The sequence below is a fragment of the Lolium rigidum genome, chromosome 2 (genome assembly GCF_022539505.1).
Source record: "Lolium rigidum isolate FL_2022 chromosome 2, APGP_CSIRO_Lrig_0.1, whole genome shotgun sequence".
NCBI classification, from domain to species: Eukaryota; Viridiplantae; Streptophyta; class Magnoliopsida; order Poales; family Poaceae; genus Lolium; species Lolium rigidum.
In genome coordinates, this window is record NC_061509.1 from 268,468,638 (window position 1) to 268,540,137 (window position 71,500).

Genomic DNA, 71,500 nt, shown 5'->3' on the forward strand with positions numbered 1-71,500 from the left:
TCAAGGTTCTATAGGTTTCTTTGCACTTTTATTAACCGCACTATTTATAACAGAATACTCCTTCATTTTAGCAGGGAAAGGAGTTTTTTCAATATAAGCTTCATGAAGAATATGATCAACAGTTTCAATTACAACACATTTATTTATAGATGAATCAATTTTATCTTTATACGGTTCATGATACTTATCAAAATTCTTCCTAGGCAATTCAAAATGAGAAGCAAAAGCTTTATAAAGATTTGCAACGACTTGAGAATCAAGACCATAAGTAGCACTCATATTACGAAATTTATCAGTATCCATAAAAGTTTCAATGCATTTATAATCATAGTTTATACCTGACTCTCTATCTTTGTCGTTCTCCCATCCTTCAGTATTCTCCTGAATCCGATCAAGGTCCCTTTTAAACTCTTCTTTGTTGCGTGTAAATGATCCAGAACAAGAATTATCCAGCAAGGTCTTATCTTGAAAAGAAAGTCTTGCATAGAAATTATCAATGATAATATTACCAGGAAGCTCATGAATGGGGCATTTCAGCATTAAAGACTTCAATCTCCCCCATGCTTGGGCAATACTCTCTCCATCATGAGGTCAGAAATTATATATGCGGTTCCGGTCTTTGTGAATTTCACTTGGAGGATAGAATTTAGAATAAAATAGAGGCACAATATCATTCCAATCAAGAGAATCCCCATTCTTCAGTAATTTATACCAATGTGCCGCTTTACCAGACAGCGATATAGACAATAGTTTCTTCCTAACTTCATCCATAGCAATACCTGCACACTTGAATAAACCGCATAATTCATGTAAGAACAGTAAATGATCTCCAGGATGGACAGTTCCATCCCCTTCATAGCGGTTATCCACAACACGTTCAATAATTTTCATAGGTATTTTGTATGGAACCTCTTTCTCACTTGGCGCCTCATCCACTACCTTTGAAGTAGTAGTAGATTTTCCAAATAAAAATTCAAGAGAATATCTCTCCATAATGAATTATAGCAGCAGGCAGAAATAAAATCAGTACGAACAGTAAAAAATTTCCTTACCAATAGCGCTTCACTCCCCGGCAACGGCGCCAGAAAATAGTCTTGATGACCCACAAGTATAGGGGGTGTATCGTAGTACTTTCGATAAATAAGAGTGTCGAACCCAACGAGGAGCAGAAGGTGTTGACAAGCAGTTTTGATGAAGGATTCACTGTAAATGCTCACAAACAAGTATTCAGGGGGTTTTGATATAGCAGATAAATAAAGTACGAGTAAGTAAAATGCGAGAGAAATAATTGCAACGAGTGGCCCAATCCTTTTTAGCACAAAGGACAAGACGGTTTGTTTACTTATAATGACCAAGCGTTCTTGAGGACACACGGGAATTTAGTCTAGTGCTTTCGCTTTATATAGCTGATTAATCTTCATTGTTTTGATAAGTGTTGTGTGGGTGAACCTATGCTAATGCACCGCCCTTCCTAGGACTAATACATACTTGTGATTATACCCCTTGCAAGCATCCGCAACTACAAGAAAGCAATTAAGATAAATCTAACCACAGCCTTAAACTCTGAGATCCTGTTATCCCTCCTGCATCGATATACCAACGGGGGTTTAGGTTTTTGTCACTCCGGCAACCCCACAATTAGCAAACGAATACAAGATGTATTCCCCTAGGCCCATAAAGGTGAAGTATCATGTAGTCGACGTTCACATGACACCACTAGAAGAATAACACCACAACTTAAATATCATAACATTGAATATTACTCAACATAATTCACTACTAACATTTAGACTTCACCCATGTCCTCAAGAACAAAACGAACTACTCACGAGACATCATATGGAACATGATCAGAGGTGATATGATGATGAATAACAATCTGAACATAAACCTTGGTTCAATGGTTTCACTCAATAGCATCAATAACAAGTAGAAATCAATACCGGGAGAGTTTCCCCTATCAAACAATTAAGATTCAACCCTAGATGTTACAGCGGTGACGAGATGCAGCGGTGGAGATGGCGGTGATGATGAGGGAGATAATGGTGATGATGATCCCAATGATGTCCAGCTCGATGACGGTGACGATGGCGTCGATTTCCCCCTCCGGAAGGGAATTTCCCTGGCAAATTTCAGCCTGCCGGAGAGCTCTTTTCTCTCTGGTGTTTTCCGCCCCGCAGAGGCGGCTGTGACTCTTCGCGACTATCCCCTGGAGCTTAGGTTTTCGGGACGAAGAAGTACGCGAAGGAGAGGAGGCCAGAGGGGGCTGTGGGCCCCCTCCCCACAAGGCGGCGCCGGCCTATGGGGGGGCATGGCGGCCCTCCTCGGCTCCTCCTTTTGGCTATCTTCGTCTTTTGGAAAAATAGGATTTTCTGTGTAATTTCCGTCAATTGTTGATCTTCCAAAATATTGCATTCTGACGGTGCTTTTTCCAGCAGAATCCTGACCGGTGCGCGATTCTCCAATAATCATGAAACATGTAAATTAGATGAAATAACATAAGTATCACCTCTAAATATGAAATATATCAATGAATAACAGTAAATTATGATATAAAATAGTGATGCAAAATGGACGTATCAACCGTCGTTCTCATCGTGGTGACCATGGTCGACGTAGACGCCGCTCCGCGACGCGACGGCTTCCGTCACCCTTGCCTCCTCTTGGTTGAAGAAACTCGGGCTTGACGCGGCGGCCACGGAGCCCGCCGTGATCATCTCATGCATCACAGGCTCATTGGGCGGCGGCATCCCGGAGTTGGAGAAGGGGAGCGGCCCACTTCGCAGGGCGGGCGAGATGCCCTCGTACATCGCGCCGTCGTACGCCGGCGGTGACGGCGTAAACCCGACCATGCCGGCGGCGTAGGTGTCGTGGAACATGGCCGTGGCCGGCGACGCCGGCGAGAAGGAAGGAGATCCGATCATACCTTGGGTCGGCCATGGCCCGGGGAATTGGGCGACGCGCGGCTGGCCGAACTTGATGGAGATCAGCCTCGCCCGTTCCTCCGTCGCCACCACCCTCTTCGCGTTGCACTTTTTCTCCCTCTCCGCCCTGGCGCGAGTTTCGCCCCGGCGCCGCTCCTGATCCGCCGCCCACTCCGCGTTTGACATGCCCGGTGGCCTCTGTTTTGGCGTCCGTGGTTTCCTCTTCTTCGGTGCGCAATCGGCGGCGAGCTTCTTCGGCGGCATGGTGGTGGAAGAGAAGAGGAGGAGCTGCAACTGTGGGGGAGAATGGCGGTAGCTCCGAATTTCGGCGGGGAAAATGGTTCTATGCGTCGCAATTTGGAGGGAAAACGAAATTAATGGAGGGAACTACCAATTTTGTCGCCGACAACGCGGGCCCGCTCGACGTTTCGCGCGTTTTTGTTTCGTCCGGAGTCCTCGGTCGGGCCTCAGGAACCTGGGATGGCCTGGACTCTCCGGACGGATGAAAGGCCTAATCCGAACGAAATCGAGGAGCCAGGGGCGTGACTAGACCGTTTTCATCTATCCGGATAAAAAAAGGCGTCCTAGGGGTCTCGTCGGGGAACAGCTGGACATGCTCTTAGGTCTATGTAGATCATAGTCGCCGCAAGGACACGAAGAAGTTTCAAGAGATAGAAACCCTAGCCGTCGCGAGCGTCCTGTACCGATCGATCTCGGCGAGCGATTCCATGGCGCTGCGCAATCTGGCAACGAGGATGATGAACCCCGCTGCGGCTGCTCTCCGTGTGCTGCCGCCGGCAGCCCGCGTCGCGCCTCCTGCCGTCACCCGCCCAAGGTTCTACACAAGTCAGGTTCGCAATTCCCTCCATTGCATTCAACGAATCACAATCCGGAGCAAAACATCATCTACCAGTTGTGATGCATGCTCGCCGATACCTGCTACCCTGAAATCTATCAATCGTCATCTCGTTATTTAGTTTCTGAACCTTCGGATCTAACATTTGTTCAACTTTTTCGCGCGCGTAGTTCCCCACCGATATCGATTCGCAATCATCTTGCTTGATCCGTTAATTAATAAAAAAAACTTGCCTGGTCAGGCTATTTCCTTGTTTCAGCTATTCGGCGGTCCTTTTTTTTTTCCTCGTGTTTGTAAGTTTACTGCTTTAAAGACAAGCCGATGAGGCAGACCTTTGTGTTTATTCTCATATCACCAGCGCAGGAAGGTGGGGCATTTTCTTTAGTCTGGATTGGTAATCGCCGAAACATGCATCAGATGTTGATTTCATACGAACAAAGGAATTACAAATGTTGATTTCAGACTAGCTCTTCATTGACCTATTTATAAGCTTCATTGTTTCACCTCTGCCCGTTGATCAACATTGTCTAGTCAAACAAACTGGACCTTTCATGTTCAATCTGCAATTTTTGTTCTTGTAGAAACGTTCTCATTTTCTGGGTACGGCTTACAGATAATTTTCAAAATCCCACCTGCCCCCTGCATGGTGTAATTTTAGGATACTATAGGAATAGGATCATGTGCAACTAAGTTCAGTTCTTGCAATTCGTTATAATCCGCCCATGATATGATTTTGGATATGTTTTTGTGCCTCCGTCACATCCTAATGAGACGGGATACAATTGAAAATAGCATTAGTTGCTTTTTGCCTCTATCTGTTCCTTATCATCTTTGCTTGTTTCTTCTCATCATTCATTTGGGTGATCAGGTAAGCTATTCGCCAGAATATAGGGCTAGAAAGTTGCTTAAAGAAAATCTAGCCTTGCTTGAGGAAGTGCAGCAACACCATGAATATATGAGGTAAGGGATTACAATTTGCTGTTACATGAAATCAACTGATATGATCCTAATGCTGTTGCTTTTATCTCCTTTTTCTTTTCTTGAAGATCACGCATTTGGTGGATTCAGAAAGGAGGCAAGTGTTTGTGTTGGTCCTTAAAGTTGCTTATCCCTGTTCCTTTGGTGGGTGCTGTTCTGAAAGCGACCACTTGAAGGATAAATGATCAGCCACCAAGTCTTATATAAGTTATCCAATATTCACCTGTTCCTTTGGTTATGATGCGAGAGCGACCTGTTGGAGGATTAATGTATCATCATCCCCCAGCCTTTTAAGTTATATAATGTATTGTGAATCGGAAACTCAATTCGGTTCCCGAGTGCGTATGCTCCCTCTACCAAAAAATCATATTTTGAAATGTCAAAAAATTTGGACAAAAAATTCTACATGTACATCTCCATAATATACCTGAGTTCGTCAAGTTTCACGAAAAACCAATATTTTATGTGGTATATATAAAAAAGAGAAAGTTTATCTTGTGAAAAACATTATTTTTAGCACTAAATTTTGTCTTTTTTACACACGTCACACGATAAGTCGAGTCGATTTTTTATGAAACGACTTTGTGAGCACGTAGCACGTGAATATGTACGTGCGAATTTTTAGTTTCAATTTTTAAAAAAATTAAAATGTATGTAAATGCATTTCGAAATATAGGGAGCATATGCACCCATGTACCTCGGTGGGAGCACCTTAAGCTCTGTATGATGTTGCATGTTTCTTATGATGTATGACTATGAGCACCAGTTCATGACTTGTGCGAGACATGACATTACCTTGATGGGAGCATCATATAGCTCTGTATGATGTTACCTGTGTCTTATGTTGTATGAGCGCCAGTTTGTAACTTGTGTGAGACAATGGCATTATCTTGATGGGGGCTATATATGACTGCGCAAACTCTTTTTTGCATTATTTCTGTTTGAGAACTAATGATTTAGAGGTTTCATTGATGATTGTTCGGGGTATATATACCCACCGAACAGACGCCAATGAGACGTTACAAAGGCACCTCTTGGGTATTACAATGTTTGGACAACTTTGTATATAATTCCATTGTTCATGAATCTCCATGTGTAACCTCCTTCTAAAGGAAAACACAAAAAATTTGGCCACACATTTTTGAAAGGTCACCTCCAGCTCTTCACAAACATCAAAAAAGAGAGGAAATTGGTCCTCTAAAGGTGTATCCTGATCAACTGTATATACAGGGTAATTATTCGCCCACAAACAGTGGATGTCGTTCTTTCCACAGGGACTAGGCGACGACTAAGGTACTCGGCTAAAGCTAGGTCACATGAACAGGTTGATTTTCGTTTACACTAACTGAACGTACTGAAAGAACAAGAGACAAGACTGAGACTAAGTTATCTTTTTATGATTTTCGTTTTAGGAATTAACACTGAAATGAACCACTCATATTTAAATGGACAAGATAACTAGCATATACCAAGGAAAGGGATAGAAGCAAGATTGAGTTAGGGAGATAGTTCTCACGACACATACACAACAAACATACACAACAGTGGTAAATGAAGTTGTTTTCACTAGCAAACAATTAAGACTGAGATAGAAGCAATTTTAAGGGACAAGCATAGAATATTTCACAAGGTACACACCAAACGCAGTTCACATATATTAATCACGTTTACAAACAGTAGTACTGAAAGTGACTAACAATTGCACAATCTCATGAGATGAACAATCAGTAGTATACGTAACAGTACATCACAGGGGCATATCACCAAACAGGTTGCATGTGTATCAATTTCACACACGGTTTGAAAGGTACGAGACCACACAATCTGAAATACAACTAGACAACTCACTTGGCGGAGAGAAGATAAGCGAGAGATGAAGACAGGGATAGAGTGAAATTCGTCACCAAGAAATAGCAGCAGCAGCAGCAGAGGACGTAGAGGATGGAGATCAGCTTCAGGTCATTCTGGTTCTTGCGGAGGAGCAATAGCAAAGGGGAGACAGGTCAGAGCAGCAACTTGGGGGTCTTGAGGGAGGATAAGAGCTTCACGTCGCCCAAGTCTTCGTCGCTGATGCCGGCGTCGGTGATGAGCAGCAGATAGCAGACCGGAGCTCGTGCGGCGTGTGGTGGCGGATCGATGGCGCACCGCCACACCGGCCTGGCCGCGGCGGCGGCCGGAGGTGGAGCAGGAGCTTTGGGGATTAGGGATAGAAACCAGGCCTGCCGGAGATGGAGCCCGTGGCTCCCCTTTTCTCTCGATCTGATCTGGCAATTTGCAGCTCGCCCCTTCATCTTCTTTTCTTTCTTCACAAGATGTTCCTTTTCTTTTTCATAGTATCCCTGGTTTTCTCCACTTCTTCATGTTCAAGTCCTTCGGTGCATTTGATCGGTACATGTGCAATTCGTCCAAAATGAGAAGAATAAGTGCCTTTTCGCACCGATCCGCACAATATTTCGAGAGCATGTAAAATTGCACAATTGGGCATATTAATCATCATAGCATCAAGAATTGACAAGATTTTGTTATCAAAATACAAGTAAATGCCGCAGAAGTAATAGGAAAAGGCTATATAAATGATGCTTATCATACCCCCACACTTAAATCTTTGCTTGTCCTCAAGTAAAGGTTAAAAGGTAAATGAAAACTGAGTATGCAAACTTGAGAGAGCAACCTAGATTCAGAATGACACTAACGAAACTGATATGACTACCAACCAAGCTTTGCTGTTTACTGAAAATGGGATTCAAAACATTACTGAATGTAAGATATGAATAAGGCAGAATTTATTGTCGGGCAGGAACTGAAATTACCACTTTACTCGAAAACCCAGCAATCAACATGCAAAAACTTTTAGTTAGAGGTTGAAGAATGAAAATGAGTCAAATCTGGCAAAATGAAATGATCACTCAAAAACAATTTCCATTCCTCCTTTTATGAGTGAACACACTCAAATTTGGCACTGATTTTTTTCTCTTTGCTTTTATCAGGTAACAACCATTTTCCTTTATTTAACCAGCACCAAACGAAACAAATAGGTATCAACAGGTATTTACAGGGTCACAAGCATGGATTAGCCCTCATTCCTATAGTCCAGGCATCCAATCCAGGGATCACATGGACCCAGCTAAGTTCAGAGGTGTTAGAAAGTTAATCTCCACCTCTCAGTCCAAGTGCTCGTCCGGGGACACAACACCCGAGCTGAACACAGGAATTGAGTTAGCGCAAACAATATTAGTTAGAAGAAAACATGTTAGAATCCTTAGCCAAAGTCGGACATCCAATCCGAGAGATCACATGGGCCCAATTTGGTTTAGGATTAGTTAGTGAGTTTCTAGCAGAATGACAGCTACCAACCCATTCCCACAGTCCGGATATAATATCCAGGGATAACATATTCAGCTGGGTTCGATGTTGGTTGGCTCTCAAGCAAAGAAGAAAATGTCAAAATCCTCTCAACAAGTTTCATTCCGGAACATTCAAATTTACCGAAAGTAATGGTAGGAATCCAATTAGCAAGTAAACAACAAAACTTGCTTGACAGGCATATAAGTGTTGTAATGTCATGGAGAATATAGGTTACAATTCAGATTTCAGACTCAGTTCACAAGATATGAATTTTTTGCCAAATAAGAATGTTTTATAAGTAACTACGGTGGACATAAGAGATGTAGAAAATGTGCAAGGAATATCAATGAAAGGAATTAGCACAGCTCACCGGGCTCATATGTGCAGGCAGCTCACATCCTTCTACAAGCCACTTCTTCTCCTCATGCTCGCTCCACTCTACTCCTCATGCCTCTTCAACTTTGCTCCTCATCACCATGCCATACATCCACCAGGATCCCATGGGATATCGACTCGAACCATGCTTGGCCTTGATGAGTGGTGCACAAGTAAAATCTCGAAAGTACACTCACACAAAGAACAACTGGCACAAGTGATAGGGCTCACACCCACTAAATCATCAATTGAGTAACCAATTACATAAGCATAGCAATAAAAGATAGCATGAAGGAATGTCAACAAGGAATTGCATGTTACATAGGCATTATCAATGGTTCTACATGCTTTGTTAAGGAAGTTGAAATCATACCTGAGATGGCTGAGGAGTTTTAGTACTGCCTTAATGGGAGATGTCATGGGATGTATGGTAGTAGAAATTTCCTGAGGCACAATGTCACTAATGGAAGTAGCAGAGCTCGCCTCCTTGACATCTGAGGCAGCCTGTTCATCATCAATCATGAAGATCTCCATCTCAGGATCAAAGAATGAGAATCAATGCTTCTAGCATCTTGGAAGGTGAACTTCTCCATTTCCGTTCTCAGAAGAACATCATCAGTATCTACTAAAGGTGGCTCCTCAACATCAAAACCAACCGATCGAAGCTCGGGCTCATTAATGAAAGAATCATCCACTAGAATAATCTGAATCTTGCACAATGGCGTCCATGTGTGTATCACTTGTGATGGCATGATCATCATCAAATAAGACCCATGCAAGATTGATTTTGTCACATGAAGAATCCGATTCAAGCTTTTGATTGGGAGTAGGTTGTTGAGGTGTAGAAGTCTGATGGTAGCAAGCCAACAAGTCCGAACAAGGATTCTCACCATACCACTGAAATTGGTGGAAGGCTAAGTTCTCAATGAGCATAAATGCACCTTCTACGGTCTTGTTCAAGATTGTTCCACCAGCTGACATATCAATAAGATCTCTTGAAGCACAGGTCAGCCCTCTATAGAATATTTGTAGCACTAGCCAATCCTTTTGCCCATGGTTAGGACATTTTCTAAGCAGATCCTTATATCTCTCCCAAGCTGCGTACAAGCTCTCATCGCCATCTTGTGCAAACTCGAGGATCCGGTCACGAATTGCGGATTGCTTGTGCAACGGAAAATATCTTTCTAGGAAAGCTTGTGAAATCTCACCCCAAGTGTATGACCTAGATGGCAGGGAATAGTACCAATCCTTAGCACCATCTACGAGAGAGAATGTGAACAACATACGCTTGATTGCATCCTGAGAAACTTCATGGTACTCGGACTGTGTTGGCATACTCGAGGACATTGCGGATGTGCTCATGAGGGTCTTCGACGGGTAATCCTCTAAACTGATTCTCGCTGGACAAGAGCAATAAGTCCAGGTCTCAACTCAAAGTTTTCTCGCTTCAATAGATGGCCAAATTGGCCCTGTCATAGTGCCTAAACTACATGGCATCCAAAGATCACGAACTAAAGCCATATGTCAACTGTGTGAACCTGCAAACGGTTAAAATATCCTACAAAAGCTCACAAACAACAAACACTGGTGAGATGGTTAGTATCCTAATAAGCAGAAGCAAGAAAAGCAGAAAAAGATAGAGAAACACAAAAACAAATTTGACAACAAATTAAACAAGAAACTACACTAAACCTAGTCTCTAACCTCACATGATAGCTCGACGCTAGTCCCCGGCAACGGCGCCAATTTGATCAACTCGTATATACGAGGGTAATTATTCGCCCACGGAGCCGGTGGATGTCGTTCTTTCCACATGGACTAGGCGACGACTAAGGTACTCGGCTAAAGCTAGGTCACATGAACAGGTTGATTTTCGTTTACACTAAGCGAACGTACTCGAAAGAACAAGAGACAAGACCGAGACTAAGTTATCTTTTTATGATTTTCGTTTTAGGAATTAACACTGAAATGAACCACTCATATTTAAATGGACAAGATAACTAGCATACACCAAGGAAAGGGATAGAAGCAAGATTGAGTTAGGGAGATAGTTCTCACGACACATACACAACACACATACACAACGAGTGGTAAATGAAGTTGTTTTCACTAGCAAACAATTAAGACCGAGATAGAAGCAATTTTAAGGGACAAGCATAGAATATTTCACAAGGTACACACCAAACGCAGTTCACATATATTAATCACGTTTACAAACAGTAGTACTGAAAGTGACTAACAATTGCACAATCTCATGAGATGAACAATCAGTAGTATACGTAACAGTACATCACAGGGGCATATCTGTAGGATAACGTAGCATAGAAAACAAAAATTTTCCTACCGCGAACACGCAATCCAAGCCAAGATGCAATCTAGAAGACGGTAGCAACGAGGGGGTATCGAGTCTCACCCTTGAAGAGATTCCAAAGCCTACAAGATGAGGCTCTTGTTGCTGCGGTAGACGTTCACTTGCCGCTTGCAAAAGCGCGTAGAAGATCTTGATCACGATCGGTTCCGGCGCCACGAACGGGCAGCACCTCCGTACTCGGTCACACGTTCGGTTGTTGATGAAGACGACGTCCACCTCCCCGTTCCAGCGGGCAGCGGAAGTAGTAGCTCCTCTTGAATCCGACAGCACGACGGCGTGGTGTCGGTGGTGGTGGAGAAGTCCGGCGGAGCTTCGCTAAGCGTGCGGGAAGTGGAGGAGCGAGGCGGCTAGGGTTTGGGGAGAGGGGGGCGCCGGCCACTATAGGGGTGCGGCCACCTTGGTGGTGTTTTAGGTGGCCGGCCCCCTCCCCTTGTCCCTCATTATATAGGTGGAACCCCAAGAGGTGGTGTCCAAGTCTTCGAATAAGACCCGAACCAAATCCTTCCATAGGAGGGGGCAATCCTAGCCCAACTAGGACTCCCACCCAAAGGTGGGATTCCCACCTCCCATGTGGGGGTGGCCGGCCCCTAGGGGAGTCCACTTGGGACTCCTCCCCCACTAGGGTTGGCCGGCCATGGGGGTGGAGTCCCTTGTGGACTCCACCTTCCTTGGTGGTTTCTTCCGGACTTTTCTAGAACCTTCTAGAACCTTCCATAGAACCTTCCGCGACATTTTATTCACATAAAATGACATCCTATATATGAATCTTATTCTCCGGACCATTCCGGGACTCCTCGTGATGTCCGGGATCACATCCGGGACTCCGAACAAATATTCCAACTTCATTCCATATTCAAGAACTACCATTTCAACATCCAACTTTAAGTGTGTCACCCTACGGTTCGAGAACTATGCGGACATGGTTGAGTACTCACTCCGACCAATAACCAATAGCGGGATCCGGAGATCCATAATGGCTCCCACATATTCAACGATGACTTTAGTGATCGAATGAACCATTCACATACATTACCAATTCCCTTTGTCTCGCGATATTTTACTTGTCCGAGGTTTGATCTTCGGTATCACTCTATACCTTGTTCAACCTCGTCTCCCGACAAGTACTCTTTTACTCGTACCGTGGTATGTGGTCTCTTATGAACTCATTCATATGCTTGCAAGACATTAGACGACATTCCACCGAGAGGGCCCGGAGTATATCTATCCGTCATCGGGATGGACAAATCCCACTATTGATCCATATGCCTCAACTCATACTTTCCGGATACTTAATCCCACCTTTATAGCCACCCATTTACGCAAGTGGTGTTTGGTGTAATCAAAGTACCTTTCCGGTATAAGTGATTTACATGATCTCATGGTCATAAGGACTAGGTAACTATGTATCGAAAGCTTATAGCAAATAACTTAATGACGAGATCTTATGCTACGCTTAATTGGGTGTGTCCATTACATCATTCATATAATGATATAACCTTGTTATTAATAACATCCAATGTTCATGATTATGAAACTAATCATCCATTAATCAACAAGCTAGTTTAAGAGGCATACTAGGGACTTCTTGTTGTCTACATATCACACATGTACTAATGTTTCGGTTAATACAATTCTAGCATGATATATAAACATTTATCATAAACATAAAGATATAAATAATAACCACTTTATTATTGCCTCTAGGGCATATCTCCTTCGAGTCTCCCACTTGCACTAGAGTCAATAATCTAGATTACATAGTAATATACCTAACACCCATGGCATTCCGGTGTTGGTCATGCTTTGCCCTAGGGAGAGCTTTAGTCAACGGATCTGCTACATTCGGATCGGTGTGTACTTTGCAAATCTTTACTTCTCCATCTTCGATGTACTCGCGAATCGAGTGGTAACGCAGCTTGATATGCTTCAGCCTCTTGTGTGACCTTGGTTCTTGTGCATTGGCGATGGCACCCATGTTATCACGGTAAATGATTAATGGGTCCAATGCACTAGGAACCACACCGAGCTCTACAATGAACCTCTTCATCCATACCGCTTCGATGAAGCCTCCGAAGCCGCTATGTACTCGATTCCGTTGAAGACTTCGCCACCGTGTACTGCTTCGAGCTTGCCCAGCTTATCGCAAGCACCATTCAATATAAACACGTACCCGGATTGTGACTTAGAGTCATCGGGATCGGTGTTCCAACTTGCATCGGTGTAACCGTTTACAACGAGCTCTTGGTCACCTCCATAACAAAGAAACATATCCTTAGTTCTTTTCAAGTACTTCAGGATATTCTTGACCGCTGTCCAGTGTTCCATTCCTGGATCACTTTGATATCTGCTAGTCAAACTAACAGCATGTGCTATATCTGGTCTAGTACATAGCATGGCATACATGATAGATCCTACTGCCGAGGCATAGGGGATATTATTCATCCTTTCTCTTTCTTCTGCCGTAGCCGGTCCTTGAGTCTTACTCAATACCTTGCCTGGTAACATAGGTAAGAACCCTTTCTTACTTTCGTCCATTCTAAATTTCTTTAGAATCTTGTCCGGATATGTACTCTGTGATAGCCCTATTAGGCGTCTTGATCTATCTCTATAAATCTTGATGCCTAATATATATGATGCTTCACCAAGGTCTTTCATTGAAAAACTATTATTCAAATAACCCTTAACACTGCTTAATAGTTCTATATCATTCCCGATCAATAATATGTCATCTACATATAATATCAGGAATGCTACAGAGCTCCCACTCACTTTCTTGTAAATACAAGCCTCTCCATGACATTGTATAAACCCGAAGTCTTTGATCACCTTATCAAAGCGTCGGTTCCAACTTCTTGATGCTTGCTTCAGTCCATAGATTGAACGCTGAAGTTTGCATACTTTGTCAAGCATTTTTAGGATCGACAAAACCTTTGGGTTGTACCATATACAACTCTTCCTCAATGTCTCCATTAAGGAACGCCGTTTTGACATCCATCCGCCAAATCTCATAATCGAAAAATGCAGCTATTGCTAACAAAATCCTCACAGATTTTAGCTTCGCTACCGGTGAGAAAGTCTCATCGTAGTCAACTCCTTGAATTTGTCGGAAACCCTTTGCGACAAGTCGAGCTTTATAGACAGTAATATTACCATCAAGCATCTGTTTTTCTCTTGAAGATCCATTTATTCTCGACAGCCTTTCGGCTCTCGTGTAAGTCTACCAAAGTCCATACTTTGTTATCATACATGGATCCCATTTCGGATTTCATGGCTTCTTGCCATTTGTTGGAATCTGGGCTCATCATCGCTTCTTCATACGTCGCGTGGTCCTCATCATTGTTATCCACAATCATGACATTTAGACAAGGATCAAACCAATCAGGAGTGGTACGTTCCCTTGTCGATCCGCGAGGTTCGGTAGTTTCCTCGTTCGAAGTTTCATGATCATTATCATTTGCTTCCTCTCGTTGCCGGTGTAGGCGGTACAGGTACAACTTCCGATGCTGCGCTACTCGATCAACGAGTATAGATTCATCAATCTCATCGAGTTCTACTTTTCTTCCAGTCACTTCTTTAGTGAGAAATTCTTTCTCAAGAAAGGTTCCGTTCTTAGCAACAAAGATTTTGCCTTCGGATCTGTGATAGAAAGTGTACCCTATAGTTTCCTTAGGGTATCCTATGAAGACGCATTTCTCCGCTTTGGGTTCTAGCTTGTCCGGTTGTAACCTTTTTACATAGGCTTCGCAACCCCAAACTTTCAGGAACGACGAGCTTAGGTTTCTTATTAAACCATAATTCATACGGTGTCGTTTCTACGGATTTTGATGGTGCTCTATTTAAAGTGAATGCGGCTGTCTCTAATGCATAACTCCAAAAAGATAACGGCAAATCAGTAAGAGACATCATAGAACGAACCATATCTAAGAGAGTTCGATTACGACGTTCGGACACACCGTTTCGTTGTGGTGTTCCCGGCGGTGTCAATTGTGAAAGTATTCCGCATTTCTTTAAATGCATGCCAAACTCATAACTCAGATATTCACCTCCACGATCAGATCGTAGAAATTTAATCTTCTTGTTACGTTGATTTTCTACTTCACTTTGGAATTCCTTAAACTTCTCGAAAGTTTCGGATTTATGTTTCATGAAATAGATATACCCATATCTACTCAGATCATCCGTGAAGGTTAGAACATAACGATAACCACCGCGCGATGCTACGCTCATTGGTCCGCACACATCGGTATGTATGATTTCCAATAAGTCGGTAGCTCGCTCCATCATACCAGAAAATGGAGTCTTAGTCATTTTTCCCATCGACATGCTTCGCATCTATCAAGTGACTCAAAGTCAAGTGATTCTAGTAATCCATCAGTATGGAGTTTCTTCATGCGTTTCACTCCAATATGACCAAGACGACGAGTACCACATATAAGTAGAATTATCATTCAATTTAATTCGCTTAGCATCAATGTTATGTATATGCGTATCACTACTATCGAGATCTAACGAAATAAGCCATTCTTTTGTGGTGCTCGACCATAAAAGATATTATTCATAAAAATAGAACAACCATTATTCTCGGACTTGAATGAATAACCGTCTTGCATTAAACAAGATCCGGATATAATGTTCATGCTCAACGCAGGTACATAATAACAATTATTTAGGCTTAAAACTAATCCCGAAGGTAGATGTAGAGGAAGTGTGCCGACTGCGATCACATTGACCTTGGATCCGTTTCCAACGCGCATCGTCACTTCATCCTTCAACAGTTGTCGTTTATTCTTTAGTTCCTGTTTCGAGTTACAAATATGAGCAACCGAACCGATCATCAAATACCCAGGTACTAGAACGAGAACCAATGAAATGAACATCTATAACATGTATATCATATATACCTTCTTTCTTCTTCTTGACAAGGCCGCTCTTCGGATCAGCCGGATACTTGGAGCAATTACGCTTCCGGTGTCCCTTCTCCTTGCAGTAATAGCACTCAAGCATCGAGCTTAGGGCCGTTCTTAGGTTTCACAGGAGGCGTGGCAGCTTTCTTGCCACCCTTCTTGAATTTTCCCTTAGACTTGCCCTGTTTCTTGAAACTCGGTGGTCTTGTTGACCATCAACACTTGGTGCTCTTTCTTGATCTCAATCTCAAGCAGCTTTTAGCATGCCAAAGAGTTCAGGTAACTCCTTGTTCATGTTCTCGCATATTGTAGTTCATCACAAAGTTCTTGTAACTTGGTGGCAGTGATTGAAGGACACGATTAATCCCCGATCTGTTAGGAATCACTATTCCCAAGTCACCGAGTTTCTTCGCATGCCCGGTCATGGCGAGCATGTGCTCACTAACGGAGCTGCCTTCTTCCATCATACAGACTGAAAAATTGTTTCGATGCTTCATAGCATTCCACGGCCGCATGAGTCTCAAAAATAGTCTTCAACTCTTTCATCAACTCATGAGGATCGTGGTGCTCAAAACGTTTTTGAAGATCGGATTCCAGCATCGCATAAGATGGCACACCGAACTTGAGAGTACCGAGTTTTCCGAGTCGCGTAAACAGCTTTTACTTCATCGGTTTCAGTTTCAGCAGGAGGGTCACCTAGCGGTGCATCAAGCACATATTGCAGATTTCCGCCGGAGAGGAAGATCCTCACATGACGGAACCGACTCGGTGAAGTTGCTACCGTTGCTCTTAAGCTTTTCTTTCTCTAGGAACTCGGTTAAAATTGATTGGGGACGCCATCTCTACAACATATATTTGCAATAGTTTAGACTAAGTTTATGACAAATTGAGTTCAAATTTTAATTCTACATAATTAAAAATCTAGATGAACTCCCACTCAAAACAATATCCCTCGCATTGTCTTAGTGATCACACGAACCAAATCCACCGCACCAAAACCCGATCATCACGAGAAAAGGTGTGATTTCTTTGGCGAACACTCAAAGTGTTCATCATATCAACCATATGATTCATGCTCTACCTTTCGGTATCATGTGTTCCGAGACCATGTCCGTACATGCTAGGCTCGTCAAGGCCACCTTAGTATCTCGCATGTGCAAAACTGTCTTGCACCCGTTTGTATGTACTTATTGAATCTATCACACCCGATCATCACGAGATGCTTCGAAACGACAAGACTTGATAACGGTGCTACTAAGGATGAACACTTTATTATCTTGAGATTTTAGTGAGGGATCATCTTATAATGCTACCGTCGCGATCTAAGCAAAATAAGATGCATAAAAGGATTAACATCACATGCAGCTCATATGTGATATGATATGGCCCTTTTGTCTTTGCGCCTTTGATCTTCATCTCCAAAGCACGGACATGATCTCCATCATCTTCGGGCATGATCTCCATCATCGTCGGCGAAGCACCAAGGTCAATGGCGCCGTCTTCATGATTGTCCTCCATGTAGCAACTATTACAACTACTTTGAAATACTACTCAACATGAAATTTAAAGACAACCATAAGGCTCCCGCCGGTTGCCACAATACAATAATGATCATCTCATACATATTCATCATCACATTATGGCCATATCACATCACCAAACCCTGCAAAAACAAGTTAGACGCTCTCTAATTTGGTTTGCATATTTTACGTGGTTTAGGGTTTTTCGATATAGATCTAATCTACCTACGAACATGAACCACAACGTTGATACTAATGTTGTCAATAGAAGAGTAAATTGAATCTTTACTATAGTAGGAGAGACAGACACCCGCAAAGCCTCTTATGCAATACAAGTTGCATGTCGAACGAGGAACAAGTCTCATGAACGCGGTCATGTAAAGTTAGTCCGAGCCGCTTCATCCCACTATGCCATAAAGATGCAAAGTACTCAACTAAAGATAACAAGAGCATCAACGCCCACAAACCATTGTGTTCTACTCGTGCAACCATCTATGCATAGACACGGCTCGATACCACCGTAGGATAACGTAGCATAGAAAACAAAAATTTTCCTACCGCGAACACGCAATCCAAGCCAAGATGCAATCTAGAAGACGGTAGCAACGAGGGGGTATCGAGTCTCACCCTTGAAGAGATTCCAAAGCCTACAAGATGAGGCTCTTGTTGCTGCGGTAGACGTTCACTCTGCCGCTTGCAAAAGCGCGTAGAAGATCTTGATCACGATCGGTTCCGGCGCCACGAACGGGCAGCACCTCCGTACTCGGTCACATGTTCGGTTGTTGATGAAGACGACGTCCACCTCCCCGTTCCGGCGGGCAGCGGAAGTAGTAGCTCCTCTTGAATCCGACAGCACGACGGCGTGGTGTCGGTGGTGGTGGAGAAGTCCGGCGGAGCTTCGCTAAGCGTGCGGGAAGTGGAGGAGCGAGGCGGCTAGGGTTTGGGGAGAGGGGGCGCCGGCCACTATAGGGGTGCGGCCACCTTGGTGGTGTTTTAGGTGGCCGGCCCCCTCCCCCTTGTCCCTCATTATATAGGTGGAACCCCAAGAGGTGGTGTCCAAGTCTTCGAATAAGACCCGAACCAAATCCTTCCATAGGAGGGGGCAATCCTAGCCCAACTAGGACTCCCACCCAAAGGTGGGATTCCCACCTCCCATGTGGGGGTGGCCGGCCCCTAAGGGGAGTCCACTTGGGACTCCTCCCCCACTAGGGTTGGCCGGCCATGGGGGGTGGAGTCCCTTGTGGACTCCACCTTCCTTGGTGGTTTCTTCCGGACTTTTCTAGAACCTTCTAGAACCTTCCATAGAACCTTCCGCGACATTTTATTCACATAAAATGACATCCTATATATGAATCTTATTCTCCGACCATTCCGGGACTCCTCGTGATGTCCGGGATCACATCCGGGACTCCGAACAAATATTCCAACTTCATTCCATATTCAAGAACTACCATTTCAACATCCAACTTTAAGTGTGTCACCCTACGGCTCGAGAACTATGCGGACATGGTTGAGTACTCACTCCGACCAATAACCAATAGCGGGATCCGGAGATCCATAATGGCTCCCACATATTCAACGATGACTTTAGTGATCGAATGAACCATTCACATACATTACCAATTCCCTTTGTCTCGCGATATTTTACTTGTCCGAGGTTTGATCTTCGGTATCACTCTATACCTTGTTCAACCTCGTCTCCCGACAAGTACTCTTTTACTCGTACCGTGGTATGTGGTCTCTTATGAACTCATTCATATGCTTGCAAGACATTAGACGACATTCCACCGAGAGGGCCCGAGTATATCTATCCGTCATCGGGATGGACAAATCCCACTATTGATCCATATGCCTCAACTCATACTTTCCGGATACTTAATCCCACCTTTATAGCCACCCATTTACGCAGTGGTGTTTGGTGTAATCAAAGTACCTTTCCGGTATAAGTGATTTACATGATCTCATGGTCATAAGGACTAGGTAACTATGTATCGAAAGCTTATAGCAAATAACTTAATGACGAGATCTTATGCTACGCTTAATTGGGTGTGTCCATTACATCATTCATATAATGATATAACCTTGTTATTAATAACATCCAATGTTCATGATTATGAAACTAATCATCCATTAATCAACAAGCTAGTTTAAGAGGCATACTAGGGACTTCTTGTTGTCTACATATCACACATGTACTAATGTTTCGGTTAATACAATTCTAGCATGATATATAAACATTTATCATAAACATAAAGATATAAATAATAACCACTTTATTATTGCCTCTAGGGCATATCTCCTTCAATATCACCAAACAGGTTGCATGTGTATCAATTTCACACACGGTTTGAAAGGTACAGACCACACAATCTGAAATACAACTAGACAACTCACTTGGCAGAGAGAAGATAAGCAGAGATGAAGACAGGGATAGAGTGAAATTCGTCACCAAGAAATAGCAGCAGCAGCAGAGGACGTAGAGGATGGAGATCAGCTTCAGGTCATTCTGGTTCTTGCGGAGGAGCAATAGCAAAGGGGAGACAGGTCGAGCAGCAACTTGGGGGTCTTGAGGGAGGATAAGAGCTTCACGTCGCCCAAGTCTTCGTCGCCGATGCCGGCGTCGGTGATGAGCAGCGGATAGCGGACCGGAGCTCGTGCGGCGTGTGGTGGCGGATCGATGGCGCACCGCCACACCGGCCCGGCGCGGCGGCGGCCGGAGGTGGAGCAGGAGCTTTGGGGATTAGGGATAGAAACCAGGCCTGCCGGAGATGGAGCCCGTGGCTCCCCTTTTCTCTCGATCCGATCCGGCAATTTGCAGCTCGCCCTTCATCTTCTTTTCTTTCTTCACAAGATGTTCCTTTTCTTTTTCATAGTATCCCCGGTTTTCTCCACTTCTTCATGTTCAAGTCCTTCGGTGCATTTGATCGGTACATGTGCAATTCGTCCAAAATGAGAAGAATAAGTGCCTTTTCGCACCGATCCGCACAATATTTCGAGAGCATGTAAAATTGCACAATTGGGCATATTAATCATCATAGCATCAAGAATTGACAAGATTTTGTTATCAAAATACAAGTAAATGCCGCAGAAGTAATAGGAAAAGGCTATATAAATGATGCTTATCATACCCCCACACTTAAATCTTTGCTTGTCCTCAAGTAAAGGTTAAAAGGTAAATGAAAACTGAGTATGCAAACTTGAGAGAGCAACCTAGATTCAGAATGACACTAACGAAACCGATATGACTACCAACCAAGCTTTGTCATTCATCGAAAATGGGATTCAAAACATTACCGAATGTAAGATATGAATAAGGCGGAATTTATTGTCGGGCAGGAACCGAAATTACCACTTTACTCGAAAACCCAGCAATCAACATGCAAAAACTTTTAGTTAGAGGTTGAAGAATGAAAATGAGTCAAATCGGCAAAATGAAATGATCACTCAAAAACAATTTCCATTCCTCCTTTTATGAGTGAACACACTCAAATTTGGCACCGATTTTTTTCTCTTTGCTTTTATCGGGTAACAACCATTTTCCTTTATTTAACCAAGCACCAAACGAAACAAATAGGTATCAACGGTATTTACAGGGTCACAAGCATGGATTAGCCCTCATTCCTATAGTCCAGGCATCCAATCCAGGGATCACATGGACCCAGCTAAGTTCAGAGGTGTTAGAAAGTTAATCTCCACCTCTCAGTCCAAGTGCTCTGTCCAGGGACACAACACCCAGCTGAACACAGGAATTGAGTTAGCGCAAACAATATTAGTTAGAAGAAAACATGTTAGAATCCTTAGCCAAAGTCAGACATCCAATCCAGAGATCACATGGGCCCAATTTGGTTTAGGATTAGTTAGTGAGTTTCTAGCAGAATGACAGCTACCAACCCATTCCCACAGTCCAGATATAATATCCAGGGATAACATATTCAGCTGGGTTCAGTGTTGGTTGGCTCTCAAGCAAAGAAGAAAATGTCAAAATCCTCTCAACAAGTTTCATTCTGGAACATTCAAATTTACCAGAAAGTAATGGTAGGAATCCAATTAGCAGTAAACAACAAAACTTGCTTGACAGGCATATAAGTGTTGTAATGTCATGGAGAATATAGGTTACAATTCAGATTTCAGACTCAGTTCACAAGATATGAATTTTTTGCCAAATAAGAATGTTTTATAAGTAACTACGGTGGACATAAGAGATGTAGAAAATGTGCAAGGAATATCAATGAAAGGAATTAGCACAGCTCACCGGGCTCATATGTGCAGCAGCTCACATCCTTCTACAAGCCACTTCTTCTCCTCATGCTCGCTCCACTCTACTCCTCATGCCTCTTCAACTTTGCTCCTCATCACCATGCCATACATCCACCAGGATCCCATGGGATATCGACTCGAACCATGCTTGGCCTTGATGAGTGGTGCACAAGTAAAATCCTGAAAGTACACTCACACAAAGAACAACTGGCACAAGTGATAGGGCTCACACCCACTAAATCATCAATTGAGTAACCAATTACATAAGCATAGCAATAAAAGATAGCATGAAGGAATGTCAACAAGGAATTGCATGTTACATAGGCATTATCAATGGTTCTACATGCTTTGTTAAGGAAGTTGAAATCATACCGAGATGGCCGAGGAGTTTTAGTACTCGCCTTAATGGGAGATGTCATGGGATGTATGGTAGTAGAAATTTCCTGAGGCACAATGTCACTAATGGAAGTAGCAGAGCTCGCCTCCTTGACATCTGAGGCAGCCTGTTCATCATCAATCATGAAGATCTCCATCTCAGGATCAAAGAATGAAGAATCAATGCTTCTAGCATCTTGGAAGGTGAACTTCTCCATTTCCGTTCTCAGAAGAACATCATCAGTATCTACTAAAGGTGGCTCCTCAACATCAAAACCAACTGACTGAAGCTCAGGCTCATTAATGAAAGAATCATCCACTAGAATAACTGAATCTTGCACAATGGCGTCCATGTGTGTATCACTTGTGATGGCATGATCATCATCAAATAAGACCCATGCAAGATTGATTTTGTCACATGAAGAATCTGATTCAAGCTTTTGATTGGGAGTAGGTTGTTGAGGTGTAGAAGTCTGATGGTAGCAAGCCAACAAGTCCGAACAAGGATTCTCACCATACCACTGAAATTGGTGGAAGGCTAAGTTCTCAATGAGCATAAATGCACCTTCTACGGTCTTGTTCAAGATTGTTCCACCAGCTGACATATCAATAAGATCTCTTGAAGCACAGGTCAGCCCTCTATAGAATATTTGTAGCACTAGCCAATCCTTTTGCCCATGGTTAGGACATTTTCTAAGCAGATCCTTATATCTCTCCCAAGCTGCGTACAAGCTCTCACTGCCATCTTGTGCAAACTCGAGGATCTGGTCACGAATTGCAGATTGCTTGTGCAACGGAAAATATCTTTCTAGGAAAGCTTGTGAAATCTCACCCCAAGTGTATGACCTAGATGGCAGGGAATAGTACCAATCCTTAGCACCATCTCTGAGAGAGAATGTGAACAACATACGCTTGATTGCATCCTGAGAAACTTCATGGTACTGGACTGTGTTGGCATACTCGAGGACATTGCGGATGTGCTCATGAGGGTCTTCAGCGGGTAATCCTCTAAACTGATTCTGCTGGACAAGAGCAATAAGTCCAGGTCTCAACTCAAAGTTTTCTGCTTCAATAGATGGCCAAATTGGCCCTGTCATAGTGCCTAAACTACATGGCATCCAAAGATCACGAACTAAAGCCATATGTCAACTGTGTGAACCTGCAAACGGTTAAAATATCTTACAAAAGCTCAAAAACAACAAACACTGGTGAGATGGTTAGTATCCTAATAAGCAGAAGCAAGAAAAGCAGAAAAAGATAGAGAAACACAAAAACAAATTTGACAACAAATTAAACAAGAAACTACACTAAACCTAGTCTCTAACCTCACATGATAGCTCGACGCTAGTCCCCGGCAACGGCGCCAATTTGATCAACTGTATATACAGGGTAATTATTCGCCCACAGACAGTGGATGTCGTTCTTTCCACAGGGACTAGGCGACGACTAAGGTACTCAGCTAAAGCTAGGTCACATGAACAGGTTGATTTTCGTTTACACTAACTGAACGTACTGAAAGAACAAGAGACAAGACTGAGACTAAGTTATCTTTTTATGATTTTCGTTTTAGGAATTAACACTGAAATGAACCACTCATATTTAAATGGACAAGATAACTAGCATACACCAAGGAAAGGGATAGAAGCAAGATTGAGTTAGGGAGATAGTTCTCACGACACATACACAACACACATACACAACAAGTGGTAAATGAAGTTGTTTTCACTAGCAAACAATTAAGACCGAGATAGAAGCAATTTTAAGGGACAAGCATAGAATATTTCACAAGGTACACACCAAACGCAGTTCACATATATTAATCACGTTTACAAACAGTAGTACTGAAAGTGACTAACAATTGCACAATCTCATGAGATGAACAATCAGTAGTATACGTAACAGTACATCACAGGGGCATATCACCAAACAGAGTTGCATGTGTATCAATTTCACACACGGTTTGAAAGGTACGAACCACACAATCTGAAATACAACTAGACAACTCACTTGGCGAGAGAGAAGATAAGCAGAGATGAAGACAGGGATAGAGTGAAATTCGTCACCAAGAAATAGCAGCGAGCAGCAGCAGAGGACGTAGAGGATGGAGATCAGCTTCGGGTCATTCTGGTTCTTGCGGAGGAGCAATAGCAAAGGGGAGACAGGTCGGAGCAGCAACTTGGGGGTCTTGAGGGAGGATAAGAGCTTCACGTCGCCCAAGTCTTCGTCGCCGATGCCGGCGTCGGTGATGAGCAGCAGATAGCGGACCGGAGCTCGTGCGGCGTGTGGTGGCGGATCGATGGCGCACCGCCACACCGGCCTGGCGCGGCGGCGGCCGGAGGTGGAGCAGGGAGCTTTGGGGATTAGGGATAGAAACCAGGCTCGCCGGAGATGGAGCCCGTGGCTCCCCTTTTCTCTCGATCTGATCCGGCAATTTGCAGCTCGCCCCTTCATCTTCTTTTCTTTCTTCACAAGATGTTCCTTTTCTTTTTCATAGTATCCCTGGTTTTCTCCACTTCTTCATGTTCAAGTCCTTCGGTGCATTTGATCGGTACATGTACAATTCGTCCAAAATGAGAAGAATAAGTGCCTTTTCGCACCGATCTGCACAATATTTCGAGAGCATGTAAAATTGCACAATTGGGCATATTAATCATCATAGCATCAAGAATTGACAAGATTTTGTTATCAAAATACAAGTAAATGCCGCAGAAGTAATAGGAAAAGGCTATATAAATGATGCTTATCATATCCCCTAGCCACATATCTTTCCAAAAGCTCATCAGGTTACCACTGTTTATTTTCAATCTCCTGCTAGCCATGTATGTATCCTTTACTTTTAACAGATCTTTCCAACAGGGGAATCATTGAACCTTGTTTTTACATTCGCAACATTTTTATTTCTCAAATATTTTTTCTAATATTTTTTTCCATAGTCCATCACTAGTGTCCAAGTTCCACCACCATTTGATCAACAAGCTAATATTTTGTTTTCTCAAGTCCTTGACCCAGACCACCCTTAGCTTACTTTTCTTGGAACATGATATTGAAAAAGCTATCAATATGAAATTAATATTACGCTTCTTTGAAGAATTATCAGGATTAAAAATAATTTTTCACGAGAGCGAGATTTTCTGTTTTGGTAGGGCTAAGGAGGAAAAAGAGCAATATAAACATTTGTTTGATTGTGAATCTGGTTCTTTACCCATTAGGTATTTGGGTATACCAATCCATTACAGAAAGCTTAAAAACTCCGAATGGAATCATGTTGAAGGTCGTTTTGAACGAAAACTTGGATGTTGGGCTGGGAAAATGGTATCATATGGGGATTGCCTTGTATTGATTAACTCTATTCTCACTAGTTTACCAACGTTTATGCTATCATTCTTTGACATATCTAAAGGGGTAAGGAAGAGATTAGATTTTTTACGATCACGCTTCTTCTAGCAATGTGAGGAAAAAAAAATCGGTTAACTAAGTGGAACATGATCTGCAGACCCAAGGACCAAGGTGGTCTTGGTGTTGAAGTGTTGGAGATAAAAAAAAACTCCTGCCTTCTTAGCAAAAATGGTTATTTAACATTCTTTCTGAAGAAGGTTTATGGCAGCAACTGCTAAAAAAAACTATCGCAAAAGACTTTGGTTGAAGTCGAATCCAAGCCATCTGATTCACCCTTCTCGAAAGGATTAATGAAAGTTAAAGGGGAGTTTTTGCGGTGACCCAGCATACCACTGCATGTTGTAGTATACAAGTCGTTGATATGATCTTCATGAAGGGAGTTCTTCACAAATATCACATCCCTCAGAGTGATACAAGAGAAACATTGCAGGTCATAACATCTAGATTGTATTACAATCATGGTCTTAACAAGTTGGTATTCTCACAGGTCCGATGATAACACTCTAAGGTACTACTGAAGTAATATTACAACTCGACATAAAGATTAAACTGAGCTCAACAACTTATTTAGGTAAGCTACTACGTTGTTCGGCTCTAAGATAACTAGGGTAAGACACTACTCCTCCGCCTCATTGTTGTCAGCTCCGTAGACTATCCTATAGTCCACGCCTTCCACTCCTCCGGACACATCAGGTTCCTCGTAGACCATTTCGTAGTCTCCTTCTGGTGCTCCATCGTTGGCCTCCAGTTCATTATCACAGTCTAGCAAGGGTGTCGAAAGAAAGTGAGTACGGAGGTGACATAGGCATCCCCAATGGGCCTGCCGAAGATGGTACCCGGGGTTTACTAAAGGCCCGCGACCCGAAGGATGAGAAGAATCGGAAGCCCAAGTTACTAGTTAAGGAAAGCTAGAGTTGTATTAGGAAATAGCACTTGTAATATTGCGGGATGAGTTGGAAACCTTCCCGGACTCTGTAACTTGTGTATTACGAATCCCTCGGCTCCACCTCCTATATAAGGGGGAGCCGAGGGACAAAGAAAGCATCGATTCATTGTCTCACAAACCCTAGTTTTCATATCGTCGAGTACTTTTCGGCTGAAACCTTCGAGATATACTTGCCCTCTACTTCTAACAAAACCCTAGTCTACAACTCGTAGGCATTGACAAGGTAATCCCTTGTCAAGAGGTACTCAGCAAGTTCAAAAAAGAAAAGGTGTTCGATGCACTAGCTACGACCATTGATAAGAAAATCTCATGTCAATGCATGTTTCGAAAATATTTCTTCAAAAGGTTTATTTTATCCTGAAAACTATGCCCGCCAGTCTTCACAGGTTGAATAGAATTTCACGGAGTTCCTTTCCTGCAGCGTTCGTAGTTCCCTTCCCGGAACAGGGAGTGACAGCCACAATTTGATACACTCTGCAGAGGTGTGTTACTTTTCCCATAAGAGAACGTATCTTTGATACCAACTGAGACGCGTTTCTCGTCCACACTTCCTTGGTGTGGGGTCAGGTGTAAGATCCAAGCCAATCACTGCCTTCTCCGTGACCTTGCATACCCACCCTTTTATCCATCCGTACATCCCCAGTAGACATCTCCCGATCATACGGCTTTACCCTCGATGTACTATGGATAATCCCTCATAGACGGTAGAGCCTCTCATCCACATGGATGGAGATTTAAAAGGATTTCCCAACCTACTGCGGTGTTATCCCAACACCCAGCCAGGCTCTATCAAGTCTGTTGATATGCAAGAGGAAAAAGATACAACTGACTTCCCCAGAGCCATTATAGATCTCATGGTTAACGCGAATTGTACGGCGCTGGAATCACTAGACGGCATTGGTGATAGTCATATATTAGTAGAACCCTTGCAATGGAACCTCCACCATATCAACACATACCATGGTTCCATTGCCCACCACATAGTCATATTCATAATTGGAAAAGTAACATTTTATTTTCAATGCAGGAATGATAAGTATAGTACTTTTGCGGGTAAATTGATATAACATAATCAAGATGACATGAGCAAGGGTGAACTTGCCTGGTAACCGTAAGATAATGCAGTTCGATGTGTTGGACGGAACCTGGACCTCGGGTTCTGTAAATAAGCATCATTGTCCGGTAAGGAGAATGTTATCAAATCCAAATGATGCATGCATGGGTGTATTATTTCATGTTGAATCCCTTACCCCGGATTTTTAGGTTTGAGTTAAGTATTTATGCCTTTGGCAGTAATTTATAAATTATTTAAATCCCTTAACATTGTTTTCTTTTCTAAGGTCCCTTGGATTTGAGAGTTTTGGTAAGATAGATAGAGGTCTAAGGCCCATCTACAACTATAGTTATGAGGTCCAACCCTTGCCCAAAAATACAAATGTCACGCCAATGGCAGGCTCATCTTTTCCAATAAACCACTGCATCCAGGGTGAACCCACTTAGACCCAGCAAGGTGCGGCCCAGCTTCCCAATATCTATGGACGGATCCAGCAATAAGTGTTTCCATATTGTGCAAGACTTTGCGCTAGGTTCGTCACTACATGCCTTCGTTATCATCTTCTTACTTGGGCGCATCAAATCATCGGAGGGAGTAATGGAGAAAACACAAGTACGCCAAAACTTATGTGTGCATCACATATATTTGTTGATATGTTCCAATTGCTTTTTCATTTGCATAATATTAATGTACATAACCATGTATGAATTTTATTTTGATATATTACATTTCATTTTTGTTGATCATGGACATGATAAAGATGAATTCTAGCGATGATTTGAAACAACACAAGAGTTTACACAACCAAACAAGGTGCATAAAATAAATTTTGTTTTTTGTACACAAGAATATTTTTGTGCATTTTATGTTCACATTACTGTGGTGACAAACAAACTTTAAAGGCCGTAGCAACGAGCACGGGCCTTCAACTAGTCCTACAAAAATCCAGGTTCCAGTTTAAAGAAATGCACCGAGCAATGCAAAAGGTATGTAAGCATTAATGCCTACAACACTTATACCTCCGAATCAACCTGCATCACCTGGTTGGACTGAGTCAAGTTCAGAGTTCACAACAGAAAAAACAAAACAGGAGCAAGTCTGAACAATCTGGATCCAACAGATTCAGAAACCCATGCTAGGCAGGCCTCAGGCAGACTTCAAACATCCCGGAGACAACCTTCACGCTCACATGAACGCTTCACTGTCTTCTCTGGCATTGACCCCATATTCTACCCTAGAACATTTCTCCCTTATTTCAGTGTTAGGTGACGTACTGCATGCTTCAAGTTAGGGAATACAGTCTCGACGACGTAAGGTTCAGATTCGTATATACACGATGACATAGAGAGCCTAATATGTATTGCAGCTCATGGCAGGTGCCGACGGCGATGCCCATGGCTGGCTGGCTTCTACTTTGTAGCTTCAGTAGTGTTCATCAGAACAGCTCACTGAAATACACAGAGCCTAAAATGTATTGCACATCTTCACTAAGTTTTCTCCAGAAAGGTTTTACTTGCGTCACCCTAGTTTGCATCTCACCGCAATAACCGGTGTGGTGTTGATCTTACACCCTCTGCATGTAGCACTACTGTCAATCATGCATAGAACAGAATTTCCATAAAATTGTTACTGAAGAACAGCACAGTCAATATATATAATTCTTACTGAGAATGTCCTACTAATAAATACTGACTGTAACGCAGAAATTAATCACCACCTGGTTTCTCCACGGTTCCATCTATGCACGTAAAGGTGCCACTAATTAAACATCACGACGTACGGCTAACTTAGTACGAAGCACTGGTAGAAATCGGAAGCGGCAAACACTAGAGCAAACCCACCGGTTCTACTAACTTCTACCGATCGATCGATCGACGGATCGCTCGTCTTCGTGCGTCGATCAGGTGGCGGGTACCAGGTGGTGGTGGTGCCCCCCGCGGCTGGCGCCGTAGAGCGCGACGGCGAGGGCGACGTCCATGGCGGCCACGGAGAAGACGGTCGCGGCGAGGATCCCGACGCGCACCTTGCTCCAGAAGGCCGCGCGGCGCGTGCGGAGGGCGGCGGCCGTGGGGTCGTAGCAGAGCTCGGCGTAGGCGGTCTCGGCGAGCGCGGCGAGGAGGCGCTTGGAGCGCGGGGTGAGGCCGCGGGCGTGGCGCAGCTCGGCGAGGACGAGCTCCATCCCCGTGAGGACGGGGCCCTCGGCGTCCGCGGCGGCGGCGGCGGCGGTGGAGTCGGCGGGCGCTGCGACCTGCATGGACAAACAGGACACCGACGTGAATTTTGTTTAGTGCTTTTCGATTGGAGCTTCCAGATTGACGGAGACGCGGCCGGGGCAACAAGTTACATAAAAACTCAAGCGGAACTCAGATTAGGAATTCGAATCGGGACGGGAGGCTGCAGAGATTCGTTCCGAACTGATCAGCAATACGAAGTCATGGGCACCCGAATTCGAACTGATCAGTTAAATTTGAATTTAATGCAGTCACCATCACCACTCACCACCGAAGCATCCCGAAATTCCCAGGGCAAATTAACTGAGCACGAGAAGCAGGCAACGGAAACTTGAACTACGCCTGATTCGACTTAACTGATTGGAATCTCCAAGCCCCAGAGAGCGCTCAAAAATAATTGAATGGCCACCCCAAACACAGCTAAACGGAACTCGATCAACATTCCAAGCACCGACTGGACGGAACTGGAGCAGCAGAGCAAATCGGGATCGACCGGGGATCATCACCTGGGTCAGGATGACGGTGGAGTCGGCAGAGGCGGGGACGACGTCGGTGACGGTGGAGTCGGCAGAGGCGGGGACGACGGTGGTGGAGGAGACTTCGCCGGGGCCAGTGAGCTCGAGCAGCGGCGCGAGGATGGCGAGGCCCTCGGGCGCGGGATCCGGCTGCGGCGTGGAAGCGGCGGTGGGGAAGGCGGAGTAGTCGTTGTCGTCGTCGTCGTAGGCGAGGCGCTTGCCGACCTCCTGTCGAGCACGAAGAGGGCGGAGAAGGTCATCGATCATTCCTGGGCGGAGGCACCGCGCGCGCGCGTGCGGGTCGGTAAGGTCGGTGGGGTTTACCTTGGCGATGGAGGCGACGTCGCGGGCGGCGGGCGCGGGGAGGTCCGTGGCGGAGGCGGATGAGGACGAACCCACCGAGCTGCGGTTGGCGGAGGTGACGGCGAACTTGGCGCCGGAGGAGGAGAGGTCGGCGCGGGGAGTGGAGGTCGGGGTGGGGAGATTCGGGTCCGACGACGTGGGCGCCGGGGACGCCCGAGCAGCGGCGGCGGCGGCGGCGGCGGAGCGGGCGGTAGAGCCGGCGCGAAGCTTGGCCATGGTGGCGCGTCCGCGCGTGGTCTCGGAATGGTGGGTTCTGGAAGCTGGGGTTTGGACTGGGTTCGACTCGAGTCGGATGCGACGGTGGTCGACCGGGGAGCGCATTTATGGAAGACGGGAGGAAGAAGAGTGTGGGGTACGAGCTGGGCCCATCTGTCAGACGTGACAACTCGCGTGCGTGCGTTCGGAGCTTGCATGGGCCGGCCCTGAAATGGAATTTCGGCCTTGGACATCAATCAATTGACACCGGCCATTGTTACCGCAACAAAGCCTTCGAAATGTAGACGTTCCGCTAAAGAAAAAATGCAGACGAAGCTGCAGATAACACTGGTGCAAAGAAAGCTAAGCAGACGACGAAGCTGTACATAATCCGACCAACAACCTTCCCAAATCTCAAAACTTCAAACATGCAGCAGCAGCAGCAGAACTAGCACACCAGCATTTGTTTCTGTGTTATGGAGAGTCAAATCTGTTTCGAGAAATATATAGTGCTAGTACTATTCCAGGAGGGAAAAACACAGCTAATTTAACTGGTTACTAACACGAATAGTCATCTTAAAAATTTCTCAAGCTTTGCAGATAGCACTAAAGCTAGGTGAACAAAAACAAAAAACAAGTTCGCAGTCCACGACATCGGCAGGGGTGCGCTCTGTCTTCATCACCTCTCGGAGCTGGCTGCCACCCTCTGCATGATCATAGACTCGGCCGCCTGGATAGCTTCAGATGACCCAGTTATAGTCACTTTCCTGCACCAGTAACAAAGAATTGAGTTATGTTAAGATCGACGAGCCAAGAGGTGATCCAGTGCAACTGTGGAAACATGCTAAATTACCTGTCAGATGTTCCAGCTATGAAGTCACCCCTATCTGATATCTTGATCCTGGCACCACTAGCCTGCAGTTGCAACAAATTGCAAGAGTTAATTTCCCTGAAACATAAGGTGGCGACAAGTCATAGAACTACGAGAAAGTACTAGTACATTTTTTTAAGTATAACATGATGATAGTCGTCATATGCTTGGTTCTCAACTATTTAGATATTTACCCTTGTGGGCAAACTACATGATCAAATGACTTTCTGAAGGCAACAGCAGTCAAGGACTTATAATAGATGGTGATATATGAAACAAGATTGGGTTATACTACCTCTGTTCTGTAAAATAAGGCGCATAATTTTTTTCAAAAGTCAAACAATGTAAATTTTACTAACATTTCAGGAAAAACTATCAATATCTATCACGCCAAATCAGTCACTAGATATATCAGGGCCATTTTCATATTATGTTCATATAGTATCGCTGTTCTCAATAGATTTTTCTATAAACTTTGGTCAAAGTCTACCTCGTTTGACTTTAGAAAAAATATATACCCCACCGAACTGCAGAAACCTTATACAACTATACAACATGTGTGCATATGTATATGCACAAGACATACTAACAAAATTGCCTATTCAGTTACATAGGCTAATCAGAAGCCTTGTATATCTGTACAGCACAAGTGCATATATGTACATATGCAGAAAGCTTTGAGTAACTGAGCATCTGCTGTAAAAAATAGACACTAATGCATTTGATGCATATCAAATTCCCGTGGTGCAAAAAATTACCTGAATGATCTCTGTTATGTTCTTCCCTGCTCGTCCTACAACTGCACCGATGTGTTCATCAGCAACACCGATGGTATGTGATTCTTGGGCCTCAGTATTAGCAGGTGATCTAACAGGTGTACCAGGCTGCAAAATTTCAACATAAAACCATGGTTAGACTATTTGAACACATATCAGGTTTACAATTCCATTAAAACAGGAAAAACAAAACTAAAAAAGATTTGACGTAGAGTTATACAACTAATTATACAGATGATAAACAGAAGAAATCTCAGTTCTGTCATACAAGCAGTCTTACAAAATAATAATAAAATATGCATCTAAGATATCATGTGAAAAGATCAAAAGGCATGAACAATGGACACACACATCAAATCAAACATCAAGGAGTGTAACTCACACAACATCAAGCAGAAGTTCTAACATACACACCTCTTTCAACAAAATGAAATGTTCCCTTAAGTGTGATACACCTAGACCCTTTTATTTTCAATGCACTACCTAAGACCAATAGCATGAAAAAAAAAACTTCATGGGATACATATACGTTATCCTTCTCCAGAAAACAACACATGTCTGCAAGTGTGATATAGTGATTTATTTCAAATGCACTACTAATACAGTAGAGTGCATAAAAAGTTATCAGGACATCAGCATACATTCATGAGATCCAAATCTGGCCCTTTAGTAATTTCAAAGACTTGGACAGGAAAAATGGTCTATGCACTTACTAATGTAGTACACTGCAAAACAGGAAACTGTATTTCTATTAGAAAGCATCTGATGCATATTACCCACAAACATCTCTCTCCACAAGTAGACAACAAAATAAAACATATGGTACACGCTGAAAAAAAAAAAAGTGCACACGATGCAGGACAGCAACATGAATAATGCAGCAGCAAACACCAACCTTGTTGTTTTGGTACCTTCCACCACCACCAGCATAACCATTAGGTCCATAGTTCACAGCATTGTTATATGGAACCTGTGGAATCATATACCCAACTGGAACAGCAGCAGGGTAACTTGGGAAACCAAGGCCTGAATATTTTGAAGTGAAGGAAATGAGTAAGAGGAAATGGTGATGCCATATCTGAAGGGTGAGTCCATCTATAAATATCAGAGATGACAAGCAGTATGTCTACCAGCATAAGTCAATATATCCCAGCATTCAGTTGAGACTTTTTTAAGAAAGAAAAGCATGTTAAATACAGCACATGGATTCGTCAAAGACTGGCGCAAGATAGGTATTATGAGCAGGCACCCCATTTAAGCAAGCATGTAGCAATGTGCTAAGATCGAAAATTCAGTAGTGAAAATTATAGGATTTACCTGCATATGGAAATGGGGAACTCAAATTAGGTGGGTAGTGAACATCCTCAGATAACTTGTTCAATATCAAATATATCGCTCGCATCTGAGTGTTTAAGGGTCCTGTGATAGTAACAAGCCTATCATGCAAGCCAACGAAGTTGTTGTCCTGTGGTGAAATCTTAATTCCAGCATGTGAATCTTCAATGAATGACCTGAAGAGAGAGAGAACACCAACTTTCAACATTCAAAGGGGCAGAAATAAAAATACAATAAATACAAGAACAACAACAAAACATGGGATAAAATTAATATCAGACCAAGCAGATGGGTATTAAGAAAGAGACTATATAGCTCCTACAATCATCTGTTGGTTCAGATATACTTCATCAATTTACTGAATCGTTACATAACACAAGCATTGAAAGTTGAGTATCATAATGGAGTAAGACTTAATGATAGCATCAGAGATTAGAGCAGGTTTATTGATTAGGCATACTTGATTGTTGCTCCTCCTTTACCAATAATCCCTCCACAAGAGCTGTTAGGAACTACAAGTCTAAACTTAGGCCTAGCTTCAGCTTCATTGGATTCTTCCGCCTGGACAGTTGCAGGAGAATACCAATTATCAATCAATGGCAACGTGGGTGTACAAACATCAATATTAACAAAGTTTACCTCTGCCAAGAGTTTCTCGAGAACCAAATCCATGGCCTTTATTACATCGTCAAATTGTCCAGAGACCATGATGATTCTGTCATTTGTACCAGGGAAAAACTCATGGCTGCGTGACAACTGAATACGAGCACCAGACTGAGACTGGAAGTCATTGATAGTTGAGCCACCCTTGCCAATGATGCATCCTGCTGCCGTGTTAGACACCAGGAACCTCAAATGCGTTGGCTTCTCCTTTTCATCTGCCAAGAAAGATGGATTTTGAACTCAGAACCATTAAGCAACGAATTTGAACTGCAGTAACAATTGTCATTACAGGTTTATTCGCAGGGTTTTGTAAGCCAAGAACTACGCCACAGCAAGTCATAGCTTGCAGATGTTAATTATACGGTTACGCCTAACACCCGAAAGAACCAGCATGGGTAGTAGAGTTCCAGTACAAAACGTACTTCCCTGTGTGCAACTACAACAATTTATCGTGCCAAGAGCCAGAACAAATTTAGCTACGAAGCGGAAATTCATGTAGCTATGCACCATCAGGCACGCAGCCATTACTAACCGAAGTGCAACCACACCAAAACTGGCCATTACAAGTTTATTCACGGTATTTTGTAAGCCAAGAACTATGCCCCCGCAAGTTGGTCGGAATTTTGTTGAAGCCAGTGAGGAGGAGCAAGCCATGATACAATATAAATGGCATAGCTTGTAGTGGTTAATTATACGGTTGAACTTAACACCCAGAATAACCAGCATGGGTAGTAAAGTTCCAGTATATAAACGTATTTCCCTGTGTGCAACTACATGCCAACAGCCAGAACAAATTTAACTACGAAGCGGAAATTCATGTATCTATGCACCATCAGGCACGCAGCCATTACTAACCGAAGTGCAACCATACCAAAACTGGCATTACAAGTTTATTCACGGTATTTTGCAAGCCAAGAACTAAGCACCGCGAGTTGGTTGGAATTTCGTTGAACTCAATGAGCAGGAGCAATCCATGAAACAATATAAATGGCATAGCTTGTAGTGGTTAATTATACGGTTGCACTTAACAGTTAACACCCACAAGGACCAGCATGGGTAGCAGAGTTCCCAGCATATAAACGTATTTCCCTGTGCGCAACCGCAACAATTTGATCGTGCCAACAGCCAGAACAAATTTAACCACGAAGCAGGAACTCATATACCCACCTATTATGTGCTGTGAAACAAGCTATACCATTACGCATCCGGAAACAACCTAGATGTAGCTAATGCACCCATCAGGCGCGCCGCCATTAGTAACCGAAGCGCAACCATGCGAAAACCGCCTACTTACTATCACCACCACGCCGCCGCCGCGGGAAGCACTGGCATTAATTCCTCCGAACCCAGCTAACAAACCAGGGGGCACACTAACCAAACCACCACTACTGGATTATTACTCCAAGTTCCTACTAGCATCCACGAGCGAACCAGGGGCGGCACGTGAAGTGTGTACCAAACAAACATGATCGTTGGTCAGCTGGCGGCTCTGGTTCACACTGCGGCGACGTACTGAGCAGCAGCCCAAATCAGCCGGACTGCCGCGCGAGGGGACGCGCACGGGCGGCCGCAGATCTCGGCCCCGGAGCGCGGGGCCGGGGCCGGGGCCCGGATCTCGCGGATCCAACCGCACCGGCAGCGCAGTGTCCACGTCCCGCCGCAGAAGCCAACTCAGAGGGAGAGAGGTTGCGCGGGTGTTGTTACCTTCGTGCTCGGGCTCGGGTTCGGTCTCGGGGCGGTCCTGCGGGGGCGGCGGGGAGGAGGAGCGGGGGGCGCGCTTGGGGGCGGACTCGGGCGAGGAGGCGTAGGGGGAGCCCGGGGCTTCCATCGGCCGGCGGCGGCGGTGGAGGGTGGGCGGGCGGAGGTGGAGGTGGGGGGAGGGAGAAGAGACGGAGGGGGAACAGAGTAGATCGGTGTGGGCCTACGCCATCAAACGATACGATTGAGCCGAGGGTTTGGCTGCGCCGCGCCCGCGCCTGGGCTTTTGTTTCGTTTTCTTGGGCTGTCGTATTCGTATCAGCCAGCCTCTGTCCGTCCTCGTCGCCTAGATGCCGCGACCGCAACTGCTAGATTTTGTACCACAAGAAATGCCAACCATTGTGCAAGGGGGAAACGAATATTATTTCCTTGTTTCTTTTCTTTCTCCACAATCTAATGTTGGTGTTTTTTTATAAAAGATGAAATATTTTTTCAGTGAGAGACGTCGTTTCCATCAACAACGAGATGATTGTGATGATTTCGTTAATCTCAAAATTTGTCGGATCAATATATTGGACGTAGTCTCTCAGAGATACTAATAGAGGAAGAATATGAATGCGCGTTTATACGGATGAGTAAGTATATGTATATATGAGTGTATGCGTCTGAACTATGTATCACAAAAAGAGAAATCCAATTCTCAAAAAAAAAAAGAAATCCAGCTAAAAATGTTTAACTGGTGCAGCATAGGAGCGGTCTGGAATTCAATTATTTCCCTTTGCATAAACGGCATGCCTGCTTGCTTGCCACCAAATCTAGCTATCGCAGGAAAGTCGAGGAACGTCAAAATGCATGCAACAGGCTCCAGCAACAACCCGGTAACGTGCCAATAATGCTAACTTACCAAAGCAACACAGCAAATACAGCAAAAACTTAGAAATGCCGGTGGTATATGGATGGAGAATGCCACACTGAGCTACTGACATGTGGCCCAGGCCCCACGTGTCATTTATACAGACGATGTTAACTTGCTTAATGGTGCGGAGCTATAATTTAGGCAGATCATTCTCTTACTCTTCAAGCATACTCCGTATCCTTCACAGAGAAACAACTGTGCTGCCAATTCTACCACCCTCCAGATTAAATGAAGTTCTACAGTTCTACCCAGCAAAAAAAGTTGATATTCCAGCACAATTGGAGAAGAAATATGAAGTAGAAAATGGTTTATAACCTTACAAGCTGCTGCCAACTAGGTACCGTATCTGGTAACATGATGCACTCTGAGAGAGAAAGATGCGTGCAATTAACCTCCAACGAAACTACTACCGCGCTCTAAAGATGCGTTTAGCTTGTGCTGGTGCTGGGAGCCTTCTGCTGCCTGGCCTTCTCGACGAGCGGCGTGAGCTGCTTCTTCTCCGCCAGCGCCTTGAGAAGGTTGAAGAGGAAAGGGATGTAGTTGTGCTTCCTCCGGACGTTCTCTGTCTTCCACTTCTTGAACTTCTCTTCCTCCATGATGAGCTTCTCACCGACGGTCTCAATCGCCGATGCCACCTCCGCGAGCGAGCTGTTCAGGGGCTCGGTGTCTGTGGCGGTGGCCTCGTTCATCTCCTGCAGGATTTGCTCCCTCTTCTTCTCCAGCTCCTTCAGCTCAGCGGTGTACACGTCTTTCCTGTTCTTTATGATGGCCATAAGGTTGAACCTGATTTCGCTCTGTGAGTAGCGCTCAATCCTCTCTTGTATGACTGGTTGCACCATCTGCAGCCAGCCCAGGTCATCGGGACCGCCGGAGTACTGCCCAAGGCTGACAGGCCCTTCCTTCAACCCATCCAGCTCATAGAGAACACCCTCAAAAGGTACATAGCTTATGAAATGGTAGACATCATCATCCTTAGTGGCAACTTTCTGCTCATCAGAAACAAATGGCTCTGGCCTTGCAAAACTGTTGTGGGCAGCCCGGATAGAGTCGCTGTTGTTGATAGCCAAGCCCTTCATGTCAGGCGCAAAAGCTCCTGTGAATTCTTTCAAGTTTGACAATTCTGGACCTATGTCGATTTCTGGGCGATTCATGAGAATCGAGAGAATAGCTTGAGTGGCACATGCATTCGTGATGACCTGAAAATGATCGATTAGATCAACTGTTTAACGCAGAGTACTAAACAATGGCAGCTTAAGGGACACACTGTAATTAACCTGGCGAGCAAAGAAAAGGTTTGGGTTTGGGTCGCTGACAACAGGCCGTTCATCATTTCCTCCAGGCATCCACTTGAAGAGAAAAATTAACCCATATACTGGCCTATGAGATGTAGAGGGCAATAATTTGTTAAGGCATCCTGAGAGAAGAGATTAATGACACTAACAATGAAGATACTCACCTTAGTTGACTAAGAGAGTCCACATCGAGAGAGTAAAGCTCCTCCACCTGTTTGAAGATAGCATAACAAATTAAGAGGCGGCTAAGAGCTATGTCCCCAAATGCAGTAACATATAGGAGCATTTTTTTCTCTTGATAACAACATAACATACAAGACCGTCTATTATTTCATTTTCTAATAACCCTTAATGCTACATATATTAGGAAAAAGTACAGCTGTAATCAAACTAAAAATGAAACCATAACATCTATTAATATTAAATGAATGCAAATAGATAAGCAGGTATAGGGGAAAAAAAGCTTCAGTAAAGACACCTTCCTTTTGCCATGCTTAACAGTGGCATACATACCCACTGACTGCTAGGATTATCATGCCTTCTTATTTTATCAAAGATTTTTTTAATGGACACCATATTTCATTCAGAAAGTTCTCTTATTGTAGAAACCTATTATTTTATTTTAAATCCACGTGCATCTATTCATGAAGGACGTGTTCTTTAAATTCAAGTCCATGTCATCACAAGCACCATCAGTATGAATTCACCGGAAGCATTGACTAATGCATATATACTCTGCTTATCATACAGTCATCATATGGCAGAGCTGTGGAGGTAGTTCCTCGTTGCAGGTTCAATCAGGCTAGCATAAACTTCTTTGCAGCAGGGAGACAAACTACTCAGAAGGCTTGTAAAGTGCACAGCTCACCAAACAATTCCAACTAAAGGCATTCTACATAATTGCCTGACAATATATCAAAGATAACTGACAGAGATTTCATATCTAAATTGCGTTCAAACAAGGAAAACAATGAGCCCCGGAAGCTAACCTGTACACCTTTTACTTGCATTTCCTGAATCAACTCGGTGAAAACACCTGCAAGGTAATAGGCTCAGGTCAAACATATGCAATGTTTTCAGATAGTTGCGACAAGATTGCATTAAGAACTATGAAGTGCATATAGAATTTATCCAGCTGATAGTTTGCACAATGAACAAAGACAGCAAGTAGTATATCAAAGTACAGAGCTCCCTATGATTGGCCGATAAACAATGACAACTAAAGCACTGGTATAACCACTGGTTTACTCTAGCAGCTGGATGGATGTTATGTTTACACTTCAGTACTTGATTATTCCCCACAAGAAATACAATTTGTTAAGGAATCAAGGATCCCTAGAAGAATCATATACAGGGGCATGTTATGAACTTATGATGAAAATAATAGAGAAGCAAGCCTTCATATCAATGCAAAGCGAACGAATAGTATCAGGCAGTGAAACCCACTAGTCCACTATTCTGATACTAAAACTGCATTGCCTGCATGGCTCGATTTATCAAATCTCAAAGCAAGCCATCGGAAGATGTAAAAACATTGATGGGATAATCGATAGCTAAGGTATAGCCTCAGGTCAAGCATATGTTTTGAGATAGTGGCGACAAGATTGCATTAAGAACTATGGAGTACATATAGAATGCATTCAGTTGTCAGTTTGAGCAAAGAACAAAGACAGTGGTCAAAAAAATAAAGAAAGAGCTCCCTATGATTGATCAATCACGGTCAAACAAAATAACTTATTAAGCACCGGTATATAAACCACTGGTACTGTAGCTGCACCAGTATATAAACCTCAGTAATTGATTATTCTATAGTCCATTATTCTGACTCTCACGAGTACAACAGATACAAAAAGTGTGCACAGTCTGCACGCGCTCGGCTTATCAAATCACAAGACAAGCCACCCACATAATCGAACACGATGTTGATGGGGGCAATCGAGGGCTAGCAAGCCAGCATATACCATTATAAATCGAAGTACAGACAACTCTTATATAGATAAGAACATCGTGGTATAGATGGACATTGCGCTTACCAGGATCAGACTCGATCGTGCACCACGACATCCTGGCGGGATCCTCCGGCAGCAGCAAGCGAGGGCCTACAATTGCACGCAAGCAGCACACCACTACTCATCAGATGACGACACAACGCTCCCCCCGGAATCCCGGGGAGGACAAGACAGAGCACGTACGCTGCTAGAGCACTCGAATCGAACCCCGCGGCGTCTCGGAGAGAGAGCGAGGGCTCGAGATTCGGTTGCTCGCGCGGCTCTGACGATCCGAGCAAGCTAGGTCAGGGGGATACCGTACCGGGGGAGGATGAGGTCGGGCTGGCTCGACGGGTGTCGACGCGCGCCACGGCCTGCGGAGACGGCGAGGGGATAGCTCCCTCTCCGGCGGTGGCGACGGGAGGAGGGTCGGCGGCGCGGGCTCGGGAGTGTGGTTTTCTTTTTCTTTTTTTGTTATCGACGAGACCTAGCTAGCAGATGGGATGGGGGACGGAGAGCTGGCGAGTATCTCTGCTCGGCTGTTGGGCTCGGGGAAGGGTGGATCGATCGACCAAATCGATTTGGTCTGGTCGAGCCAGGCAAACCGGCCATGAGGAGGGTAAATAAATAGTCCCAAAAAAAAGCTGACACGTGGGTTCGAAGTGCAAAGAACATAATTTTAGATAATATAGTTTGCTAATTTGCTAAAATACGATGTTTTCGCACTTTTGCAATTTAACCAGTTACATGAGAAAAGCATTGTGATATATTTATGTCATTTCACTTACTAACTGTTAGAAATAAATGAAGGAAAAAAAAGTACACTATGCTCACACGTTTACAAGCGAATAAAATGCGTGCGTGCCTCCACCGTTACTCCACACCCTTCATCGAGTTCCACGTCGTTTTGTCGAACCCGCTTTTCGTCCCACCGTAGAACATCCATATGCGCCAATCCAACCTCACTGGCTTTTGGATCCATCCACCAAGCTGAACTTTTACCTTCCCTAGTTATTTAGTGGATAAGTCGGGAAGGCGGGTCAGAGAGCCCTCTATGCCATTGAGCCTTGCGAAGATGGTTGGGCTGAGGGCAAAGGACCCGGGGTCGACCTGGTGCTTACAACGAGCCTAGGATGACAAAGTTGTATTACACGACCATAATTTCATAGAAGGTAGAATTGTAAGTACAAAACGACCATAATTCACGGTGAACAACGAGTGACTCCACACCTAGGCTAATCCGAAGAAAACCACCAATGACAAAACGACTGCACATCAAAAGTGCTTGTAATAAACTAAAAAAACATCGTCGCGCCTCGACTGACGTTGGTCACCTCTAAAAACAACAACTCCAACTGAACTTCACTTGTCGATGCACCATCCACCCTATAGTAGGAAGTGGATGGTAGGACTTGAACAATCTAAGCAAGGTACCATCTTGGAGTCACCGACGACGTGCATTGTGTTGTTGAAGCTCAATCTTGACCATCGGTAACACCATAGGAGCGTAACGTAGGACCTCCAAGCCTGTGTCTTCAACCATGATGCTCCCAACAGAGGGGCGACGTTGAGGACGCCTCCATCATGCTGACCCTACTCTCAATATAGGCTTTCGTCCGGAGAACACCGCCAACTCCAAGAAAGAGAGGGAGATGATGACACACTCGGCAACGCCTCCAAGGAGGTGAACGTCACCGCCGGCCCGACAAAAGCCGGGCAGGATTTTCATTCGTATCTTCACCTCATCTTCACACCTCCAAGGATTGGGGCAACATCGTCCATGTAGACTCGCACTGCTATCACCATAGCACCCAACCATTGTACCCACAAAGCCATCGTCCTCCGACACCCTACACGCTGAGAAAAAAGTGGCCACCTTGTCCAACTCGGGGAGGCACTAAAGCAGCCCACCACCTCCGGCTAGGACCAGGCCGCCCACAACAATGTTGCTAGCTCCAGGGGACAACCATTATTTTGCACGCCGTAAGCTTGTGTGTGGTTTGTTTCGGTTAAAAAAAGGCGACGTGTGCTCACATGATCCAACATACATACACATTATTGGTGTTTTTGAAAGATTAAAACTTTTGTATGATATGGTGCACCACGATAAATAACACGGAAACGATGTTGTAAACATACAAAGAAAATGTTACGCAGATGTGGTTTATGCTGCAATGGTTGGACGGTTCAGATCCCATGTTTAACTGAGACTAGACGGCGGATACGCGAGTGATGAGGTTACACACTTTTAGCAATTATTACATTGTGATTCACAAAAAGCCATTATTACATTGCACAAGGTGTTATAAGATATTAAATCCGTTCTGAAATATAAGCTTTTTTAGGAAGTGAGAATGTAAATAAAAATGGAAACTGTACACTAAATACAAAATTCCCCACTTTTTCCCCTTTGTGATGCCTCCTCCCTCTTGCCGGCGCCGGCGCCACCTCGAACCATTAGCCCCGGCGACCCACTGCCACCGCTTCTCCGGCATGGGTTCCTCGCGGTTCTCAATAAGAACACCCAATTCAATCTCCTCTTGCAGCGGTTCTACACAGGCGCGCTCACGAACCTCGCGCGATGGAAGGCGACGCTGAGGCGTTCACCCGTGCGCCTGCGGCAGCCAGCAGCATATAGCATTAGCCGCCTCCGAGATGGGACACAGACTATCTCCGCTTCTCCTCCGGAGAGCCTCTGCTTCCCCCATGGACCAACCCTGCTGCTCGAGCGGTATTCTTTCGAGCTTGGTTAGGTATTTTGGATTCTGTCTCGTTTCAGATCCCAACTCCGAAGGATTCCCCATCAGGGGAAAAAACATGTGACTGTAATACATCACCAACACGTGCAGTACCTTGTCTCCATATTGAGACATTGCGAGTTGCAACTTACAGAGGACAAGAAGAAAGTACAGCACATGGCACTAGTGGCTTTCCAGCTTTGAAGGTATGAATTACTTCACCAACAATCGAACATATCTAGTTGCAACTCCTGTAAATCAATCTTAATGTAGTACAGTACTAGTTAGTTTGTGGGTAGTGTTGGCCCTGTGAATCAATCTTAATGCTCTGTTTTCACTACCCTGGAAGGTAAACATTGAAGCTTTCGCCATTACACCAGTCAACTGTTCAAAATAACCAGATATGCCCTTAACCACAAATTCAGTCACCTAAAAAAACATATTTCTAATTATCAAAAAGTTCCAACAAAAAAATTCGCATGTACATCTCGACAATCAACGTGAGTTCGTACAGTTTCACGAAAAACCGATATTTTTGTGGCCAATGTAAAAAAGACAAAACATGTCTCAAAAAAACATTATTTTTAGCACCAAATTATGTCTTTTTTACACAGCCCAAACGACAAGCCGATTTTTCATGGAAACACTTTGTGCGCACTTAGCATAATAGCATGTGAAGATGTACACATGAATTTTTCGTTTGGATTTTTTTTACATTTCAAAATATATCAAAGATGCATTTCAAAATAAAGGGAGCATATGCATCCGAGAGCCAAAACTCAATTCGGCTTCCCTTAACTGCATACTAATACAAAGCGAGCTGCAACTTACATAGGACTCAAGAAAACCATCGCTAGTAATGTTCTAACATACACAATTGGCACTACTGGCTTTTCAGCTATAAAGGTAGGAAATGCTACTCCACCTCCACCAACAATCAAACATAATTATATTTGCTGGATATTGTTCTTTTGATGCCATTCCAAACACAATCCCAAAGCACAAACACGACAGGATACAAAAGCAGAAACTTACAGGCTAAATTCCTTCTGCTCATTAGCCTTCATCTTGGGCCAGATAAGATTGATGCTTGAGATGGGGCTGAGTATGTCGATGGGTTATCTTGAACAAACATGAGAGAATTCGCGTCAAAAGTTTCTATGTGTGTCGCACCTTCCAATACCTTGATCACCGTTGACATGGAGGGCCTTCGAGTGCAATCATGTTGCAGGCACCACACTGCAAGCTTCATCATTCGAATCACTTCTTCCTCGCGTGAGACCATATCATCACTATGCTTGTCGATCAGATCAACCAGCTGATTGTTTTGCTCTTTTTCTCGTAACAAATATATGAGATGAACATCCTCGGGCTGCGAGTTGTCAATGTTTTTTCTTCCACTTATTATTTCCATTATAACAACTCCAAAGCTGTAGACATCGACTTTCTCAGTGATTGACGACGTCAACCATTCAGGTGCCAGATATCCAGGTGTTCCTCTCATCCTAGTTACTACCTTGCTTTGGTCCCTATTTATTAACTTACATAGTCCAAAATCTGCCACTTTGGCATTAAAGTTATCATCCAAGAGAATATTTTGTGGCTTGATGTCCAAATGAGCAATTTTTCGCTTGCATTCCTCGTGAAGATAGCATAGGCCCTTGGCAATATCCATAATGATCCTACATCGAGTGCACCAATCAAGTGGGGTATTGTTATGGCGGTAATAGATCCACCTATCAAGTGACCCTCTTGACATATATTCATATACCAGAAGCCTCTCAGACTTCTCTGCACAAAAGCCAATCAGACCAACAAGATTGATGTGTTCAATGCTGCCAATGGTCTCGACCTCTGCCAAAAATTCTTTCTTTCCTTGTCTTGCACCTTCCAGACGTTTCACTGCAACTCTGTTTTCACCTAATTTCCCTTCAAATACAGATCCAAACCCACCCTCTCCGAGCTTCTTGATGAAACCTTCCGTGCATGCCCTCAACATTTCAAAAGAAAACCTTGTCGGCATTCCAGGCAATTGATCAAAATCAAACTCTTCATCTTTCTCTTCATACTTTCTCCTCCTTTGTAGATAAAGAGTGACGATAAGGACAAGCAATACAAGAGTAGTGACAGCTCCAAGTGTAGTAGCTAATATCACTTTCATTTTGTTTTCATTTGAGGGGTTAAGTTGCATCTTTGTTTTATTTTCAAATGAGAGGTTAAGTTGCACCTTGAGGTAAGCAGAGGTGTTGTAACCAATAGTTTCAGGTTGTATTGATTTCATGGAGAAGACCTTCGTCACCCACACACATTTTTCACCTTTGAACAAAACGGCCATGCAGGAGCAGTTCTTCAAGCAGGCTTGCTTGCAACCATCAATGGTTGTTTCTTTATAGTTTATTGCATCAAAATTCATGTATTTATCATAGTAAGAAATGTTTGGAATGGTCAAGAGCTGATGGTGCTGTATTTCTGTACAAGAGACTGGAGTTACTGGCGTGCAACCGAGATTAGGTTTGAGATCATCCACTGGCTTGAAGTAGCTTGAACTTGAATTGTTCTCAAGTGGACATGTGCACTGCCCCCCGTTGCATACCCCGTACTCTCCACAAACTGTTGGGTAATCACAATCATCAATTTGCATTACATCATACACCACAGTCCAACTGGAAAGAAACAAATCATACTCGTACAGCCTTAGATGTCCATCTGACTCCAATCTCATGTACTGACGGAAGTTAGATTCTGGCAGCATGATAGTGTTGTCCAATATGTCTAGATCTGTGGTATACATCCCAAAGATCGTGAGGCTTCCATTGTTGAATGTGGCCTTTGTTGGATCATTTCCATTACGTAGCATGAGATCTGTGAAGTAGCACTGTGCTGGTGTGGATCCAATATAAGCATATAATCCATCCGGGTGTACAGTGATATAAAACTGATTCTCGGTCATATTTGTTGCAGAAGTACTTGCTGTGAGCCTCATACCTTCCACAAGTGACTGCCCCAGGACCAATATGTCAGTAGGATGATCAAATGACTGCCACACAGTTGCATTTCTGTGATCAAACAATAACAGATTGCCGATCTCTGTGATCAGCATGCCAGCTACAGATTGGCCCGAGCTGTTGCTTGACCAGACGTGGCTACCATCAACATCACGGAGGACCAAGTTTCCATATGTGGTAAGCTCAAGGGTGGCATTCTCTCTAACAGGGCGATCCCGGTTGGCAGACCAAACCACCTGCTGAGGGCCGGAGCCGTACATCGTGGTGCAAATGGCTACCGCAAAGAGGAACTCGTTGCACGTAGACGAGGAGGAGGAGGCACAAAAGAACCCTGCGGTGATGTAAGGTGTAGACCTGCGGTGATGTACCATGGTGAAGATGTCGCGGACGTTGGTGCGGTTGTCGAAGAAAACATCATTGTTAATCCAAGTTGTTGAGGGTTTGGCCGTGGAATAGTGTTTCAAGCTCTGCACCGCCAAGAGCAGAGGTGCTGCAGCCCCGAGCACGAGGAAGAGAACGGCAGGACCCATGGTACGTGCTTCAACGAAAACTGGATTTTTTAAAAGAAGAATCAGTTAGCACGAGGAGGAAGCCAGGAAGGCAGCAAGAAACTGGAGACGGACCTGCAGAGTAGAAATAAGATGACATAGTAATCGCACCTTATTGCCGAGGGGATGGTGTGGTCGCCGGAGATATCGCCACATAGGGAGTAGCTCTGGGATTTTTGGAGGTGGCCGGGCTGGTCTGAGTCGTTCCAGAGCGCCACTGACTGACTGGCAGTGCACTTGTGCCAGCCCATTGTGTATGACTTCACGTCAACGAGTCTCAGTGGGCTGGTCATGCGGTCTACCGATCTCCCCTGTTAGGCACGGAAGCATATAATCTGCTGCACTCAAATGTTTTTAGTATTAGTAAAGGAGACACTGACGGTATTTCCATGCTTGACAAGTCTGAACCTGCGTTTAGCACACACAAAAAAACAAGTCTGAACTCCTTTCTCCAACAATAGGTAACTCTGAACCAATCAGATTTCTTAATCATGAACTCGCAGGGACTGGTTCTATGCTTGATATTTTTAGTGGATAACATAAATTTTATTCCATTTATGTTTTATTGAAATCTTCAGGATTTTTTTTCCTATGTCGCTTGTTTGATTTGTATGTTCAAATCTTGTAGAAACTCTGAAATCTACTGGAAATATTCTTTTGTTTTTCTGTGATGGAATAAAAGAACAAAATAAAATCCGAATATACATGACATTGCAATCTTGCATTTTTCACGTTCCCACATCTTTAAAATCATTCAAAAGAAAGAGACCGTAGATATTTGATGCTTTGTTATGGGATTATAACCACTTTATTATATGTATGTTTGATTGATAGGTTTAACATGGACCCCATTATGCGAGGATGGCATTGTGGAGCCAGGAGTAAGTGTCAGTGTGACGCTATTCCCACTTGATTAGCATATGGCAATGCAAACGCATATCATCCAACTGCATAACCTGTAATTCTTCTTCAACTTGTAAATAACAACAGATATTGATGAACCCGAACCAATATACACTTCCTTTTACTTACATACCAGCTACTCCAGAATGTATACATCTTCTTTTCTTGAATACAAAATGTACAAACCCAAAAAGCTTCCAAGCACCATGGCATCATAATCTGTGCTTGTCAGCCTCCCAGCTTCTTATGGCAGATCATCACCCCACAGGCCACAAGGGCCTGAACATTCACAGATTCTTAAATTTTTACAAATATCTATATCCACATCTTCCTGTCCGTTTTCTTCTAAACCTGCACCTCTTCCTCAGTTGCTCTTGATAAGGAGCAGCCCGATCCCGGTGACGACGAGCGTGGCCGGGAAGCCGAACTGGAGGTGGCTGAAGAAGGAGAGCGTGTACCCGAACTGCCGGGACCTGCGCGCCTGCTCGCAGACGATGAGGTTCGCTGCCGAGCCCAGCAGGGAGAGGTTTCCGGCCACCGTGCTCACCCAGGCCAGGAGCAGCCACGCGTTGGTCTCCGCGGCTGGGGAGATCGCCGCCGCCGAGGCCGCTACTCGCGCGCCGAGGAGGAGGACTGGGGCAAGGCACAGTGCAGTCTGTCAGTCAGGGAATGTTCAACTCTTTCTGTTCTGTAGAATGTAGAATGATTGACCAATCGGGAAGAAGCTCGGACCTGACAGTCTGGCTAGCATCTACTAATACATTCAGACATTATTGCACAGCCTATCCAAACTGAATCATGTCACTGTTTCATTTCCCTGCTTACTGTGTTCTGATTAATTGTCATTTGTACATTCTGGGATCATCAGTTATGAATTGTGGTCAAAATTTGATACTCGTTTACTCTAATTTCTAGTTATAGGACAAATGGGACGGAGAAGTTGAGCTGCAGTGAATATGTTTTCAGGTCCAGCCAATATGGAGTTGAAGAAGAAACTAACCGGTGGGGACATTTGATGCCACGTTGGAGAGGAAAAGGATCACCAATGCAAGAATGACCACACCGGTCGGCGTGTCGATGCGCGCGTAGGGCTCCATGAACTCCCAGAACGAGCTGGGAATGCCAGTCTTATTGAAGCCATCCACGGTGATGAACATCCCACAGAAGAATAACAGGAGTGGGTAGGAAACCTGAAATTTTGTTTTTCAGCAGTACACAATAAGTAACAGTTAAACAGCACGAAATTACCCTCACTTGGATTTGAATTAGCCATTGGTTGGACAAGTATGTTAAGCCTTCAATCAATTACTAATTCTATACATAAGATATTGATACAGTTTGTAATTCTACTAGTGTCAATTTTAGTTTCAGAAGAACAAGGTGGCCAAACTAATTCCCTGTAAAGATTTCAAACTAAGTAAAATCTGATCAACTGTAAAGAAAGTTTTCATTCCGAAAGTTAGTCCAAATTTCAAATTTGCACACATGTGGCTGAAGGTTCTTTTCAGTTCAGCTGCAGGCAGAAAGAAAGAGACTGAAGAAGAATTAATAGTTGGTGATGGCGACATTTTAGTTACCTTCTCGAGGCAGGGGCGGGCGTCCTTGAAGTCGAGCACGATGAGCGCGAGGGCGGCGGTAATGGCGCTCCAGGACATGTTGAGCCCCAGCAGCAGCGCGACGAGCATGCCGAAGGTGATGACGTACACGCACGTCTTCCACAGCTTGTTCTTCCACTCCTCCATGGCCAACTCCTCCTTCTCCTCCACCGAGGTGTACTCTTCTTCCTCCTTCTCCTCCACCGAGGTGTACTCTTCTTCCTCCTTCGTCACCATCGCGCCGTTCACGCCGACGGCACTGCCCCGTCTCTGGTGGATCCCAACCTTGGTTGCGTCGCCGCCGTTGGCGGCGGCGTCGGGCTTCACCGGCTCGCAGCAGCAGTGCGCCTCGCAGACGCCGGCCGCGTCAGGGGCGCCGGAGCCGTCGATCTGCCCGGCACCGCGGCCGCGCGGGTGCGACATGGTGGCCGGCGAGAACCGGTGCGAGGTGACGTCGTCCTCCTCCACAACCTCGACGGCATCGTCGTGCGCCACGTCGACGCACTTCTCGTCCGACAGCTCCCTCCAGTACAAGCACAGCAGCATCCCTGCGTTCACCACGACGCCGACCAGCGTCGCGGGGAGGATCCCGAACACGAAGTCGCCGAAGGATATCCCGCTCTGCACGGCGATGACGAGGTTCTGCGGGTTGCCGATGGGCGTCGCCGCCGACCCGATGTTGGCGCTGGACGCCAGCGCCAGCAGGAACGGCTTCGGCGGCAGGTTGTTCTGGCGCGCGATCTTGAGGATGAACTCGGTGAGCACGACGCAGCAGGTGTCGTTGGTGAAGAGCGCCGACGCGAGCGCGGAGACGACGCAGGTGCGGACGAGCAGGTCCTTGCCGCCCTGCGACCGCCACGAGAGCAGCCGGCCGAGGTGCCGGAACATGTCGGCGCGCTCCAGGTACACGCTCACCACCATGGTGCCGAAGAGCAGGCCCAGGATGGGCAGGTCCACGGCCGCGTACGCCTCGTCGGCGGTGATGACGTTGAAGAGCACCATGAGCATGGCGCCCAGGAGCGACCCCGCCGTGCGGCCGATGGGCAGGAACGGCACCGCCGGGAACACCGCCAGCACCCAGAAGATGGCGAATGACGCCGTGCCCAGTGCCACCTTCACCGTCGGCTCCATCGCCATTGCTGAATTGCGTACTTCAGCTCAAGCTACAGATTCGACCTCAACACTGAACCTGTGGGAATCTCCTCTTGGGATTCAATCCAAGAACCACGAGCTACCTAACTCTTCACCGATAAATCTAGAAACTAAATTCTGCAATCTAGCTACAAGATCTGTGCCTTGCTGCTCACTGGACCAGCTAGCTCACATGGGAAGCTACCAACAATAACAAGAGTCGGACCTCAACTGCAATTCCAATCAACTAATGGGGACACACAGCCATGCACGAACACGTACCAACAAACCACCAATTTGATCAGGACGCCTCCATGGATCCCAAGGAAACCAGCACAGGGAGGTTGAAGAAGATGAAGAGCTTGTGCAGGAACTACCTAGCAGCTAGCAGTGGATGTCGCCACATGTCATGACATGTGGTTCTTCTTCAGAAAAGGAATGTAACACTTGGCATGCTCCACATGGCCTCCTAGTAGATTGCCCCACCTGGATATTATTTTCTCTCTACCTCTCTACCAGTCGATCGATGGGACAATGTCCACACCAGAAGAGAAAGAAAATTATTTTGTGTTTTTCCAGACAGAGAATTATGGTTGGCTCGTGTGGAGAGCTGGATCACCTCGTCGTGGTGTGCTCACCACATCCTCACATGACCATGATTATTGAGGAACTGCTGCTAATTACAGATGGATGTCGAGTGGTCTTGGATCCTAGTGGCACTGGCAATAAAATATATTTCTTCCTGCTCTTTTTATTCCTGTTTTCCTCTAAACTAGGATTATCACTGGGCTTTGAATCTGATTGGACATGCAAGAATGAATCACATGATGATGACTGGAGCAACAGAAATGTGGGAATTAAAATTTCTCTTGACTTGGTAGAACACATGATTGAGATGTAATTAGGGAGGCCACTTTCAACTTTTGGTACCACAGCAACTGTCTTGCATACTGTTCTGTACATTTCTACTACTACCGTCAAGTACTACTAGTAGTAGTAATACTAATACTCCGTACAAACCTTTCAATGATTGATTGGAGAAACTTGTACTCCCTCGGATCCATATTACTTGCCACTAAAATGAGTGTATCTACAATTAAAATATGTCTAGATATATCTATATTAGCGTAAGTAATATGAATCAGAGGAAATAAGAACATCGTTGGGCCTAAGATGGTGCCAGCCATGGACACAAAGACGGTGCTGTTTGGGCTCACCGGCGGTGGCACGACGCAGACTGGTTGCTGAGGTGGAGGGTGATGAGACTGGGGGTTTGGTGTGGGATCAACGTTATCCCTTCTCTGAATTCTCAGCCATGGCTCTGTTTCTGTCCCCTTAATTGTCCCAGCTAATCATGTTTTCCTCTCCTCCTTAATCCATTGCTAATCCTTGATTGTAGAGAAGAATAGTACTGTGATATTTCCTGTTCCCTGCCACGTTGGATCGCTTTCAGCTGGACGTGGATTGATGCCGAGTTGCTGGCTCCACCAGCAAGAAGAAAATATCACAATGATTAAAGCTCTCCTCAGCAAGTTTGTTGCAGCCTAACCCAATCTTGGTGCAACATGATCAATCTTGCAGGTTTATCTGCTTCTTTAGGTAGAACCCAAAAATGATAATTTGATATGATCACCGAAACTGTCTTATAGAGTTGTATGAAATTTGTTGTCTCTGTTGGTGCTCGTGCTGTTGTTTCTTCTTCTTCTTCAGGCTGTTTTTTTTTTGTGTAAGAGCATCTCCACCGGCGCCCCCGATAGTGGCCCCGATAGCATTTTGGGGGCCGGCAGCGAAAATGGGCTCGCACCGTTGCGCCCCAAACGGCGCCGGCCAATTTTGGAGCTCAATAGAATCGCCGGCAACCCCGTGTCGGCCCCTTCGCCAAGGGCGCGAATCGGGCGCGCCGGCACCTCGCGGCACGTCTGAAAAACGAGTGTGGGCTCCGCCTGGCAGCCAGACACACCGTTTTCCCACCTCCTACACACGCCCGAGCCGACTCCCACCCCTCTAGATCGCCACTGTCACCGTCGCCGCCGCGCCCACCCTGCTTGCAATAGACACCGCCGACTGTCTAGGAACCGCCGTCCATCGACACGGCTGTCACCCCCTCGATCGGCGGCCGCTGTTTCGCCCGGAACAAAGCTCGCCGCCACCGCGATAGTATCGCCCCGCCCGCAAGGTGTTCGTCCGATTGTCGCGATGGACAGCGACGACGAGATGATGGTGCAGCTGTTCACGGAGGAGCGAACGCTCGGGCGCGTTCGGCGGCAACAGACAGCAGCTCGATTCCCGACGAACATGTTGCGCCTTCGCCAGCCTTTCTTCATCGTGCCTCGGCACGACAGCTCAAAGCCAGGCAAGAGGAGGAACATCAACCGGCATCGTGAAGCCGGCGCAATGCTGCTTGACGCCGACTACTTCAACGACGATGCGACTCATTCGCCGAAGGAATTTCGGCGCCGGTTTAGGATGAACAAGGACCTGTTCTTGAAGATTGTCCACGGCGTCAGGGAGTACGACACGTACTTCATGGCCAAGAAAGAATGCACATGTTTGTGGGGCTTCACCTCAATCTCGAAGTGCACTCGCCGCAATACGCCGTCTTGCATACGGAGCTCCTCCGGCACACGGCTCAATGACTATCTACGGATGGCTGAGTCGACATGTACAGAGTGTCTCTACAGATTCTGCCGAGCCGTCATAGCGGTGTTTGCCAAAGACTATTTCAGAGCACCAAGAGCAGATGATACAGCTCGGATCCTGCAGAAGAATGCGGCAAGAGGATTTCCTGGGATGCTGGGAAGCATTGACTGTATGCATTGGGGCTGGAAGAATTGCCCTTTTGCTTGGCAGGGATCTACAAGGGCCATAATGGTGAGTGCAGTGTCATTCTTGAGGCGGTGACATACCAGGAGCTTTGGATTTGGCATGCATTTTTTTGGCATGGCAGGAACAAACAATAATATCAACGTGCTACAGCGCTCTCCGGTGTTTACCAGGCTAGCTGAAGGACAAGCTCCTGCCATGAACTTTGAGGTAAACGGCCACGCATACAACAAGGGGTACTATCTAGCTGATGGTATCTACCCGACGTATGCTACATTTGTAAAGACAATTCCCTCTCCATCAAACGAGATGGAAGCCTATTTTGCAACATGCCAGGAAGCAGCACACAAGGATGTTGAGCGTGTTTTTGGGGTGCTTCAGCAGCGTTTCGCCATTGTCAGGTACCCTGCTCTCACTTGGTCTGAGGCACAGATGTGGGAGGTGATGAACGCCTATGTGATCATGCACAACATGATAATTGAGAACGAGCGCGACGCACTGTGCAGGATGATCATCCATTTGATTATCAAGGGCCACTAGCTAAGGTAGAGCATGTGCCTCAAGAATTCGCTGCTTTTCTTCATATGCACAATGAAATTCGAGATTCAGATGTCCATGCACAGCTAAAGGCGGATCGAGCTGCGCATTTGTGGGCGAGGAGAGGAGCAGCCAACAATGCATGATTTTATTTCTATTTGTTTGCTTGGATGAATAATTTAAGTACTATTTGTTTGTTGGGTTGTATGAATAATTTAAGTACTATTTGTTTGTTGGATTGTATGAATAATTTAAGTACTATTTGTTTGATTGATTGTATGAATAATTTAATTCTATTTGTGTAATTGTATGAATAAAATGTGATCGATATGTTGTTTTAAAATATTGTAAAGAGAAAGAAAAAAGTTTGGGGGCCGCCGTTTGAGAGGTGCCGGTGTGGAAACGGCTTCCCCAAATGGAGGATGCAGTGCCGGTACCCCCAAACGGAGGTGCCGGCGACCCTGCCGGCACCTATTTGAGGCACCTATTTGAGGGCTACCGGTGGAGATGCTCTAACTTGTTGAGACTGACATTGTAATCTGTTGTTTCTTCTTCTGCAGGCTGGCTTTCTTTTGTGTAACTTGTTGAGACTGACATTGTAATAAAATGCGTCCCTTGACGATTCTTGGGGGTCAGGACAGGAGCTCGTGATATTTTGTTTTTCAGCATTATTGCCCGTCAATTTCTCCCGACTACTCAACGTCTCGCGATCTCCATGTAATCTCTGGCGGCCCATCTCTGCGTCAGACAGTGGCTCCAGTATACAGGTTTGTAGAATTTAACAATGCGCCCCTTTCAGGATTTTATTTCCTCTCTGTCCATTTGATCCTATTCAGATTCTCCCAAACAACAAAACCCGATGGTTTGAAGCATGTTTTCTCAAGAAGTCCCAGTAAGTAAAAAGAGGGGAATTGCTTGGCGCCATCCACAAAGATCACCATATCAGGCCAAAAATCATAATCTGTGACAATGACTTGTGGGCAAGAACAACATGCCAGTGAAACATCGGCATCGTGTACCAACTGGTAGTCCTTGGATGCACATGAACAGTGCATGGTAGTTCCAATTAATCCACCAGGTGCAACAAAATCATCGTAACAACAGATTCTCATCTGAGATGAACATCAGAATAGTACTGTCAAGCCTCCATCTCACAATACTGCCAGAAGGAACAGTTCTACCATTTCAGCTAGTTTATTATGTACATAAACATCATCAGCACAGGAACAGCAGGTCAGTTAAAGAGGATTACAACAGACTGCTAGGCCGGTAAAGTATTTGCGGTTTTATAATGACAACAACAATAACAACAACACATAGAAGGGTTCCAGAATCTGCAGATCACCTTTAAGCTGGACCCTGAATTGCTATCTAACTTCGACTTAACACTAAAAGTTTTGCATACGTTTGGCATCCGCAGTTAACATGATAATGCCTCTGGAGAATGTGACTACAGTTGCAGGAGCAAAAGAAGCAGAAAAAGAAAAACTTATATCTTCCTGTTGTAAGGTTATGGTCAGTGCAGAGGTTAGCTGACCCCTGGCTGCGCAACTGGGCGGAAGGACCAGCTCTTCCTTGGCTCTGCTGTGATCGCAGCAACTTTCTCGTTTGCCCACCAGTCAGAGCCAAGCGCTCCTGCCTCCTCCGCCTGAGGAGCATCAGTGTTGCTGAACTTGAACTCTTTGGCCAGACGAAGGGACAGGGAGCGACGTGCTTTCTCAGGCAAGTCATGGTACGTTTCATCAACATACAGCCCTGCCTTCGTTTCATTAGATTCCCTGGATCGGTCACCATTACTGGTTGATGAGAGGTGAAATGATGATGCAGCAGATTCTCCTGAAATTGCAGTTTTCTTCTCCAGGCAGCGGGCGACATCTTCAACTGTTAACTCAAACGAGACCCGGTGATCCATAGCATGATCATTGTTTTGAAGTCGCGCAGAGAAGTCCACAACAGGTACAGCAGCTGAAATATGGCCATCCAAAAGGGAGCCACCATTCCGCATATGGCGAGGTATCAACTTTTGTGTAGCAATGCCCTCGCCATCCAGGATCTTTGGGGGCACGCGAACTGGGAAGGAGGGGAAAGTGGAGCCTGAGGAAGTCTGCAACTCAGGGTCAGGGAATGGGGAGGAAGTGCCAGAACAAACTGAACTTGGAGATATGAGGCGCCCTATTGGGCTCTCAGGGTACATATGGTATGAGTGAATATCACCCCTTTCACCATTCTTGTTGTTGTTGATTGAAGTCAGAAGCTTTGCATATGGCACCTCAGGCGAAGAAGGGGTTGTCAGGTGGACAGACTCTGGTGGGGGAGTGAATGGAGCAGTTGAAGGTTCAGTTGTGAAGGCAGAGAAGATTGGAGGCGAGACTACCTGTGTCTCATGTGCATATGGCCCAATAGCAAAGATGGATGGAGGCCCTGTGGGTGATGGAGAATTTGGCGAGCGAGGTGAAAATGATGGAGGCCCCATTGGTGATTGTACAATAGATGCAGATCCTGATTGAAGGAAAGAAGCAGGTGACGATGGAGGAGCAATGAAGGGGAAAACCTGGGGAGGTGGATGATCTGGAATTGCTGGTGCAGGTGCATCTATCCTCTGAGATGCAGGTTCCGGGACAAGGACAGCATGGCTAATGCGTCGGTCATTCTTTTGAGACCCAAAGCAGAAGTATACGCTCAACCAATCAGCCCATTTCCTTCTCTGCGAATGAACAACAGCAGTCATTAGTACAGAAGCAAAGTGTGATTCTTGTGTGGTCTTGCATAAATGGATTGCATAGGGCAGCATAAAAAGCTGATAAAACAAGTATGAATTGAAGAGAGTATGTCTATATGCAATCAGTAGCAGGTGCATTTTTCTAAGACACACATTCTATACTTGTCTCCACAATACAATTTGTGACTTCACTAAGAAAAAGATGACAGGAATACAAGCAATGCCACACATTGAAAGTACAAACAAAAGCAATTTGAGTGAAATTATCATCTGATGTTTATGCCAACAATAGATAGAGAAGTGCATCATCATCATAATGTTACCCAGCCTGAATCTAACATAGAAAGAGAGTAGAAATGAAATCACGCAAGTCACCCAAAATTACGTATGGAGATCACAGCCAGATAGAGCATGAAGAAAAGGGGACTATAATTCTAACCACACATAGTATCAAGGGGGGCTATAATTATAGCCAAAATCGTAACACATAGCCTCACTCACAGGGTTAAAACATTAGCTCCACAACATCTCACATCAGCAAGTACCGGCTGCTATTGTAATAACATAGAGGATATGAATGATCGTTTGTTTCATGTGGTCCAACTAAAAGGTCTGGAGAGTAGCAATCATAGCCACATTGCCTTAATTTTTCATGAACAGACAAAACTGGAGATGGAAACTAATAAACATAACAGGATGAATACCTAAACAGCAGGCCATGTATTAAAAAGGAGCACTAAGGCCAAGGATTAAAAATAGAAATAATAGCTGGTGGCATATGGCCAGCTAAGAGAGAATATTTTTGTCCCATCTGGTCCTCACAAGAATTCAAACTGACTGTTTCAACTAAACCTTCTTTTCTGAGGCATTCTCATGTTCTTTTATGGTAACAATTTCCATGCATGGTTTCAGTGCTTATAGTACGCTTCATCTCAAGGTCAAACGTGGCACTCACACGTGTCAACCATAGGACTTATAAGTACTTTCCTGATGGGAATAACATGTATTGCACCTCTCGTAAATACACAGGGCAGGGGCAAAACTTGATTTTCTAATCAGTTGTATTGTGAAATTATCATCTGATGTTGCCAAAATTTACAGGTCAACTTAGTGAAAGAAGCATGCAAACCTGCCCTCAAAGATCTACTAGTCTGTAACTAACCATTCCAAAGCCCACAACTAATTATGAAGTTTATCTGCCATCGTAACTAAAACAATTCTACACAGCACTCGCCAAAAAAACGACACAAGCCATGTACTAGGTGAACTGTACATCTGTTTCACATAGGAGCTCTAATAATTCCAGCGAGTATCTATGATATTATGCAACAATCGTGTATCCAGCACCACAACTATGCAATCAAATGCCTACCATATGTACATCTCAGTGTGCTGACGCGGTGATAACATGATGCGTCAAACCTACCTTTCCTTGTGTCCCATATCAAATCACAAAAAGCAGCAGGAAAATACGCGATCAAGCACAAACCGATGATGTATCTACCAAGCAATCATGAACCCTGACGCAACAGCAGAAGCACCAAAGCAGAGCTACCGAACCGACCCACCTAACCACACTAGCAACACGGAAGATAATATAATTCACACAAGAGGGCGGGCATGGATAGAGGCACGAACCGGCTCGACGGTAGGCTGCGTGCGGCTCCCGGCCGAGACAATGGCGGCGGCGGCCGCGTTCACGGTGTCGACGCTGTTGTGCACGGCCCGCATCTCGCTCCCACGCTGCATCTCGTCGGCACGCGGGGGCGGCAGCGAAATGGGATCCGAACTGAACGAGGAAGAGCAGAGCAACGGAGATTCGATTCGTATCAGAGAGTAGAGCGAAACAAAATCGACCGTGCTAACAGCACAGAGCAGGGTAAGAGTTGCTCACCAGCAGCAGAGACCGACGGATCGGGCGGATCTCCGGTCGGGGCAGCGCCGGGACGCCCCCCGGAATCGAGCCGGCCGCGTGCTGCGATCAGACCGCCCCGCGAGATCCGGGCATGGCGGCGGCGCGAGTCCGGGCGGTCGGCGGCGGGATCGGCGGCGGGAAACCCTAGGATGAGCCGGATCCGAGCGCGCGAGCTCGAGGAGGAGGTGGGGGAAGAGCGCGAGACGATGGGGAGTAGTGGAGTCGCTTGCCTGCCTGTGATTACTGGAAATAATTGGAATTTAGGGGGACTCTTATACCACTGCTCTAGTCAAACACGCCATTAGCTTTCGATGCTCATCCGCGGATTTACGATCCTGTCCCTGCCTTGTTTAATAGTGCTACCACATTTCTCCAAGTGGCTGTAGGAGAGGGCTCTTCCATCCTAATTTGAGTTAGAAACACTGTATGAAATGTTGGGCTACCAACTCGTCAGACATGCCGTAGACATGCCGTTAAAAAATATGGTGTATCTAAGATAATTTGGAGAAGCATGAGTAGATGATGGATGGAAAGATAGTGACACAAAATAACACTATAACTAGTTTCATTTCCGTACCAATTTCTTCTAGTAGAGTTATACGTGGTAACACAATTATTTTCATTATCCGTCACACGTGTTACACAAAAAATTCTTCAATACGTTACACATGCCACACGAGTATGTTTTGTGGTACATTATATATAATACACATTTATTTTTATAGTACGTTACAAATGCTATTACGGTTGCTTTTGTAGTGCGTTATGACTTTTGCACGTTCTTTTTGTACAACGTCACACGTGCTACACAAGTTTCATTTCGAATATATTATACATGCTAGTAGGGTACCTTTGCGATACATCATAGATGGTATACCCCTAGTTTTCTCCGTACGGAACATATCGACCAAGCTACTTTTTATTTTAAGAAACAAGACCAAATTACCTTTTTCTTTCGCGAAAGTAGACCAAACTAGTACGGAGAATGTCGGTTACAAGCCAAGCTCCATCCCTTAGTTAATTGTGCTTCAATATTCTTGGAATGTCAATCAAATACACTTAAAATTTATATAAAATCCATAAGGAAAACACTTTAGCTATCATTTCGGTGGAAAAGAAGTTTTGATTGCCCAAGGTTTAGTTGAGTAGAAATGTCAGAATCAAATGACCATATGAAAGATTTAAACTAAAATGTGGAGTAACTAGATTTCCCTCCAAACGATATTGTAAGCTTCGCTTTGTTCGTGCAAATAGTGTACTTTTACTAGCTTTGGGTGTTCAGGTCGGCTCAAGTTGCAAGCAATAATAAGAAGCCCAAAAAAATGTTGAGGGCATTTTCGTCTAACCAAAACACCCAAAATATTGATAATTTTTTTCCTATTCCTAGGCAATTAACGGGGTTTAACACAAAAATGCGGTAAAATGGGGGAAATGGAAAGTATTAATGGTTGACCTTGACAAAGATGGCAGCTCATCAAAATACCCCCAAAATTATATGGCACCCTCAAAAGTAATGAATTTTTCCCATTCCTAGGCAATTAATGATATTTAAGACAAAAAAAATGGGATAAAACGAGGGAAATGGAAAGCATTGTTTGTTGACCCCGACTAAATTAGCAGCTAATAAAAACACCCCCAAAATTACATGGGTAAAACGGGGGTAACGGAAAGTATTGGCTGTTGACCTCTTCTATAAATCGGCAGCTAATCAAAACACCCCAAAAACAACAGGGGCAATTCCGTCAGAGCGCGCTGCAGACGGCACTATCCCCACGTGTGCGTGCGCAGAGGCAGTGCCAGGCAACAATCATACCTGCACGTATCCCGACCCCACACCCGCACAGGAAACATCGCTCTCATTCCCCACCGGACCCACCCGTCATCGACCTGAAACGAAGCGGGTAGAGCCTAATCGCCGTGCCGGTCGACGACGAGAGCGCGCGCCCCTCGTGCGGCTGGGTGGTGCGGGCCCCACCCACGTCCGCCTTTACCTGCCCCGGGCCGGCTCCCGATGGGAAAAGGCGCCTTTCTTTCCGCCCTTTTCCCGCTTTCGCTCGTCCGTTCGCGTCTCGCCTCGCGAATCCTCCCGACTTTTTCTTATTGGCGTGTTCGGTTCACCGTACGCGTACGACGGATAAACTAGTGCTGGTCTCGTCGCGATGGACAGCGTGGCTCCGCGCTGCACACGTGCGCACCTTCTCCTCTGGTTTTTTCTGTTTATTATCGTCTGCGTTGCACGGCCATTATTCCGATCTTCTGATCAAGCTGTACGTCCTATGATTCTGCTCTGTACTTGACAAATCGCAGCTTGATTAACGTCCCTCGTGGATGATCAGGCTGCCTCCAGCTAGTGTGTGTGCGTGCGTGCGAGTGTGACAGCGAGCGCTGGCGATGACTGAGCGGGCGCAACGCATTTTAGCTTCTGTGTGCGTTCATTTGCGTTGGTTTTTTTTGGTCGAAATCGACCGCGTTCGTTTGCGTTGGGGTGGCTCCAGCGGTACGACATATTTTTTTAGGACGAATCATTTTTTTTAATATGAAACATAATTTACATACTCCTTAAAACATAAAAAAACCCTGAACGCCTACTGCTGCTCATCGTCGCTGTGCTGCTCATCGTCACTGTCGAGCACGATGAGCTCCGGTATGACCCACGGCCAGTAGCCATCCGGGGGAGCGTACGCCGGGCGCGCCGCCGGTGCTCAAGGTTGAGGAGGCTGCGGCTGTGGCGGCGGTGGAGGCGCCCAGGGCTGCGGCTGTGGCGGCGGTTGAGGCGCCCAGCCATAAGGTTGTGGCGGCGGTGGAGGAGGCGCCCAGGGATAAGGCTGTGGCGGCGGTGGAGGAGGCGCCGCCGAGTCCAGCAGCGCCTGTCGAAGGGCTTCATCCGCCGACAGGCCCGGCGGCATGACGGCGGTGGCGTAGCGGCGGCTGCACATGCGCGTCGTACTCGGAGACAAGGACGCCGAGCTTCGCCATCTCGTCGTCCGTCATGTTCTCCGGGAACTCGAAGTTCCGGCCCTCCGCGATGGCCTGCTGCCATTCGTGGAAGACGACATGTCGTTGTCGTCCTTCACCTCCTCGCTATGGTACGCGAGTGCCTCGATGTAGTCGTCGTCGTCGTACGCGTCGTCGTCCTCGCGGTCGTCGGCGTCGTTGTGCTGCGTCTGCTGACGTCGCGTCGGCGCCTACTGACGACGAGCCGGCGGTGCAGGGCCGAAGGGATAATCCCTGTCGCCCATGAAGCCATCCCTTCGTCTCTTGCCCGTCTCCGTGGACAGGTACGTACGCCTAAGCTCCGAGTCGATAGCGTACGCCGGATCGGCGCGGAGGTCCGCCGGTAGATACCGCCTCCTGCGCCGGATCTCCGCGGTCCGATCAGGCTCGCGCGCAGGTACTGGAGGGATGGGCACCCGGCGACAGCTGAGCCGCCAGGCAGCTGCACGCCGGACCAGGCGTCGTCGCACGGCAACCATTTGCCGTGCATGAGCCTCCCCACCGTGATGGGGAGCGGCACCTTCTTGCTGCCGCTGCCGGAGGCCTCGAAGTCGTTCTTCTTCCCCATGGCGCAGCGGCGGTTGTGGTGCGAGTGGAACTGTGGGCGAAGGAGCAACGCGGCCGGTGGACTTTTAAGGGCGGTCGCGCGGGGATACGATGCCATGGAAGGCGGCGCAGAAGCCCAGCAGCCGCGCCATTGATGGCGAAGGCTACGGCGCAGACGCGGAAGCGCTGACCGCCGAAGCGGTGCCCTCGATGCAGACTCGCTGCCAGGCGGGCCCGGTGGAGACGCGAGCGGATACTTTGCGCGTCCGCAGAGACGCAAACCTGCCGCATATTTGGGCCAGGTTTGCGTCTCCGCGGACGGCCTGGTCACTTTGCGTCGCCCGCTGGAGAAGGTGGCAGACACATTTTCGGCCAAAGCGGACGCAAACGGACGCTGTCGCGCCGCTGGAGATGGCCTGATGGGCGCATAATTGGGAGAGGCAGCTAGCGAGAGAGACCCAGCACCTGCTTAGCTGCGGTTCGTCAGTTGTTGCTTTTTTCTTTTTTTTTTTGACAGAAACACGGCACTTTATTGATCAAATAACATCAATACACAGAGTCTTCCGAATAGAAATCGGAGTAGAACGGGAAATAAAACCTAAGCTAGAAACATCACAAGTCCTAGCCAAAATGTGTGCCGCTTCATTCAACGAACGCATGACATGACGAAAGATGGCCTCGTCGAAAACCACCACCATTCGTTTGACATCAGTCACCACTGAACCCACCAGTGATCGATCTTCTTCAGCGGAGCAGAGCCGCTGAACAAGCGAGAGACAGTCTGATGCAACGATCACCTTGGAGAAGCCGTGATCTGCAGCAACCCTTAGCGCTCTGCGCACCGCCATCGCTTCTGCCATCTCTGGCGTCGAGAATCCCTGGAGTGGTTCACTCATCGATAGGACACAGTCCCCCTTGTGATCTCTGAAGATAGCCCCCATCGCCATGCGATTAAGAGCAGGGAAGAGTGCTGCATCCACATTCACAAGCGTAAACCCCGGCGGCGGCGGTGTCCATTTGGGTGGGGACTTGGACTCACGCCTAGTGCTAGGTTTAGCTTTGAAACAATGAAGTATGATCATGTCGACATAAGCCACAATCTTAGTACTCACCTGATTAGGATCAGGCATCGGGTGGTCATTCCTTGTATCATTCCTAGCCTCCCAGATTAACCAGCAGGTCACAGCCAGGACCGTGGCTTCAATATCAGTCGCTCGGTTCAGATAATGAAATAGCCATGATTTGGGTGACATGAAATCACGCCGCTGGAGCTGAATGTTGAACTTTGATTTTACTCCCCGCCAAACCTCCTGAGCGAACTGACACTGCAACATCGCATGTTCTACGTCTTCCTCCCGACCGCAGAAAATACACGCCGCACTGGCCGGCACATGTCTTCGTAACAGTTGAACTCCAGTGGGCAAACAGTCGTGCGCAAAGCGCCACAGATGTATCTTCATCTTGCCCGGAGCATTTATTTTCCAAATAGCCTTCCACTGCTTCTCTTCAGTTGTTGCTGCACTCGAGGTACCACCTCCAGATTTACTCCGAGCTAAAAAGAAGCTGTCAGACCTTGCCAAATTATACGCTGACCTTACTGAGTACACGCCAGTCTTCGAATATGGCCAACGCACAAAATCACCACCATCCTTGCTGATCGGAATTTGCAGGATACGGTTTGCCGTGTCATGATCAAAGAAGGCATAGACAGTCTCCTCGATCCACGATCGGGACTGTTCGTCCATCAAGCAATGAACCGTGGCCACAGCAGGAATATCACTAATCGGTTTGAGCAAGTATGGTGGAGTGTCAGGGATCCAATTGTCGGAGAGAATTCGCACAGTCCTACCATCGCCAATACCCCACTGAACCCCATGCAGAAGCAGCTCGCACCCAAACAAGATGCTATGCCAGGTATAGGACGCCGACCTGGGCTTTGGAGCATGCCAGAAGTCTGTGTAGGGGAAGTACCTGCCCTTGAGAACTCTGGCACACAGGGATGTTGGGTCAGTGAGAAGCCGCCATCCTTGTCTCCCCAGCATAGCCTGGTTGAACAAGACCATGTCACGGAAGCCCATGCCTCCAAGCGATTTGGGAGTAGAAAGCCAGTCCCAGGATCGCCAATGAATCTTCCTCTTCCCTTCTTCTATGCCCCACCACTGATTAGCAATGGATGCTCTGAATTTCTCACAATTTGAAACAGGGATTTGAAAGCAGCTCATAACATACGTTGGGATGGCCTGGATGACAGACTTCAGGAAAACTTCCTTGCCCGCCCGGGACATAGGTCTGTCTGTCACACCATTCATCCTTTTCCACATCATCTCATACAGAAAATTGAAGGTGGCTGTTGGGGATCGGCCTACCGAGGTAGGCATGCCTAGATAGGTGTCATTCAAGATTTCACTGACCACTCCTAGACAGCTCTTCACACGATCCTTGATCACCACTTCACAATGATTGCCAAAGAAGACCGATGACTTGTCCAAATTAACTTTCTGTCCCGAGCCATCGCAATAGATCTTCAATGTTGCCTTAAGAGCCTCCACGCTCCTACTGTCACTTCTCGCAAAGAAGATGCTGTCATCTGCAAACAGTAGGTGGGAAATAGGGGGGCCGAGTCTACCATTTTTGTTACCATAGAGCTCACCACGGTCCTCCCTTTGTTGCAGTAAACATGACAGGCCTTCAGTGCATAGAAGAAAAAGGTAGGGGCTAATTGGATCTCCTTGTCGAATCCCCCGAGAGGGGACAACAGGATCAGTGAGTTCACCGTTGACACGAACAGCATATCTCACACACGTGACACATCTCATCACTGACTGGATCCACGATGGTGCAAAACCCAGCCTGCTCAAACAGCCATGCAGATAGTGCCACTCAACCCTATCGTATGCCTTCATCATATCAATTTTCAAAGCAAAATAGGGTCTCTTACATGATTGGTTCCTGATGGTGTGTAAACACTCGAACGCAATAAGTGCATTGTCAGTGATAAGACGACCAGGGACAAATGCACTCTGATGCTCCGAAATAATGTCAGGCAGAATAATCTTCAGACGGTTTGCCAAAACCTTCGCAGCGATCTTGTAGATCACGTTGCATAGACTTATGGGCCGAAAATTCTTCAGGTGCTTAGGCTTTGCAACTTTAGGAATAAGAACAATCACCGAGTCGCAGAAGCCCTCAGGTACATCTCCACCCAACAGAAAGGATCTCACCGCATGGCAAATCTCTTCTTTGAAGAAATCCCAGTGTGTTTGGTAGAATAAAGCCGGGAAGCCGTCAGGTCCAGGGGCTTTGGTAGGCCCCATTTGGAACAAGGCTTCACCTATCTCCTCATCCGAATAAGGCTTGCATAGATTGTCGTTCATATCGGGTGTCACCTTAGAGGGAATAGCATCAAGCACGGCGTCAGTCGACGTGCACTGTTCGGAGGAGAAGAGTGAGCCGTAGAAGTTATGCACCATTCCTTTAATCTCCCCTTGCTCCTCACACTTGGAACCATCGGGACGCAATAAAGCATCTATTTTGTTTGTTTTCCGACGGATCGTGGCTTTGGAGTGGAAAAAGGCAGTGTTGCGGTCACCCTCCCTAAGCCATTCAACTCGAGAGCGCTGCCTCGCCATCACCTCTTCCCTCTCAAAGAGTTCGCACAGCTCGCGTTCCGCCGTTCGTTCCTCCTCCATATTATCATCAGACGGAGACCTTTCACGAATATCACGGATCTTGCCCTCTAGCTGTCGAATCTTCCTTCGAACCGAGCCAAAGGTAGCTCGGCTCCAGTCTTTTAGCGACGCTGCCGCCCGTCCGAGTTTGGACCATGTGTTCTGGAGAGAATGAAGCTCCCCACCTCCTTCTGCCCAAGATTTCTTGAGGACCTCCTTATAGTCAGGGGCGCGCAGCCACATCGCTTCAAACTTGAAACCCCGTTGCACCGGTTGTTGAGCCACACCACGACCTTCCTTTGTCAGGGAGACAAGAATGGCATAGTGGTCAGAAGACGTTGCAATGACATTTTCAACCGAGCAATCTTGGAAAAGATCACAGAAGTCACCATTGGCAACAGCCCTGTCGAGGCGAACCTTGACATTGTTGTCATTACGTTGCCGGTTACTCCATGTGAATTTAGGACCCTCAAAGCCCAGATCTTTCAGTTCACAATCTTGCAAGCAGTCACGGAAGGCATTGATCTGCGCCTCAGTGCGATCCCGAGGCCCAATATGTTCATCCTGGCTCAACACCTCATTGAAGTCCCCACAACATAACCAGGGGCCATTCCATTGTGCTCGCATGAAACGGAGGAACTCCCAGAACTCAGCACGCTGATCTCTGCGAGGCTCACCGTAAACAAAGGTTGTTCTCCATTTAGTTCCACTTTCCGGTGTGATATGAACATCAATGCACCGGGCATTACAGGGCATAACAGAAACCGAAATAGAAGACAACCAAAACAGGGCCAAGCCTCCACTTAGCCCTTCGCTGCTAACAGCAAAACAGTTCGAGTACCCTAATGACCACATGAAGCTCCGTACTCGTGAATCCCTCATCTTCGTCTCCGAGAGAAAAAGGAGGGTGGGGCGATGAGCTCGGAGAAGCCACCGAAGCTCGCCAACTGTCGCGTCGGACCCCAGCCCACGACAGTTCCAACACAGGATTCTCATTGCGTCTGGCGGGGCTGTGCACCAGCTCCCGCCTGATCCGCCGATCCAGAATTCGTGCTTGTAATCCGCTGTTTCTTATTCGAGTCGTCGCTACTTGCACGCTCGCCATCATCTACTTGCACAGCACCCTCCGAGTCAACAGTCGTCGGAGAGTTAGTCAGAAGGAGGGGTGCAGGAGTTTTGGCCACATAGACCTGCTTTCGCTTAGCACCCGTCGCCTTCCTTGGCGCACTCTGTTGATCACCTCCAGAGCCGCCATTTTTCTTCGCCCTCGGCTTCCGAGGTTTGGCCGGTGATGTTACCTCCGCCTGTTTCTTCTCTGTTGTTGGCGGCTTGTTGCTTGATCCCTGACCAGACTGCCCACCCTGGCCAGACGAAGATCTCTGATCTTTCCAGCGCACCTCTGGTACGCACACACGATCGCTGCACCAAGGCAGCTGATCCGCTTCATCCCTACTTGCCGGTGTAGGACAGGTCACCGAAGAGTGCCCCACCAAACCACACGAAAAAGCAGAACATAGGTAATTTTTCGTACTTAACCTCATAGTAGGTAGTGTCCTTCTTGCTAGCTGAATTCACAGCAACCCAACGCATCAGGGGCTCCGATATATCAACATTAATGCGAACTCGCAGAAATTCTCCCCATGCACGACCGTTCTCATCTGTCTCCACCCTGACCACATCACCAATAGTTCCTGCCAAAGCACCTCCACGCTCCGAGTTCATCAACGGGTACGGTAAGTTAAAGATCCGCACCCACAACAAAAGTCTGTCGAAGACGACATCAGTAGGTTGGACCCGTGGATCAAATTCTTTTAACAAGATAGCATTCTTCCCCATGACCCACGGCGATCCATTGAGCACACGTTGCATATCTGTCTTCGAAGCAAACTCCGCTAAGAACAGGTTTGGCCCCATAGACCGCACCTTTAGACCTCTAGGGTTTCCCCATGCCGGAGTGACGACCGACGTGATCGTCTGGATATGATAGGTATTCGGCGCCAAGATCTTACCCATGATCGCCCACTCCGGTCCCTTGTACGCATCCTGGCTCGAATCATCCAGGACGAAAGTCTTCGCTTCCTTGGCAGTCAGCTTGAGGCGGCCCATCATCGCCGTCACCCCGTCGCCAGAGTTCTTCTCAGGGGCGCGCCCCTCGCTACCGCCCTCCTCCGCCTCCACGTCCTTCAGTCGCTCCAGATCGGAGACAACCTTGGCCGCACTACTCTTCCCCGCCATGGCGATCCTCCTCTCTGCAGACAGGAGAGCCCCACCGCCGTCGTTCCCGAGCGCCGCCAAGGGTGGGTAGTAAACTAGGTTTACCCCTTAATCACCCCGAACGTGCCGAGGAAACGAGACAGACAGAGGGATCCTGCCGAGAGATCAAGGCTCGTGATCGCCGACGAGAGGGATACAACAGATGCGCCGCCGAGAGGGACTCAGGGGCATCAAAATCAGCCACGAAGATCTAGAATCGCCTAGTCGCGAGAGCGCCCTGGTGAAACCCTAGAAAAACTGGCACTACTTTTGAGTAGTTGGTTCTTGTTGCTTTTTTCTTATGGTCTTGTTGCTTTGTTTGCAAGCCGTGCTATTTTGTTCGCTTGAAATTGTCCTAATATTCAAACTAGCTAAGCCTGCCACGGGATCGATTCATCAATATGGATGCGTACATCAACAGCAATTAAATTTTCTGGCCAGCCAGCCATATTGTCCTGTCATCCCCACGTACAATGACGGGATCGATATGGATTAACAGACTAACATATCTGCACTCCGGCCGTCAGATGTCAACGTACTCGGTGTACATGCTATACTGATTAATGCGTGGCGAATGATTAAAGAAACAGACTGTACCAGGATACCAGCAATGCTACTAGCTATGTTATGCATGCTTACATCTACAATCCACTATATGTATTTGACTATCTGGTGCAAAAAGGAGACTGCATATATGGAACATGGGGGCATGTGAACCCACTTTTTGAAAAGTTCCGTTTATGATGTCAAAACATGTTTTAAAAATCGAAACACAAAATTATTTTCCAGATGATCTCAAATATGTGCCCTGGACATGAGTTTCGTGACGAAAAAACATTTTATTTTGTCTCGGCAAAAAAGTGAAAATTTGCAGGGCTATATAGCAGTATATATGTGACGTATTTTGTCTTTTTTAGATTCTGAAATAAAAAAGTGGTTTCTCCGCGAAAACTTTCTACGCACACATGGAACATGCGTACGTACCCGGATATTTTTATTTCGGAATTTTTTAACATTTGGAAAATGCATTTTCTACTAGGTTCACATGCACCCAGGTTCAGACCGGACTTTTCCGTGCAAAAAGGATATATAAACCCCATGCAAAACCCTTACTACTAGATAACTGCACACAAATCTTTAGATCATCTCACAAGCACCCAGCTGATAAACAAATTGGCGGCTGGGTAGACAGGTGAGAAAAGGAAAAGACATCTGATCAGCCATTGCATAGTGAAGCAGCTAGGATAGCTGCAACGAACCCAAGAATGCAACTCTCCATCGCAATTTCTCTACCTTCAGTCCAAGGAGTTACATGGTGCGGATCACCAGCCACGTCTGCAGGGGGGTAGTTTGGTTGATGGAAGAGCATCGACGTAGCATGGCCGGTAAGGGAACGCTCCGTTGACGCCATGACCATGCTGGTATGGCATTCTAACGAGTTGCCAGCCCAAATATTGCATTCTCGAGGTACTCAAATGGTACGCCGCAACGCCCCTGCCGGTTCGGAAGAGCACCACATCCTTGTGCGGGTGTAATCCTATGATCTTGTAATACCCATACTCCTTGTCCCCGAGGTAGGCCACACTTTCTTTGTCAATGAAGTTGTCCTCGTCCGAGTCCCAGGAGCACACGGAACCCTCTTCGCATTTGAATTCACCATCTTCATCTTCGCTTGGTTCTCCTTCACCGTGACCATCATCATCACCGCCAACATCAACAACGGTTCTTGCGTCAAAGGTGTCAACCTCGTGGATCCCTTCTTCTTCTTCTTCTTCTTCTTCTTCTTCTTCTTCTGCTTGGTCGTCATCATCATCATCATCATCATCATCATCATCATCATCATCATCATCATCATCATCATCATCATCATCATCATCATCATCATCATCATCATCATCATATATGTCCTCGGTTGTGCTGCTCTCCATATCATCTCCATCATATACGATTGCCTCAAACAAGCTAACTGCTGCTTTGTTGCTTGCCATAGCCTCCCACAACACCCTAGGCTCTATCCACTGCTGTATTATAGGATTATAAGAACTAAGGTCAGCCTCATGTAATAGTATCCACCCCACCTGTCCATCATCAGATTCTGTCAGTGTCCATACATGTAGCTGGAATTTGTCGAGCGCCACATAGTGAATCCCTCTCTCATAGCTCGCTAAGATGGAGCTACGGGGAAGGTCATACTTATATTCAAACTTGGTATCGACATCGTCGTAAGATTTGCCTGGCAGTTGGGCCATGTCATACGCCCCTTGAGAGTTGCGCAGGATCATAATAATATTGTTCCAACAATATACGTAGAGAGATCCATGCCAGTACTGGGCTGTCTTCCATATTTTCACACGGCTAGGGTGTGGTGCAATCACCATGTCATATAGTTGACTAGGAGCGCAACGCCCTGGCACAAACTCTCGGCTTGCCCATTGACCGGTTTGCGACGAGAACACCAATATAGAAATTACCTTATCCTTTGGCTCCACCACATCAATTGGCACATGGACATGTATCTCTTGTTGTTTCTCAGATGGCAAAACCTCACCTTGATGCGACAACACTTGCGATACCTCGGGCATCACATCTAACTCCGATGGTGGGGATGTATCAAAGTCTCCGAGATATTCGAGCCAAGTTTGTGGTTTCGTATTTATCACTTTCATGCGCTCTCTGACATTTGGTTTTGTCGTTCCTTCAGGAAGGAGGAAGACCTCGTAGTGCCGCGACACAGCCGGATCGAAGGCGAGGAACATGCCCTCACGGTACTCCTTCTCTGACGGTGGTAGTGGCAGGTGAGCGCAGCGTACAGTCGCCGGATTGCAGACGTAATGATTGCTTGACCAATCACCCTTAAGGAGAAGGAGGCCGTTACAATAGTGGATCACGTTTGCCCATTGGTGCTGAAAGAGAGGACGCCGGAAGGCAGGCCCGTCAGGAGCACCGCGTGGCCGGCCGGAGCACGCTGCTGGCGGGGCGAAGAAGGAGGAGCAGTCGTCGCATCCAAAGCTGCTGGTGAAGATGCCGGGGAAGACGCCCCGGGGGAAGAAGTGGGGAAGCTGAAGGTTGTGGGCGTCGATGATGTTGCGCCACGCGCTGCAGACTCGCCGGGACTCGGCGAGCGCTCGGCACGGCAGGCGGCGGAGGATGTCGAGGAGAACGTCGTATGGGAAGCAGAAGCCGCTGCCGTCCGTCTCGTCCATCTGGCCGGCCGGCGGTGGTGCGGGTCGAGGGGTCGTTGGACAGCGATCAAGACGGATATACAGGTACAGGAAGGAGATTAGGAGGCCATCGATCGAGTCGGGGTCGTGAGTTTTATGTGTTCAGGTCAAAATCAAATCGATCGTTTATTCTCATTTATACTCTGTACTCTGTACGCACTACTTTTTAGGGTTTTACCTCTGTATGTAAACTCGGAAGGAAATTAACAGACAAGTCCTTTTTTTGAAGGGAAAATCAACAGACAAGTCGGTTGCGGGCTTGCGGCTCGAATACTGAAGGAAACACCGTACACGTACAACTCCTGGTGTGTTGATCGCCGACCGAGTCCAACCAGTTTTGGTCTTTGTGTGATGAAGCTTTCTTTCTTAATTTCCCGGCCTTCCAACAATAGGAACAATGGCTGCCGCCGCCGTACACATATGTCCGTGGCCGCCAGCCGCCCTGGATGCTGGGAAACGGCGAACGAGAGTCTGTCGGGCCGGGGGAGAGGATATCAGTCCCTGATGCCGGTTTGCTCCGTGCACTACAGGAATGGTGATAGACGCCGACGGCCAGAGTGTACGCCGACGGCCAAATGTCGGGGCCGTCGGCGTACGGCCTCGCCGGGCCAGCTCGAGACGCCGACCGTCGGCGTATACGTACCGTCGGCGTACAAGTTCCTACGCCGAGGGTCGCCGTCGGCGTCTACCTGGCCCTCGGCGTAGGCAGCAGCATCGTGCCTGTTCCAGCGGCGGCATGACGGCCCTCTCACGGCGTCAC

At 46.1% G+C, this 71,500-nt stretch overlaps 5 protein-coding genes across 7 annotated transcripts; all 5 read right to left on the reverse strand.

Annotated features, from left to right (window-relative positions):
* Positions 1-31,054: 31,054 nt before the first annotated feature.
* LOC124693417 (protein BTR1-like) lies at positions 31,055-36,079 on the reverse strand. The gene is made up of 8 exons (XM_047226889.1): positions 35,955-36,079; positions 34,227-34,465; positions 34,048-34,148; positions 33,570-33,763; positions 33,148-33,278; positions 32,235-32,360; positions 31,459-31,520; positions 31,055-31,372 (listed from the first exon to the last, which is right to left on the reverse strand). Exons 1-8 carry the CDS (start codon positions 36,076-36,078, stop codon positions 31,285-31,287), a joined length of 1,065 nt encoding a protein of 354 aa, XP_047082845.1. The 5' UTR covers position 36,079; the 3' UTR covers positions 31,055-31,284.
* Positions 36,080-37,048: 969 nt separating this feature from the next.
* On the reverse strand, positions 37,049-40,254 carry LOC124693420 (ubiquitin carboxyl-terminal hydrolase 2-like). The gene is made up of 5 exons (XM_047226896.1): positions 40,190-40,254; positions 39,146-39,192; positions 38,321-38,367; positions 38,139-38,241; positions 37,049-38,060 (listed from the first exon to the last, which is right to left on the reverse strand). The coding sequence occupies exons 1-5, from the start codon at positions 40,218-40,220 to the stop codon at positions 37,293-37,295; spliced, it is 996 nt and encodes a 331-aa protein (XP_047082852.1). The 5' UTR covers positions 40,221-40,254; the 3' UTR covers positions 37,049-37,292.
* A 3,691-nt stretch (positions 40,255-43,945) lies between these two features.
* On the reverse strand, positions 43,946-46,417 carry LOC124693418 (G-type lectin S-receptor-like serine/threonine-protein kinase SD2-5). The gene has a single exon (XM_047226890.1). The coding sequence runs from the start codon at positions 46,415-46,417 to the stop codon at positions 43,946-43,948; it is 2,472 nt and encodes an 823-aa protein (XP_047082846.1).
* A 1,022-nt stretch (positions 46,418-47,439) lies between these two features.
* On the reverse strand, positions 47,440-50,251 carry LOC124693419 (silicon efflux transporter LSI2-like). Of its 3 annotated transcripts, none has more exons than XM_047226892.1 (4): positions 49,159-50,251; positions 48,916-49,125; positions 48,339-48,528; positions 47,440-47,971 (listed from the first exon to the last, which is right to left on the reverse strand). In XM_047226892.1, exons 1-4 carry the CDS (start codon positions 50,068-50,070, stop codon positions 47,703-47,705), a joined length of 1,581 nt encoding a protein of 526 aa, XP_047082848.1. In that variant the 5' UTR covers positions 50,071-50,251; the 3' UTR covers positions 47,440-47,702. The 3 variants fall into 3 exon arrangements, with proteins under 3 accessions (XP_047082848.1, XP_047082851.1, XP_047082847.1); XM_047226895.1 differs by having other exon boundaries at positions 48,916-49,098; positions 49,132-50,251; XM_047226891.1 differs by having other exon boundaries at positions 48,916-50,251.
* Positions 50,252-54,589: 4,338 nt separating this feature from the next.
* On the reverse strand, positions 54,590-57,932 carry LOC124693421 (proline-rich receptor-like protein kinase PERK14). The gene is made up of 2 exons (XM_047226897.1): positions 57,782-57,932; positions 54,590-56,128 (listed from the first exon to the last, which is right to left on the reverse strand). Exons 1-2 carry the CDS (start codon positions 57,890-57,892, stop codon positions 54,953-54,955), a joined length of 1,287 nt encoding a protein of 428 aa, XP_047082853.1. The 5' UTR covers positions 57,893-57,932; the 3' UTR covers positions 54,590-54,952.
* Between the last annotated feature and the right edge of the window lie 13,568 nt (positions 57,933-71,500).

Bases quoted from the DNA above. Each gene is read 5' to 3' on its own strand.
- LOC124693417 (XM_047226889.1), bottom strand. From the start codon at position 36,078: ATGGAAGCCCCGGGCTCCCCCTACGCCTCCTCGCCCGAGTCCGCCCCC. The intron at 33,279-33,569 runs GTAAATCCTATA...CAAAATATTCAG, and splicing joins TTCCCCATTTCCATATGCAG to GCCTTGGTTTCCCAAGTTAC. The intron at 31,521-32,234 runs GTAATTTTTTGC...TTGCAACTGCAG, and splicing joins ACATAACAGAGATCATTCAG to GCTAGTGGTGCCAGGATCAA.
- LOC124693420 (XM_047226896.1), bottom strand. From the start codon at position 40,220: ATGTCGTGGTGCACGATCGAGTCTGATCCTG. The intron at 39,193-40,189 runs GTAAGCGCAATG...ATTACCTTGCAG, and splicing joins CACGATCGAGTCTGATCCTG to GTGTTTTCACCGAGTTGATT. The intron at 38,368-39,145 runs GTTAGCTTCCGG...ATCTTCAAACAG, and splicing joins TGCAAGTAAAAGGTGTACAG to GTGGAGGAGCTTTACTCTCT.
- LOC124693418 (XM_047226890.1), bottom strand. From the start codon at position 46,417: ATGGGTCCTGCCGTTCTCTTCCTCGTGCTCGGGGCTGCAGCACCTCTG.
- LOC124693419 (XM_047226891.1), bottom strand. From the start codon at position 50,070: ATGGCGATGGAGCCGACGGTGAAGGTGGCACTGGGCACGGCGTCATTC. The intron at 48,529-48,915 runs GTAACTAAAATG...ACAAAATTTCAG, and splicing joins CCCGCCCCTGCCTCGAGAAG to GTTTCCTACCCACTCCTGTT. The intron at 47,972-48,338 runs GTTAGTTTCTTC...GCCTTGCCCCAG, and splicing joins GGCATCAAATGTCCCCACCG to TCCTCCTCCTCGGCGCGCGA.
- LOC124693421 (XM_047226897.1), bottom strand. From the start codon at position 57,892: ATGCAGCGTGGGAGCGAGATGCGGGCCGTGCACAACAGCGTCGACACC. The intron at 56,129-57,781 runs GTTCGTGCCTCT...GTTCATTCGCAG, and splicing joins CGCAGCCTACCGTCGAGCCG to AGAAGGAAATGGGCTGATTG.